The sequence below is a fragment of the Pseudoliparis swirei genome, chromosome 19 (genome assembly GCF_029220125.1).
Source record: "Pseudoliparis swirei isolate HS2019 ecotype Mariana Trench chromosome 19, NWPU_hadal_v1, whole genome shotgun sequence".
NCBI classification, from domain to species: domain Eukaryota; kingdom Metazoa; phylum Chordata; class Actinopteri; order Perciformes; family Liparidae; genus Pseudoliparis; species Pseudoliparis swirei.
In genome coordinates, this window is record NC_079406.1 from 24,829,189 (window position 1) to 24,901,277 (window position 72,089).

Sequence of the window (72,089 nt, forward strand, 5' to 3'; positions counted from 1 at the left end):
CATTCGACGTTTGTGTTTAAATGTCATTTACATAATACTTACAATTATGTTCCCTGTAAACAGTAAAGCTAAATCTTTTCTGGACGTTTTGACTGCTTTTCCCACTTTAATCCCAAATAAGCCGCTTCAGACGTGTCCTACCCCGCCCTGACAAGGATGCTAAACTCCCTTCGTCTTCGTCTCTTTCTTGTTCCTTCTCAACTGGCACGAATACTTAAGCGTGAGTGACTTTGTGGTCGTGCAGTTATGATTGTGTTTATATTTGGGGAGGGAAAGGACAGGCTACACTGCGTGGTTGTGGAGCTCCAACATGAGGGGTTCAGAACGAGCTCTTTTTTACACAAGCGTACATTCAGGGACACAACATGTTCTCCCTTTAATTGAGATTCAGCAGACACGGGATAACCATAACAATTTTGTTTTTGATTTGCATAATTAAAAAATTAAAAACGGCGGGAAAGTGATGTAAAATGTTTAAGAAGATGCCATTGGCATCCCATATCCATAAAAAAAAACATTTTTGTTTTGCATAATTAAAAGAAAAAACAGACAGAAAGTGATGTAAAATGTTCAAGAAGATGCAATTGACATGCTTTCGTTCTCGTGTGTGTTCGTATGTGTGTTGTGTGTGTGTGTGTGTGTGTGTGTGAGAGCTCGTTACGTAACGACTGGATGAACACGAGCATCCCTGTAAACATCTCGTGTGGGCCTCGCCTCCTCCAGACGGCTATAAACGATGGAGTCGCTGCCCTCCTCCCCCAAAACTGGGGTTAAATGATGAATCCTGTATATTTAAATCCAGCTCATCTTTTACTTGCTCAAAAATATAAATAATGCACACGTTACATATGTATATGCATTTCTGCCTCTGCTATATTCACAGATTTACCATACTGATGATGATAATGTCGGATATCTTATTTAAGTGGGCCTTGGAGGGAAATTCATCTGTGGTGGAAGAGATAGAAGAACTGCAGCGCTCTCTTCAGGGGGAGGAGGGTACTGCTGAGACCTGCAACGTTGGATTTCTCTGTTAACCCTGCGTGTATCAAAGTTTAAGAAAACTCTACCCATCTTAATGTGTAAAAGCAAATTAAATGACTTAAAGGCTATGAAATATGTGTGAAACGGTCAAAACACTTTCACTGGTGCACAAACCTGTTTTACAACATATGAACGTGGGGAGAGCACACAGATAACTCACTGGTCATTTATTTGTAATTATTTGTGTTTACTTGTATATAATCTACTTGCATCACTTAATATTAGTGTCTGATATTAATGATATAATGAATGTAAGAATTATTTTAATGAATAAATGAACATTATTCTCAATTATGTGTGGATAAGCTTGATTTTATTTCTCCGTCTCGATGAAACCAAATAATAGAAATCATACAAAATGTTTAAATGTGTTTTGTTCAGTGTTATTTGACATCAGAAGAGCAGCAATATTGAAAATAACTTGTCAATGTGTATTGAATTTATCGTCTTAAATAAAAAGTGGAATATTCCGCTTTTGGCCTCTCGGTGTCACTGTTGCTTAAATTAAACAGACCAACAAAGTTTAAGTAACTTTCTCCTGCCGGACGTCTGTCTTGTTTCAGGATAGTTTCAGTCTATCTGTTGCACACGACACTAACAGATGGTGGCGTGAGGGTTTAAATCACTAAGAAGTGACGTCATCATGGAAGCAGGCGGGACTATGACAGAAACAGATATTTATTTTGTCCCGATATCTCTACGTACATCTGGTTTTCACAAGTTTAAAGAAAAATTCAAGTTTTAAGTATATTTACACTTTGATTGATGTCAAATTTACAAATTAAAACAGAGAAAATAGTTGAGAAAGTGAAAAAAAACAGTGAAGAAGGATGGCATCAGAAAAATTTCCTTCATTTGAATGTGTGTGTGTGTGTGTGTGTGTGTGTGTGTGTGTGTGTGTGTGTGTGTGTGTGTGTGTGTGTGTGTGTGTGTGTGTGTGTGTGTGTGTGTGTGTGTGTAAGAAGGGGCGGGCTGTAGCATAGCTGCAGGTGTAGTTAAGGAGACTCTCGGCTAACACGTGTCGGGACTGAAAACAAGTTTACTTTGAAAACTTAAGGTAAGACATCTCTATAATGATCCCTGTTTACAACTCATTATAACTTATAGTGTGTGTGTGTGTGTGTGTGTGTGTGTTTGTGTGAGTGTGAGTGTGTGTGTGTGTGTGTGTCTGCTACTTATTCCAATGCTTTATTTCTTTAGATATTACAGTAACATTCCTACAGTGACTAAAAAAGCCTTATATGGAACTTGAGTAATTAAATAAATGGTGATGATAAAGGTGTGTGTGTGTGTGTGTGTGTGTGTGTCTGTGTGTGTGTGTGTGTGTGTGTGTGTGTGTGTGTGTGTGTGTGAGTGGTCATATTATAGTATGGTTATATTTCTTTACGTTCTATTCCATCTCTACATTCATGTCGCCCTTTACTCTGATTGTTTCATCCAAGGCTAAATATTTTAAACTGAAACTTATTTCATGATTACCTTCGCATTGAAAATGCCAGAAGGTTATGTTTTGATCACCGTGTATTTATTTATTTATTTGTATGCGTGTTATTCGCAAAACTCAAAAAGTATTGAACCGAATCGCATGCAATTTGGTGGGATGATTGTTTATTATCCGGGGACCAGTTGATTAGATTTTGGGATCGATCGGGTCAAAGGTCAAGGTCAAAGGTCATGAACAGGTCAAAATCTTTCGCAGAACTCAAAAAGTATTGAACCGAATCGCATGAAATTTGGTGGGATGATTGTTTATTATCCGGGGACCAGTTGATTAGATTTTGGGATCAATCGGGTCAAAGGTCAAGGTCAAAGGTCATGAACAGGTCAAAATCTTTTGCAGAACTCAAAAAGTATTGAACCGAATCGCATGCAATTTGGTGGGATGATTGTTTATTATCCGGGGACCAGTTGATTAGATTTTGGGATCGATCGGGTCAAAGGTCAAGGTCAAAGGTCATGAACAGGTCAAATCTTCTTGAATCACATGGAATTTGGTGGGATGATTGGTTATTATCCGGGGACCGTTTGATTAGATTTTGGGATCAATCGGGTCAAAGGTCAAGGTCAAGGTCATGGAAAGGTCAACATCTTTTTTTTACCATAGCACGATACATTTTTGTCCAATTGGCATGCAACTAATGCCAAAATGTTCATAATTCAATGCCCAATCTTGTGATATGCGAAGGTATGCGCTCTACCAAGTGCCCGTTCTAGTTTTATATATTGTATTCATTAATGTGTATGTCTGAAAGTGAAGCAAACGCAATGAAAGAAGCTACTCAAAAATACTTGCCCTTGAGGGAAAGTAGTAATATACGTATAATAGGAAATTATAAAGTTTCATTTTTTAATAAGGTTATTGTAAGTGATTTAACGTAAGTATCTATATCTTGATGCCCCCCCCCCCCCCCCCCCTGCAGGCTGCGTTGAGCTCCTTCCATGGCTCTCCTCACCAACGTCGCCATCCTGCTGCTCTTGGCTTGTATTTCCCATCAGCTGATGTCGAGCAGCTGCCAGAAGAGCCGCGGACTATTAGGCGACGTTTAAGAGCCTCTTCATTCGTCTTGTCAGAACATTTTCATGTTATTTCATTTTTAAAGGCATTTACTTCATTCAAATTAAAACCACTTAAACAGAAGAACCCCGTCTCGTCTTTAATGTCAAAGCTCTTCCAAAAATGTGTGTGCTGAAGGAATTCGCTGGGAGATTATAGGAGTCTGAGCACGTTGGGTATTGACACATTTAACCAGAGGGAGTGTACCTTTTTATTTTATTTTTTTAAATGCCTCGGCCTGCATACTTTGGCACTGACGAGCCTCGGAGTTCACACGAGCTCCACTTGCAAAACCAAAATGGAGACGGCAGCAGGGGTATCGCTCAAGACACTTTTGACGTTTCTCAATTCAAAGGACACGAGTACAGACTTGTGTTCTTTTGGAGTCTGGACTTGGGAGTCTGGTCTTGGGAGTCCAAACTCCGGAGGACGGGAGGACGGGAGAACGGTCTTTCTGCGATTGGAACAGCAGCTGACTTGATGACGTCACCACATCAGCTGTTCTTGCTCCTGGGTTTACTCTAATTATTCACTGTAAAGTATTTTTTACAGTCAAATAAACAAAACATCCTAAAATTACATTCCGTGACTCAACAACAGTAGTATTTATAAAAAGTCAACAGCCAGTAGTTTATTTTCTCCTCCGCTACTGTTTCCGGTTGCTGGTGAAATGCATTCTGGGATATATGCTGGGCCAGAGGACGCACAAATCTCCTCTGATGCATCCTCCGGAAAGTGGGAGGATCAAGTCACATCCGGACATTTTGACCATGCTTTGCGAGAAGCGAACTTTGAATGTGAACATGTACTCGGGCTGCGACTGATGACGTTTCACGAGTCACGAGGACACAAGTAGAGGAAAGTACGCACAAGTACGCATAATGAGAAATGCCGATTGTGTCTGGAGTTTTATTACAAGATCATAAGATCATCCCAAGTTAGTTCAAATCAAAGCTGTGAAGGAGATCGTTTCACGTGACGTCAAAGCAACAATATAATTGCGAGATTTTCACAAGTTGAGTTCACGAATGTTTAATCGTGAAATGAGACCACTTATTTCAATAAAAGTATCTGCTGGAGCTATTTATTTGATTGTATTTAATTATTTTATTGACAATTACTATTGTTTCATCATTCAGGTTGTTTGCTTATTAAAGTTAGATGTTTTGATATATTAGAATAGCTTGTGATAGATTTTAGTTTAGTTTAATTCATTGTTGTTGTTGTTGTTGTTGTTGTTGGGTAACACTGTGGGAACATGTGGTTATATGTCGGAGAAGGCAGGAACAGGACCAGCATGCACCTGGGTAGGCCGATGGGTTTTTACCAGCACAGGAGAGGCAGTGTTAGGAGTTCCTTTGTTCTTTTGTTTTGTTTCGTTCAATAAATGATCATAAAAACATAATCCTGAAACACTTTCTTTAGGTTGTGTAAACCACAAAGCCACGCAGCGTCAGCGGCAATGTGATTTATGTTTGTTTTTGATTTATTGGACAAATGGCCACTACATTATCAATATCAAAAGTCCTGCATTTGAAAAGTGACTTTAGTAAAACTGCATAACTATTATCAATTAAATGTACTTACAGTATCAAAAGTACTCACGCTGAGTGTCATACTATTGTTTTTCTGGATCGTCTTCATTGATGTTTTCATTTGTAAGCAATTTTTATATCTTGTGCTGGTTGAGGTGAAGCTCATTTTAAACATTTCATATACTTTTGGTAGTTTAATGTATAACAATGGGTCATATTTTATGAAAGGATTATATGTTTATAGCATTTAAAGTCTTAATAAATGTTGTGACGTGAAAAGTACAAAAACTCCAAGTACAAGTACTTCAGAACTGTCCATAGACATACTTAATGCACTTTATCTTCTACCACCGCTAATGTTTAATTAGGTTCATTTTAGGGTTATTTCAATCCCTCATTGAGAAAGAGTCCCTAGAATCAGATATATGTGCGTGTGACCAAATATTACATTTTTACCATCGACTTGTTTGCGACCAGAGAAAAAAAGGGAATCAGTCCCTTCAGAATAAAGCTGACCTATATTTGGCCAATTACTAAAATTCCTCAGTTTGTAATATCCCCTTTCTCTGGTCCAGAATGTGTAATTGATGCTTATTATATTTGTCATCTTCCTCAAGTAAACTGGGCAAATAGTCTATAATGTGATGTGATATCACATCAGCATTTATATAAATCAGCATCAAACCAACGTTCTCCGCCCAAAGCCGCCGCCGCCGCTCCAGAACCGATCCGCCCTGGGACACGCTGTGATTTGAGTAAAAAGGCAAATGGCTCTCATTTTTTCCTCGCCGATTTCGGCTCCATCTCCCGCTGTAACATAACACATCACCCACAGCTGACATCCATCAACTGCAACGACTCTCCGCAGGTTGCATTCTGGGCTCACGTGGAGGAAAAACGACAACGAGAAAAGAAAATTAGAGCGGCATTCACGCAATAACTGCGGGGGATAGAATAAAAGTACATTTAGGGAGCAGTTTTTTTCTCGCAAGGAAGAATTTTGAAGCGCCGGCTGCTCGAGATAAGCAGCTTGTGAGATGTGATGCGAAGCAGATGCTCGGCTAAAAACGACAGACAATCGTTATTTTTAGCTTTCGTCTTTATCTATTCTACAGCACACATTTAAAAGTCTGTGTTTTTAAGAATTACGTGAGATTAATAAACACCTCGGGGCTCTCCAGTCTAGGGATATTGTTATAAACCAAATCGATAAAAGTAATCACATTTAAACATGTTGCGGGTCCCGGGTAACGGGAGGTGCTAGGACATAGTTTTTTCCGTGCATGGGTGACCCCGACTATTCCCTCACTGAAATTATGACAACGTTGTTTTATTAATTAATACAACGTTGTCATAATTTCATTAGCAGAGTGCATGTCCCAGTGAGGGAAGAGTCGGGAAAAAACAATACGTCCTAGCAGCTCCCGTTACCCGAGAACCGCTTCACGTTTAAATGTATATATCGTTATTTTACCGATGATTTGGTTTTTAACAATATCCCACGACTGGAGGACAGAAAATCAGCAATTAATTTGCAACTGTCATAATTTCATTAACTAACCTACTGAAAAGAGTTCAAAACCGTTAAAAAAATAGTTTCACGTTGGACCCCAACTGTCCTTTCAAATGCAACAACCCACGGAAAATAAATACTACGAAGGACATGTGAGGAAAGACGTCATTATAGAACATAAAGTAAATAGTATGTTTGATTAAAAGACACTGAATAAACAGTATAGTGCATGTCCCAGTGAGGAAACCGTCGGGGTCACCCATGCACGGAAAAACAATACGTCCTAGCAGGTTCCCGTTACCCGAGAACCGCTACATGTTAAAATGTCATTATTTTTACCGAGGATTTGGTTTATAACAATATCCCACAACCTGAGGACAGAAAATCAACAATTAATTAACAACATTGTCATAATTTCATTAACTAACCTACTGAAAAGAGTTCAAAAACCTTAAACAAAATAGTTTCACGTTGGACCCCAACCAGGCCCGGGGTGGGTAATCGGGAGAATCGGGAGAGTTCCCGGTGGGCCGCTTCACTTCTGGGCCGGTCGAGAATTTTATTTGTTGACATTTGTCACGTTAGTTCATCTTCTCTTAAAGTGGGCTACACATGTTCCGCATTCTGACACAGCAGCGTCTGCATGGGTTACCGTGCGAGGAAGTTCACCCCTCCCAAATAATAGAGTTGGTTCGGTCCTTAGCCGTCTTTTCCAAAAAGTTCTCTCAGCTACGGATAGCTGGGCCGGCCCGACCGCAGCGATACGCGTCAGGGAGGAAGAGGGCAGGAGGGGCTGAAAAAGCCAGGTTGAAAAAAAGAAAGGCATTGGAGGAGGATGCTGCCAAATGTGCCAAGCTTACAGATTTATTTTCAAGAGGATAAACACAAGTGGCAACTGGTAAAGAGAGACAAAGGCCTAATGATTAGCAACATAACTATTCGGCTAACGTTGTAGCCTTGATTAATATCATTGTAGCGTTGTCAACCTATTCCCAAGCAAAATATTAAATTGAATTAAAATATTAGCCTTTTTATATCACCCAAAATATGGCGATCCATAGACTTTGCAAATATTATGCAAATATTGATATATACTATTGATATTGAAGTATGCAGTAATATGACTTAATTTTTCTTTGTAGCAGCAGATAAGAGTCTCCTGCTGAAAATGATGAGCCCGACATTTGCAATGAGGAGGCCATGACGACAGGGACAGGTAGAGAGGAGAACAGAGGAAACTATATGATTTAAAGTTATATATTCTCAGAAAGAGCAGTATATGACAGTACTTGGTGAACCAATATGCATTGTTTGCTCAGAAGTGGGTGTCGTAAAGGAGTAAATCACCACTATATAATACTCATGCAGAAAAATGATGACCATGCCAATGACGGCCCCCATGAGGTCTCACTCCAACAAATCTGGCCTCCTGCCTAATCTGAGTCTGACACCCCTGCTACGCCCTTCTGCCTTTTTTAATGTTGTGCATATTTTTGTTAACTTCTCATCTTAAGTGGATTATTTTAATGAATAAATGAACATTATTCTCAATTATGTGTGGATAAGCTTGATTTTATTTCTCCGTCTCGATGAAACCAAATAATAGAAATCATACAAAATGTTTAAATGTGTTTTGTTCAGTGTTATTTGACATCAGAAGAGCAGCAATATTGAAAATAACTTGTCAATGTGTATTGAATTCATCGTCTTAAATAAATAGTGGAATATTCCGCTTTTGGCCTCTCGGTGTCACTGTTGCTTAAATTAAACAGACCAACAAAGTTTAAGTAAATTTCTCCTGCCTGGACGTCTGTCTTGTTTCAGACTGTGTCTGTCCCACGGCCACTTCAATTAAATAAATCAAAAGAGGAGTCGTGACACAGTACCTTTAAGCAGAAGAGGAGTCGTGAATATTAACCTCTAAGTTAACACCATTATTTCAGCAGTGCAACAAAATAGGTCTATTAAATGTGGTCTCAATATATTCGATCTCTGTCTCTAAAAAAGTTGTGTTACTAATGATTTAATATCAGATAATCACATTGATTTATGTTGCCTAACTGAAACCTGGCTGAGCCATGAAGAATATGTCTGCCTCAATGAATCGACTCCTCCAAGTCATATTAATACTCACATTCCTCGAGGCACGGTCGAGGAGGTGGAGTAGCAGCCATCTTGAATCGAGCTTATTAATTAATCCTCAACCAAAATTACACTACACCTCATTTGAAAGCCTTCTTGTTCTTCACATCCAACCTGGAAAACACTACAGCCAATTCGATTTGTGATTCTGTACCGGCCACCAGGTCCATATTCAGAGTTTATATCTGAATTCTCAGAATTTATATCTAGTTTGGTTCTTAAAACTGATAAAGTTATTATTGTTGGAGATTTTAATATCCATGTGGATGTTGATAATGATTGCCTTAGTGCTGCATTCATCTCCTTGTTGGACTCGATTGGCTTCTGTCAGAGAGCACAGAAACCCACTCACAGCTTTGGCCACACGCTTGATCTTGTTCTTACTTATACGTTGACATTGAGCATTTGAACGCCTTCCACAGAATCCTCTTCTGTCAGACCACAACCTCATAACTTTTGAATTTATACTACCGGAGTGTACTCCGTTAGTCAAAAGTTTCTACACCAGATGTCTAACTGACAGTGCTGTAACTAAATTTAAAGTTTATTAAAAGCCTTCTGTATTTGATTCGATACCACGTCTCAATATAACAGAGGACTCCTGGTCTAACTTTAGTCCGTCCCAGATTGATCATCTTGTTGACAGTGCCACAGGCTCCTTCGAGAATGACACTGGACCTGTAGCCCTCTGAAGAAGAAGACAGTGAGGAAGAGGAGGTTTGCTCCTGGTATAACCCTCAGACCCGCAAACTGAAGCAACGTCACGAAGCTTGAACGCATATCCGCTTTAGTTTGGCGAGATAGTCTTAAAACATATAAGAAGGCCCTCCGTAATGCCAGAGCAGCCTATTACTCATCAGTAATAGAAAAAATAAAACAACAGGTTTCTCTTCAGCACTGTAGCCAGGCTGACAGAGAGTCACAGCCTGTGGAGCCGAGCATTCCTATAAACCTCAGTGGTAATGACTTTATGAACTTCTTTCATGAAAAGATTTTAACTATTAGGGACAAGATTAATATTCTCTTGCCCATAACCAGTGCCAATCTGTCCTCAAGTGGAATGGCCTTGGAAACCGCTGTATGCCCTGGTGTATATTTGAGCTTGAGGCTGGAGGCTTTCTCCCATCAACCGTGACCAATTATCTTCAACGGTTTCTACTTCAACACGCCTACCTGTCTCTTGGACCCCATCCCGACGAGGCTGCTTAAAGACGTTTGCCTTTAATTGGCGGCTCTCTATTAGATATTATCAATGTGTCTCTGCTAACAGGCCACGTACCACACTCCTTCAAAGTGGCTGTTATTAAACCTCTCCTGAAGAAGCCCACTCTGGATCCAGAGGTGTTGGCTAACTACAGACCGATCTCTAACCTCCCTTCCTCTCCAAGATCCTTGAGAAAGTGGTCGCAAATCAGTTGTGCGACTTTCTACATCATAATAGTTTATTTGAGAAATTTCAATCAGGATTTAGAAAACACCACAGCACCGAGACAGCACTGGTGAAAATTACAAATGACCTCTTAATGGCAGCAGATAAAGGACTCCTCTCTGTCCTGGTCTTGTTAGACCTTAGTGCTGCATTTGACACCATTGACCATGACATCCTGTTACAGAGACTGGAGCAGTCGATTGGCATTTCAGGCACGGCACTAATTTGGTTTAAATCCTACTTATCAGATCGATCTCAGTTTGTATTTGTAAACGATGACGCCGATAACCACCAACGTTAATCACGGAGTTCCACAAGGTTCTGTGCTTGGACCAATTTTATTTACCTTATACATGCTTCCTTTGGGCAATATTATCAGGAAACACTCCATAAACTTTCATTGTTATGCAGATGATACTCAACTATATTTATCGATAAAACCAGAGGAGAGCAACCAACTCGGTAAAATTCAAGCATGTCTTAAAGACATAAAACATGGATGACCTGCAACTTGATGTTAAACTCAGACAAAACCAAGTAATTTTAATCGCCCTGAGCACCTCAGAGATCAATTATCTGGTGATGTGGATTCTGTAGACGGCATTGCCCTGGCATCCAACACCACTGTAAAGAATCTTGGCGTTATCTTTGATCGACTTGTCCTTTAACGCCCACGTAGCAAATCTCAAGGACTGCATTCTTTCATCTACGTAATATTTCAAAATCAGGCACATCTTGTCTCAAAAGATGCAGAAAATTGGTTCACGTCGTTGCGTACTTGAGACTGGATTACTGCAACTCCTTATTATCAGGCTGCTCTAATAAATCTCTTAGGTCCCTCCAGTTGATCCAGAATGCTGCAGCTCGTGTTCTCACTAAAACTAAGAAAGAGATCACATCACTCCTGCACTAGCTGCTCTGCACTGGCTCCCGTAAAATCAAGAATCACTTTTAAAATTCTTCTCTTAACGTACAAAGCCTTGATTGGTGATGCACCATCATATCTTAAGGAGCTTGTAGTACCATATTGCCCCACTAGAGAGCTACGCTCACTAAATGCGGACTACTTGTAGTTCCTAGAGTCTTAAAAAGTAGAATGGGAGCCAGAGCCTTTGGTTATCAAGCTCCTTTATGGAACCAGCTTCCAATTTCAGTCCGGGAGGCAGACACAGTCACCTCGTTTAAGAGGAGACTTAAGACCTTCCTCTTTGACAGAGCTTATAGTTAGGGCTGAATCAGGTTTGCCCTGGTCCAGCCCCTTGATATGCTGCTATAGGCTTATAGCTGCCGGGGACGTTTAGGATGCACTGAGTACCTATCTCCTCTTTTTCTCTCCTTAAGGATGAATTTTCATCTCAATCACACACTAACTCTGCTTTCTCCCGAGTCCTTGACTTCACGTCTCATGGGGTCATCGGACCCTATGAGACGCATAGATCCTATCTGCCTGATGGATCATCGAGGTCTGGGCCGTGGAATTCCTGCTCTGACTGCGCCACTGTCCTGTTGAGACTCCGCCCACTGTTGAGACTCACTCCTCCTCCCCACCGCCATCTGCCTGATGGATCGTGGAGGTCTCCATCGTGGAATATGCCTACTATGAACTATTCATACACTCTGTCATATTCATTGAATGTATTTTAACTCTAAATCTGTCCTTCTGTACACATTACATCTATTGCATCTGTCCATCCTAGGAGAGGGATCCTCCTCTGTTGCTCTCCTCCAGGTTTCTTCCCTTTTTTTCCCCCTGAAGGGTTATTTGGGAGTTTTTCCTTGTCCGATGTGAGGTTTTGGGGCAGGGATGTCTATGTGTACAGATTGTAAAGCACTCCGAGACAAATTTGTAATTTGTGAAATTGGGCTATACAAATAAACTGAATTGAATTGAATTGAATTGGTGGGATGATTGTTTATTATCCGGGGACCAGTTGATTAGATTTTGGGATCGATCGGGTCAAAGGTCAAGGTCAAAGGTCATGAACAGGTCAAATCTTCTTGAATCACATGGAATTTGGTGGGGTGATTGGTTATTATCCGGGGACCATTTGATTAGATTTTGGGATCAATCGGGTCAAAGGTCAAGGTCAAGGTCATGGAAAGGTCAACATCTTTTTTTTACCATAGCACGATACATTTTTGTCCAATTGGCATGCAACTAATGCCAAAATGTTCATAATTCAATGCCCAATCTTGTGATATGCGAAGGTATGCGCTCTATTGAGTGCCCGTTCTAGTTTTATATATTGTATTCATTAATGTGTATGTCTGAAAGTGAAGCAAACGCAATGAAAGAAGCTACTCAAAAAAACTTGCCCTTGAGGGAAAGTAGTAATATACGTATAATAGGAAATTATAAAGTTTCATTTTTTAATAAGGTTATTGTAAGTGATTTAACGTAATGTATCTATATCTTGATGCCCCCCCCCCCCCCTGCAGGCTGTGTTGAGCTCCTTCCATGGCTCTCCTCACCAACGTCGCCATCCTGCTGCTCTTGGCTTGTATTTCCCATCAGCTGATGTCGAGCAGCTGCCAGAAGAGCCGCGGACTATTAGGCGACGTTTAAGAGCCTCTTCATTCGTCTTGTCAGAACATTTTCATGTTATTTCATTTTTAAAGGCATTTACTTCATTCAAATTAAAACCACTTAAACAGAAGAACCCCGTCTCGTCTTTAATGTCAAAGCTCTTCCAAAAATGTGTGTGCTGAAGGTATTCGCTGGGAGATTATAGGAGTCTGAGCACGTTGGGTATTGACACAGAGGGAGTGTACCTTTTTTTTTTTTTTTTTTTAATGCCTCGGCCTGCATACTTTGGCACTGACGAGCCTCGGAGTTCACACGAGCTCCACTTGCAAAACCAAAATGGAGACGGCAGCAGGGGTCTCGCTCAAGACACTTTCGGCGTTTCTCAATTCAAAGGACACGAGTACAGACTTGTGTTCTTTTGGAGTCTGGACTTGGGAGTCTGGTCTTGGGAGTCCAAACTCCGGAGGACGGGAGGACGGGAGAACGGTCTTTCTGCGATTGGAACAGCAGCTGACTTGATGACGTCACCACATCAGCTGTTCTTGCTCCTGGGTTAACTCTAATTATTCACTGTAAAGTATTTTTTACAGTCAAATAAACAAAACATCCTAAAATTACATTCCGTGACTCAACAACAGTAGTATTTATAAAAAGTCAACAGCCAGTAGTTTATTTTCTCCTCCGCTACTGTTTCCGGTTGCTGGTGAAATGCATTCTGGGATATATGCTGGGCCAGAGGACGCACAAATCTCCTCTGATGCATCCCCCGGAAAGTGGGAGGATCAAGTCACATCCAGGCATTTTGACCGTGCTTTGCGAGAAGCGAACTTTGAATGCAGGCCCGGGGTGGGTAATCGGGAGAATCGGGAGAGTTCCCGGTGGGCCGCCCGCTTCACTTCTGGGCCGGTCGAGAATTTTATTTGTTGACATTTGTCACGTTAGTCCATCTTCTCTTAAAGTGGGATACACATGTTCCGCATTCTGACACCGCAGCCTCTGCATGGGTTACCGTATAGGACGTTCACCCTCCCAAATAATAGAGTTGGTTCGTCCTTAGCCGCTTTTCCAAAAGGTTCTCTCAGCTACGGATAGCTGGGCCGGCCCGACCGCAACGATACGCGTCAGGGAGGAAGAGGGCAGGAGGGGCTGAAAAAGCCAGGTTGAAAAAAAGAAAGGCATTGGAGGAGGATGCTGCCAAATGTGCCAAGCTTACAGATTTATTTTCAAGAGGATAAACACAAGTGGCAACTGGTAAAGAGAGACAAAGGCCTAATGATTAGCAACATAGCTATTCGGCTAACGTTGTAGCCTTGATTAATTGTTTTGTTACAATTGTTAAGCCAGCATGTTAATACGTTTTATTTTGAAAACAGGAAATGTGCCGTAACTTCCGGTAGCCTGTAATCAGGAAGTAAACAAGAGCATGGCTCAGAGACGCCGTCTTCATTAGTTTTGTAATCCAGTGGAATCTGCATACATCTTATACCTTTTGATAGCATCGTTGGTATGTATTGATTTGTGTTGTTGTTACTCATGATTGCAGATGATTATTTTCGTGACTGTTTAGTTTTGAGAAGTTTTATGCACATCGAGTCATTGTATTCATTATGCTCTTTGTGTGTTTTAGTTTTACACTTTCCTATGTCAATAAACCTGTGGACAACGGACAAGGGTCTTCAAAGTCATGATGTCAGGAAGGAGTTTGTCTAACTGCCGAGGTGTATAACAGCGCATATACTGAGGGCAGCACAGTAAAACAACGGCTTTCTAGCGGGCAAGATAACGCAGCCAGCTGACAGATGCTACGAACAACGTCATCACACGCAGCCAGTGGATGACCATCACAGCGGTTTCTAAACAGAGGTACGTCACCAGACAACGCCATGGCCGAGAAAGCAAGTTCATTAAAGACGCAGTCCCGCGCTACATGTTCCGCTTCACACTCACGTGCATCATCAATGGGGTCTGCTGCAGCAAAGGCAAGAGCAAGAGCAGAGGCAGCAAAAGCACGCATGTCCTACGCCGAAGAGGAAATGAACCTAAAGCTAGGAAAAGCTAAGCTAGAAGCCTCAATAGAAATGCTCAATTACAAGAAAGAGACAGCCGCAGCCGTAGCTGAGGCTGAAGTCCTTGAAGCTGCGGTAGATGCAAATAGTGAAAGACATTTCATGTTAAATTTGGACTCCAATCCTTTGGAAGCTGCACAACGCACAGAACAATATGTGATTGACCAAGCCAAATCACAAAACACAGAAGCTCAGCTGTTTGATGATGGTGTTGTAACAGAAAGAGGCCCAAGCGCTAACTACGAAACTCCAGCTGCATCTATCAAATCTGAAGCCAACTCATTCCATCCAACCCAAGCTAATATAGCTTCCCATCATACGCATAGCGACAAAGCAGCTTTTCAACCAACTCACCTCACCTCACAGCAGCCTTACATCTATGAAGAGGAAAATGTCGATAGGAAACGCAATGTGCAGTTTGACAACCATAATGCCACTCCTGAGCAGAGTCTTGGACCTCAAAACGGCAAAGGTCATCCTGCCCTTAAATCCTATGCCACATTTTCAAACACCAATAATGTCAATTCCAACATTAGCGACTTCGTGAGATACTTTGCTCGTCGTGAGCTTGTGGCAACAGGCCTACTTCATTTCAATGACAGACCTCAGAACTACAGAGCCTGGAAACGTTCTTTTCAGAACGCAATCAAAGGTTTAGACCTGACACCAAGCGAGGAAATGGATCTCCTGTTTAGGTGGCTCGGCAAAGAGTCAGCAGAACACGTCGAGCACATAAGAGCGATACACATCAATCGTCCAGCAGCGGGTTTGGCTATGATATGGGACAGACTTGAACAATCTTACGGCTCCAGAAGTTATAGAAGATGCTTTGTTCAAACGTATCGACGCCTTTCCAAAAATAACAAACCGAGATTATTCTAAACTAACAAAGCTGAGTGATCTTTTAATGGAACTAGAGTCAGCCAAAGCTGAAGGAGATCTACCCGGCCTCTCTTTCCTTGATACAGCGAGAGGCGTCAACCCAATTGTACAGAAGCTCCCCTTCAATCTGCAGGAAAAGTGGGCATCAGTTGGGGCATCCTACAAGCGGCAATATCACGTTTCATATCCCCCATTTGCCTGCTTCGTAAACTTTGTTAGCAATGAAGCTAGTGTCAAAAATGACCCAAGTTTCAGCTTTGTCTCTCACTCAGACATGTCTCCCAAGACAGAAAAAACAGCTTGGAAGCCAAACAGACAGCGAGAAGTCTATGTTAACAAAACAGAGATATTCCCAAAAGCCATCTCTGATTCTAGAGAGCCTCCAACGAAATTCGATGAATGTGACAAACTGTGTCCAATCCATAAAAAACCTCACCCTCTACGCAAATGCCGTACATTCAGAGAAAAGCACATCGAAGACCGAAAGACATTCTTAAAAGAGAATAACATCTGTTTCAAATGCTGTGCTTCATCATCACACATTGCAAGGAACTGCACATTTAATGTTCGATGTTATGAATGTAAAAGTGAAAGACACCACACAGCGCTTCACCCTGGACCTGCACCCTGGGTTGAAGGCACGGACTTGGCTCCAGAGCATGGCGGGGAGCAGGATAGCTCTCCACAACCCCATGTCACCATCAAATGTACAGATGTCTGTGGCGGAGACGTGACGGACCGATCCTGCTCTAAAGTATCCCTTGTGAAAGTGTATCCAGCCGGCCACGCTGACAAAGCAGTGAAGATGTACGTGATTCTGGACGAACAGAGCAACAGATCACTAGTTCGCTCACAGTTCTTCGAAGTCTTCAATGACCAAAGTCCAAGTGCTCCTTACTCATTGAAAACGTGTGCTGGAGTAAAGGCGACAGGAAGAAGAGCCAGTGGTTACATTGTGGAATCTTTGGATAGGACCGTCAGCATCCCACTACCCAGCCTCATAGAATGTGATGACATTCCAAATAACAGAGATGAGATTCCAACTCCCAATGCAGCTTTTCATCACACGCACCTAAAGTCAGTTGCACACCTCATCCCAGATATCGACCCACAGGCCCCAATTATGCTTCTCTTAGGTCGGGATATTATCAGAGTCCATAAAGTCCGCAAACAGGTCAATGGCCCACACAACCTACCTTATGCTCAGAAGTTGGATCTAGGATGGGTCATCGTGGGTAATGTATGTTTAGGCCGCGTTCACAAACCACAGACAGTCAGCACCTTCTTCACGAACACCACGGAACGGGGACGCCCTACACTCTTTGACCCGTGTCCTAACGTGTTCAATGTAAAAGAAAAATACAGTGACACCCAGGTCACAAACCACCTCCAAACACATCCTGAGGAGATATCAAACTGTGAAGTTGATAGCCTAGGATATAACATATTCAAGCAGACCAAAGATGACGACAACATGGCTCCATCTATCCAGGACATCTCCTTCATGAAAATAATGGAAGAAGGGCTAAGAAAAGATGCAAACAACAGTTGGGTAGCTCCATTACCTTTTAAATGCCTACGTCAACGGCTCCCCAATAACAGGCCACAAGCTTTAAACCGTCTCAAGTCGCTCAGGCGCAACTTTGATAGGAAGCCTGAAATGAGAGACCACTTTCTCATTTTCATGGAAAAGATGTTCAAGAATGGTCACGCTGAGCTAGCCCCTCCCTGCAGTGAGGATGAAGAACAGTGGTATTTGCCAATATTTGGTGTGTACCATCCAAGAAAACCAAACCAAATACGAGTGGTCTTCGATTCCAGCGCCCAGTACAACGGTGTGTCGCTCAACGACGTGCTGTTGACCGGGCCTGATCTGAACAACACACTGCTCGGTGTACTGATACGCTTTAGAAAGGAAGCAATTGCCTTTACAACGGACATAGAACAGATGTTCTATTGTTTTCAGTAAGGGAAGACGATAGGAACTTCCTCGTTTTCTATGGTTCCAAGATAACGACCCTCAAAACATTGTGGAGTATCGAATGACGGTCCACGTCTTTGGAAATAGTCCTTCCCCCGCAATAGCGATTCATGGACTGCACCAGTCTGTTCAGGGTAGTGAGCTCCACATCGACCCTGACGTCCAACGTTTTGTGATGTGCAACTTCTATGTCGACGACGGGTTGAAGTCTCTGCCCACAGTCGAAGCTGCCGTCAACCTGCTGAAAAGACACAGAATGTTCTCTCCAAATCAAACTTAAGGCTGCACAAAATCGCAGCAAACAACAAGGAGGTCATGGAGGCCTTCCCAGCCAAGATCGTGCAAAGACCTTAAAGACTTGGACCTCAATGCAGATGCGCTGCCAATGCAGCGTAGTCTTGGAATCAATTGGGACCTCCAGGCCGACTGCTTCCACTTCAGCGTCTCTGATGAGATAAAACCCTACACTCGACGGGGTGTCTTGTCCACAATCAACAGCCTCTACGATCCTCTAGGGTTCGCAGCGCCGGTCACAATACAAGGCAAGGCTATTCTGAGAGAACTCACAACTGAGAACGGCGACTGGGACTCCCCTTTACCCCAAGAAATGGAGGAAGCATGGACATCTTTCCCAGAGCCTACACTACAACTTCACCCACAGCAGCTGTCAGACGGGAATTGTGCGTCTTTTCTGACGCATCCACGAAAGCTATCGCCGCTGTGGCATATCTAAAAGTAACTGACTCTGCTGGAAACAACCATGTGGGATTTGTAATGGGCAAAGCCAAGCTGACCCCTCGTCCGGAACAAACAATTCCGAGACTGGAACTTTGCGCAGCAGTGCTTGGAGCGGAGTTAGCAGACTTAATCTCGTCAGAACTAGACCTTCAGCTCGATGCTACAACCTTCCACTCAGACAGCAAGGTAGTCCTTGGCTACATTTCTAATGAAATCAGGCGCTTTTATGTATATGTAAGTAACCGGGTATTACGTATCCGAAGATCCTCTCACCCAGATCAATGGCGCTACGTGTCAACAGAACAGAACCCTGCAGACCACGCTACACGTTCTGTTGCTGCAGGCCATTTGAACGACACAAACTGGCTAAGTGGACCCAAATCTCTGTACACACCGGAGACAAGTGCTGCAGAGAGCACCTACGAGCTTGTCGACCCAGGTTCAGACCCAGACATTCGCCCTCTGGTGTCCACTTTGAGTACTACAACAACATCCAAGCAGCTTGGTTCTCAACGATTCGCAAAGTTCTCATCCTGGAAGTCTCTAACTCGGCCATTATTCGTCTCATACACATAGCCCGTCTTTTCAACATGACCTTGAAGAACAGCCCTTGTAAGGGCTGGCATCATTGCAAAACAGGATACACTGTTGAGGAGTCTGATCAAGCGTCGCACATCATCATTAAAGCAGTACAGGAGGAAGTCTACAGTCAAGAGATCAAATGTATCCAAAAACATGAGCAGATCCCTAAAAGTAGTCCTCTCAAAAATCTGGATCCTTTCATTGACACACACTGCCTTCTGAGAGTCGGAGGCCGCCTCTACAATGCAAACCTTGATCAGAGTCAAAAGACGCGGCTGATTGTTCCTGGTAATCATCAGGTTGCAACCTTACTCATCAAGCATCACCACGAACAAATCTATCACCAAGGCCGTCTCTTTACAGAAGGGCTGTTCGTACAGCTGGCTTTTGGATAGTTGGTGGCAAAAGAAAAGTGAGCAGCATCATCCATCAGTGTGTAACCTGCAGAAGGCTTAGAGCCCCACTTACAATTCAAAAGATGGCCAGTCTTCCAGCGGATCGTCTCTCGACGGAACCGCCTTTTACGAATGTCGGGCTTGATGTGTTCGGCCCTTGGAATGTCTCTTCACGTAGAACAAGAGGAGGCCATTCCCACAGTAAACGATGGGCCGTGATCTTCACGTGTATGAGCGTACGAGCGGTTCATATTGAAGTCATAGAATCCCTTGACACATCCAGCTTCATCAACGCGCTAAGGCGCTTTCTTGCTGTGCGCGGTCCTGTCAAACACATCCGCTCAGACCGTGGCACCAACTTTGTTGGTGCTTGCAAGCAGTTGAAGATACCTTCAAACATTGACGACACAACGATAAAGACTTACCTGTCAGGCCAAGGTTGCTCTTGGACCTTTAACCCTCCGCACGCTTCCCATTTTGGCGGTGCATGGGAAAGAATGATTGGTCTTGCAAGGAAAATCTTGGACTCCATGTTCCTTCGTCTGAAGGACAAACTTACTCATGAGGTGCTAGTGACTTTCATGGCAGAAGTGACAGCCATTATAAATGGCAGGCCTCTTGTTCCAGTGACAACTGACGTTGATGACTCATTTATACTTACTCCAGCTGCTCTTCTCACTCAAAAAGTGAATGTCCTTTCTGCTCCTACTGGAGAGTTTGGAGTTTCAGACCTCTACAAACACCAGTGGCGGCAGGTCCAACACCTGTCCAACACCTTCTGGGACAGATGGCGAAAGCAATTCCTCCCGACACTACAGGCACGCAAGAAGTGGCAGTCCACTCATCCGAACATCAACCCAGGAAGTGTTGTTCTCTTCAAGGATAGCCAAGTACCAAGAAATGAATGGCCACTTGGACTGGTAACGCAGACCTTCCCCAGCGAAGACGGGAAGGTGCGAAAGGTCGAGATCAAGGTCACACGAACAGGAGTGACTAAACTTTTTCTTAGGCCTGTTTCTGAGATGGTGCTTCTTCTCCCCCCAGAGGCCCAGTGAAGAGAACTGTCTAGGATTTATAGAGTGGCGTGTATTCACGCCAGGCGGGGAGTGTTTTGTTACAATTGTTAAGCCAGCATGTTAATACGTTTTATTTTGAAAACAGGAAATGTGCCGTAACTTCCGGTAGCCTGTAATCAGGAAGTAAACAAGAGCATGGCTCAGAGACGCCTTCATTAGTTTTGTAATCCAGTGGAATCTGCATACATCTTATACCTTTTGATAGCATCGTTGGTATGTATTGATTTGTGTTGTTGTTACTCATGATTGCAGATGATTATTTTCGTGACTGTTTAGTTTTGAGAAGTTTTATGCACATCGAGTCATTGTATTCATTATGCTCTTTGTGTGTTTTAGTTTTACACTTTCCTATGTCAATAAACCTGTGGACAACGGACAAGGGTCTTCAGAGTCATGATGTCAGGAAGGAGTTTGTCTAACTGCCGAGGTGTATAACAGCGCATATACTGAGGGCAGCACATTAATATCATTGTAGCGTTGTCAACCTATTCCCAAGCAAAATATTAAATTGAATTAAAATATTAGCCTTTTTATATCACCCAAAATATGGCGATCCATAGACTTTGCAAATATTATGCAAATATTGATATATACTATTGATATTGAAGTATGCAGTAATATGACTTAATTTTTCTTTGTAGCTTCGGAGCAGCAGATAAGACAGTCTCCTGCTGAAAATGATGAGCCCGACATTTGCAATGAGGAGGCCATGACGACAGGGACAGGTAGAGAGGATAACAGAGGAAACTATATGATTTAAAGTTATATATTCTAAGAAAGAGCAGTATATGACAGTACTTGATGAACCAATATGCATTGTTTGCTCAGAAGTGGGTGTAGTAAAGGAGTAAATCACCACTATATAATACTCATGCAGAAAAATGATGACTATGCCAATGACCATGACAATGACAATGACCATGACGGCCCCCATGAGGTCTCACTCCAACAAATCTGGCCTACTGCCTAATCTGAGTCTGACACCCCTGCTACGCCCTTCTGCCTTTTTTAATGTTGTGCATATTTTTTGTTAACTTCTCATCTTAAGTGGATTATTATTATTGTATTTAACTGTTACATTATTTGTTGGACCATGGTATTCATAAAAGAACTACAGGATAGTAAGAGCTGAACTGTTGCTTCATTTATCCAATTTCCACTACCATAAAAAAAGTCGGCTGGACTTAAGCCTGAAATTCCTGGGCTGAAAAGTGGCCCCACTCCGGCCCTGTTTGAATGTGAACATGTACTCGGGCTGCGACTGATGACGTTTCACGAGTCACGAGGACACAAGTAGAGGAAAGTACGCACAAGTACGCATAATGAGAAATGCCGATTGTGTCTGGAGTTTTATTACAAGATCATAAGATCATCCCAAGTTAGTTCAAATCAAAGCTGTGAAGGAGATCGTTTCACGTGACGTCAAAGCAACAATATAGTTGCGAGATTTTCACAAGTTGAGTTCACGAATGTTTAATCGTGAAATGAGACCACTTATTTCAATAAAAGTATCTGCTGGAGCTATTTATTTGATTGTATTTAATTATTTTATTGACAATTACTATTGTTTCATCATTCAGGTTGTTTGCTTATTAAAGTTAGATGTTTTGATATATTAGAATAGCTTGTGATAGATTTTAGTTTAGTTTAATTCATTGTTGTTGTTGTTGTTGTTGTTGTTGTTGTTGTTGTTGTTGGGTAACACTGTGGGAACATGTGGTTATATGTCGGAGAAGGCAGGAACAGGACCAGCATGCACCTGGGTAGGCCGATGGGTTTTTACCAGCACAGGAGAGGCAGTGTTAGGAGTTCCTTTGTTCTTTTGTTTTGTTTCGTTCAATAAATGATCATAAAAACATAATCCTGAAACACTTTCTTTAGGTTGTGTAAACCACAAAGCCACGCAGCGTCAGCGGCAATGTGATTTATGTTTGTTTTTGATTTATTGGACAAATGGCCACTACATTATCAATATCAAAAGTCCTGCATTTGAAAAGTGACTTTAGTAAAACTGCATAACTATTATCAATTAAATGTACTTACAGTATCAAAAGTACTCACGCTGAGTGTCATACTATTGTTTTTCTGGATCGTCTTCATTGATGTTTTCATTTGTAAGCAATTCTTATATCTTGTGCTCGTTGAGGTGAAGCTCATTTTAAACATTTCATATACTTTTGGTAGTTTAATGTATAACAATGGGTCATATTTTATGAAAGGAATATATGTTTATAGCATTTAAAGTCTTAATAAATGTTGTGACGTGAAAAGTACAATATCTCCAAGTACAAGTACTTCAGAACTGTCCATAGACATACTTAATGCACTTTATCTTCTACCACCGCTAATGTTTAATTAGGTTCATTTCAGGGTTATTTCAATCCCTCATTGAGAAAGAGTCTCTAGAATCAGATATATGTGGTGTGACCAAATATTACATTTTTACCATCGACTTGTTTGCGACCAGAGAAAAAGAGGGAATCAGTCCCTTCAGAATAAAGCTGACCTATATTTGGCCAATTACCGAAATTCCTCAGTTTGTAATATCCCCTTTCTCTGGTCCAGAATGTGTAATTGATGCTTATTATATTTGTCATCTTCCTCAAGTAAACTGGGCAAATAGTCTATAATGTGATGTGATATCACATCAGCATTTATATAAATCAGCATCAAACCAACGTTCTCCGCCCAAAGCCGCCGCCGCCGCTCCAGAACCGATCCGCCCGGGGACACGCTGTGATTTGAGTAAAAAGGCAAATGGCTCTCATTTTTTCCTCGCCGATTTCGGCTCCATCTCCCGCTGTAACATAACACATCACCCACAGCTGACATCCATCAACTGCAACGACTCTCCGCAGGTTGCATTCTGGGCTCACGTGGAGGAAAAACGTCAACGAGAAAAGAAAATTAGAGCGCCATTCACGCAATAACTGCGGGGGATAGAATAAAAGTACATTTAGGGAGCAGTTTTTTTCTCGCAAGGAAGAATTTTGAAGCGCCGGCTCCTCGAGATAAGCAGCTTGTGAGATGTGATGCGAAGCAGATGCTCGGCTAAAAACGACAGACAATCGTTATTTTTAGCTTTCGTCTTTATCTATTCTACAGCACACATTTAAAAGTCTGTGTTTTTAAGAAATACATGAGATTAATAAACACCTCGGGGCTCTCCAGTCTAGGGATATTGTTATAAACCAAATCGATAAAAGTAATCACATTTAAACATGTTGCGGGTCCCGGGTAACGGGAGGTGCTAGGACGTAGTTTTTTCCGTGCATGGGTGACCCCGACTATTCCCTCACTGAAATTATGACAACGTTGTTTTATTAATTAATACAACGTTGTCATAATTTCATTAGCAGAGTGCATGTCCCAGTGAGGGAAGAGTCGGGAAAAAACAATACGTCCTAGCAGCTCCCGTTACCCGAGAACCGCTTCACGTTTAAATGTATATATCGTTATTTTACCGATGATTTGGTTTTTAACAATATCCCACGACTGGAGGACAGAAAATCAGCAATTAATTTGCAACTGTCATAATTTCATTAACTAACCTACTGAAAAGAGTTCAAAACCGTGAAAAAAATAGTTTCACGTTGGACCCCAACTGTCCTTTCAAATGCAACAACCCACGGAAAATAAATACTACGAAGGACATGTGAGGAAAGACGTCATTATAGAACATAAAGTAAATAGTATGTTTGATTAAAAGACACTGAATAAACAGTATAGTGCATGTCCCAGTGAGGAAACCGTCGGGGTCACCCATGCACGGAAAAACAATACGTCCTAACAGGTTCCCGTTACCCGAGAACCGCTACATGTTAAAATGTCATTATTTTTACCGAGGATTTGGTTTATAACAATATCCCACAACCTGAGGACAGAAAATCAACAATTAATTAACAACATTGTCATAATTTCATTAACTAACCTACTGAAAAGAGTTCAAAAACCTTAAACAAAATAGTTTCACGTTGGACCCCAACTGTCCTTTCAAATGCAACAACCCACGGATAATAAATATTAAGGACATGTGACAAAAGACTTCAATGTAGAACATAAAGTAAATAGTATGTTTGATTAAAAGACACTGAATAAACAGTATAGTGCATGTCCCAGGGGGGAAACCGTCGGGAAAAAACAATACGTCCTAGCAGCTCCCGTTAGCCGAGAACAGCTACACGTTTAAATGTCAATACTTTTACCGATGATTTGGTTTCTAACAATATCCCACGACTTGAGGGCTTTATTAATCTTACGTAATTCTTAAAAACAGACTTATAAATGTGTGCTCTAAAATAGATAAAGACGAAAGCTAAAGATAATCTATATCGTTCAGTCAACGTAGTTTTTATATATATTTTTTAATCGACACCAACGTTAAAAATTATTTATGAGTTATTATTATTTGACCTTTTCAGCAACACGTGGCTCCACCAATTCCTTTCCATGTTGTATTGTAACACAAGAGCTAAAACACTGCTCTGAAACGTGTACTATGTTGATCTCAAACATATATGAACCCTGTGCTGGTACAATCACTACAAACATGCATCTACTTTGACTTCACGACTACAAAAGACAAACTTTAAAGGCAGGTAGGTGACGAGACACAGACTCTGGTCTACGTACGACACTCACCAGGACAAACGCATGTGACACACACACACACATTACAAAAGAGGTCAATTTCAAATGTGTTCAGCCTCCTGGGTTCTCCACACCACCTGCTTCCTTCTCGTCACGCAGAGGACACGCGACTTCTTCATTGGCATCGGACATGAATCCCGACGTGTGAAATTGTCCAATTTGGGTGTAATTCAGAGAGACGCTCGGACTGGAAAAAGACATATTGCTGTTGTTAAGGGCGGTAGACATACAGGAAGTGACTCGTATTGTTGTTGTTCTTCGGGGTTGGCACTTTAAACCTGCTGCTCTGAACCCCGTCACATCCGATAGTTTAGGCCCCGAGACGAAGCATCCTTACCGAGTGGGCCGTGGACTTACAGGTGGCCTGACTCCTGATTGGCTGAGAGACATGGGCCAAACTAACGGTTTATTAGCGACTACAAGGAGATTTGCGTGTGTGCACAACCGGGCTTACACACTTCCTACGAATGCATTTAAAGAGCTTTCAGCTGGCTGGACCCAAGATTACAAAGAACTGAAGGGAATTAATGAAACGTCACAAATAAGACATTGTTAGCGTGAAATGAGGCTGATTAGCACGTATGGGTCAGGACTGAGAAACCAGCATCCCACCGGGGCTCGGCATAAAACTGGACTGTAACCGGGCCAAAGCGCTCTTTCAACACAACTGAATATGAGCGTTAACAGGAAGTCTTTGGTGAGGAAGTTACGCAACAGTCCTGAACTTTGGGGACAAGATGACACTTCCTCTCTATTGGAGGTTTACGGCATGAGGAAATGATCATCCAGCACAGAGCACCAATGATTTATGACACGGACACATTAAAGGCAGAGTCACACTGAACACATATTTTTAGTTTGATATTTTTCTTTATTTTATATTAATTTATTTAATAATAATGTAGGAGGAATATATTAAAATGTTTTGCTTCCACCTCCATCTTTGTTTTATAAATTATATTGAATAATATTGTAATGATTGACTGAATAAAATACACAACAACCGCGCCAACCACCAGCCCAGAGACGTACTATTGGTGTTTTGTGTCATATAGCAATTAAGTGAGATCCTAGTACACGACAAATAGAGATTTAAATCATACATTGTCGTTTGCAGTCCAATTGAAGGGCATTGCATTGCGGTAGAAATAAACAATTAATCAGGGAATTCCTAATTGCTGGTTTATCTTAAATAAGCAGCAGCCAATACTGCACTTCATTTTCTGATTGCATGAAACTAGTTCATGAATGTTTAAATTTTGCATTAATGTACTTTAACATTCATGAGGTTTAAAAAAACATTTTTTTTAATCATGCCATTAATAAACCAAAATGTGTTCCAATATGTTACATCAGTTTTTTAATGTTGTAATTTTGGTTGAAGACATTTAAGTGTTAATGAAAGTATTTTGCAGTTGTAGTCGTGATACTTCTCTTTGCTTGGATTGGCCCTCATACTAAATATATTTATGTGCAAAACATTATAATCCAAGACATCTTAAAAACATTACAAGAGATTAGCTGCAGGCCTCTTTCTACCCAACTGACTTTAACCACGGGGGCCGATACACGAAAATATTTAGCTCAACTGTCAGGTGTTCTTCTGAATAAGTCACGTCTTGCACAAATATGATGATCAGGAGGCTCGTCAACCGGGACACTGACTCTGGTGTAATTAGATTTTTTTTTTAGGATGGATGTATGGCGCTGAGCTCAGAACTCTAGATGCACATTGTTCTCACGTCACTTGAATTTAGCTTTAAAATCCATAAGAAACTTGTGCAGTTTATGCACCCCACAGGAATCGGCTATGAAAATAGTCATTCAAATTTCTTTAATCCCAGCGACACTTTGATGGCTTCATATACCTGCAAATCCACAACAAACCTTTTAAACTCTGAATTGTGTTCAGATTCTAAAGATATAAAATATATCTGAATCACTTGGACGTGCACGAACAAGAACAAAACAAAGAACTGTAAACCAATTTGAATATAATTTAATACTTTTTTAATCCTTAAAAAAAATCTAATATATATACACACACCGTCTTTACCTGTGAATCTAGAGAAACAGTGATCTCCTTATAAACTGTGCTGCCCTCCTGTGGTGCAACTCCATCTATTGACCCAAAAACCCAATAAATTTGCGGTAGAGCCTCTTGATGCAGAAAGAGGCGGAGCCTCTTTACACGAGACTCACGCACCTCAGTGGCGCATTATAGATCGCCGACAGGCCGACGTTGTAATTAAAGTCGGAATCAGCTGTTCATTTGAAATTAGTGAGCGGGAGAGACGTTGACATGTTAGATTTTATTTATTAATTCAACACCAACAGACAACTGAAAACATAAAAACAAAAACACTAATTAATTCAAAACACTGCAACCATTTGTCACCTACTATACGAGCTAAACTGCACTCTACTTATTGAGCTGCTCAAATCACCAATATGAAAGAAAAACATCTTTGAAGTCAATGCACTCCTCGACTGTAACTTAATTGATGCAAATGCAATCACAGAAACACTAAAGAATCTACAGCTCCAGATCAATAACTTATCTCACGTGAAAGCAGCAGGTCAGTGTTTTCAGAATGAAGCGTGTCGTGCTGGTGGGTTCTCTGCTTGCTCATCGTGTGTGTTCCACGACACGTGATTGGTATTGAACTGGGCTGCAGGTTTTAAGCTGCGATCGGGCCGGAAACTGTGGATCAGATCTGGCGACACGGAGCGCTAAACGCCTCGTAAAACGACTTTAATCCCCCGCACCACAGAGGTAGAGCAACGCCTTCTGGTAGTCTCCGGTTGTGTCCTCCTGCAACAACAGAAACAGAATTATTTTGACAATCTTATCAAATTCAGATTTCTCTTTACTCACCAAATAATCTCAAAACATCAGAATTTATTTGGGGATTTAAGAGGAAGGCACTTTGTTTTCCATTCTAGATATTATAATTTCAAAATGCTCAATGGGTATTTCTTTCCAAGGACACTTTCACGTCACCTCATTTTTGTGCATGTGGGCAGGGCTTAGCTGCTCCGCCTCCCCACATGTCCGAGTGTCCTTGAGACATAGAACCCCATCACTGCTCGCCATCCTCTGTCAAACCATTGTCACGACTCTCCAGACGTATCGTGACCCTTTGCCTCCACTAGCCAACTAGTGCACGTTAGCTAGAGCCAAAGAACGGTATGAATACAGAGACAAGCTACGTAGAACGCTCTGGTTATTAGGTTTTGTACTTCACTTTATTATTAACGGTGTTTATTAATGTTTCCGCCAGTAACAATGTGCATTTATTAACATAATTCGTATAAATGTCTGGATTCTGCAGCCTCTTGATATGTCAAGTTAAATCTACTTGTCAATAGTGGCATCCTGATATTTAAAATCAACTCAACTTGTTAGTGGAATCCTGTACAGATTTATTTTTTAAACAGATTAAAAACAATGTTACACCAAGTTAACGCCATTTAAATACCCAATACGAGTCAATGTGGCCGTGTTACACGTTTGAAGCCGATAAACAATGTGGAGGTTATTGTAAATGATTAAGATTGATTTAATAGAGAGCTATATTTAAGCATTTATTTCTGCAATCAAATCCAATATAAAAAATCCCATCGTCTGTTGAATTGAAGTAATGAAGCGCAACGTTAGAAACCAACACGGTCACATGACGTCGCCACGGAGATAACAGAGGACAGTTTTCTGGCGACGACGTTCAGTCGCCTCATTTATTTATCCACAAGCGTCAAAATGCCAGAGAATGGTATTTACTAATGTTTCCATGAATATGCACTGAAATATGTCGGGGAAAAACCCACAGATCTCAATAAACACATTAATGCCGACTCAATTTGGGGTTTTATAATCTCATTCTTGCATCACGATGTCACATTTTACCGAGCCGCTCACTTTGCAGCCTTTTCCAAAGTTGTCGTGTCTCCAAGTGGAAGGTATCAACCAGTCGCCGTCAGAACGCCGCCGCCTGTGACACGTCGTTACGGCTGGTAATTATGAAGCGATTAATACGAAATTAAGCATATGAATAAAATCATGAACAGTTTCTCTCGGCGCGCCGTGACAGCGAGCGGCTGGCGGCTGTTAAGGGAACTAATTACCCTGAAAGGGTTCAAGGGTGAGGAGGCGGGGCGCGGTGGGAACAGTGGGATGGTTTTTACACCATCAATCCAGCCCATAATAAATATGGATTCAGTTCACTTTGAATGACGGGCTTCGGCAGGTGAGACTAATGACATCATTACGGCTCTGGCTCACTTCATTTACAGGTATTTCATGTCTTAAGGTGCGTTCACACCAAAAGCGAAACTATTTTTCGCGTCGCCCAAGACGCGTGAGTTTACTCGCTCGACCGTTCACCGTGTTCTCACCATGAGCGTCGAGACGCTCCGCGAGGGGCGGGGCTTATCTCTGTGTCTCGTCTCCGTAAAGACCGTCATTTCCTTCATCCGCCAGAATAACTAACCACTAGTTCTACTTTATACTTGTTGTGGACGTCCCACACACTGACGCCCTCGTGTTTGGGTTCATGACATCACCCGTAGGCTCACTCAGCTCGGTCACTTTCACCGATGAAGTCACTGTTACGTCTGAAAGATTTCCGCTTCCAGCGCTACGAGAGCGGAACTCAAGAGCTGATTGGCCCGAGTTGCGAGATGACCGCCTCAAAGTGGAAAAATTTCAATTCCGGGCGAAAATTGCGCCGCCCACATCGCGTCGCCCCAAACGCCCCAATCGCGCCGCCCGGGAAAATATCGCGTCTATCGCAGCCACACGCGTCTGTACGTTGACTTTTCATGAGATTCGGTCGTGCGAAAAAATAGTTTCGCTTTTGCTGTGAATGCACCTTTACTGTGGAGTGCAGGCACGATTATTGTTATTAGTGGTAAAAATAGTTGCCGTGAAAATATTATATGAACATGAAGTCATAAAAAGAGTAAAAAATGTGCTATGCAATGTCATCACGGGGGGAAATATCTATTTAAAAAAAAGCAGTGGCTGCAATTGATGATTGCAATAAAAAAACACTTTTAATCCATTCAGCATTGGTCTTCTCTGAATGGAGGACGTCAATCTCTTCACTGCAGGAACATCTGGCCCCCCGGACTGATTCACTTTGCCTCATGTGGACAGCGGAGCGGCTTCCTCTCGTCTCGCAGGACATTTAAAAAAGTAAATCGCTAAATATGCAACTCCCATTGTTCCAGCGGGGGTCTTCACCCTCCCGGTTCCTTCAAACGTACCAACAACTTTTACCTTGGAGGTCAATTTGAATCCAGCAAATTTAAAACCTCCTGCAAATTATTATAATTCAAAATATTTCACAAATTTAAGTGTCAGGTTCTTTATGTGCGTTTGTTGACTACCTAAATAGCCTTTTAAATTAAAAAAAAAATAGTGTTCAGAAGGCTGCTGTGCCAACTTGTTCATTGTTATGTCAGGGCCCTTACAGATTATAAAAGTGCACGCTATAGTGACCTCATTATCATCCAAAACAAGTGTAAAATGTTGATATTTCTTATGTTTTTTAAAGCTAAAACAGCCTGGGGTCAAACCGACACCAAAAAACACCGATGTGTAGCTGTCTACAGGACATATAGAAAACATATCCTGTATTTATGTGACGCATTAAAGCAGGAAAACTCATGAAATATGAGGCAAAAAACATGTCGCTCATATATTTTTGAGACATTAAATGGGCTTAAATCGACCCTAAAGGCAACAGGAGGATTAAAACTCGCAGAGGAAAGGCTGAGTTCAGGAGCATCGGGATTTTTTGTCGTCTCAAAGGATCGGCGCCTGTGGAGCGTGTGAAGAGGCGGACGAGTCCGGGCGAGCGGTACCTGGATCGTGGTGCGCAGAGACGCTCCGTAAGTCTTCTTGAAGCAGACTCTGATGTCCAACATGTCTGCCTCGCTCCTCGACACCATTATCCTCGTCAGGGTGTCGTCGTCCGTTCCAGCGCGCTAAACACAACAACAACAACCCACATTAAGCAGCGTAACAACGTAGAAAATTAAAATCTTTGAACCAGCCCGACAGTGGAAAGCATTTGTTTCTTTTTAAACATCGTTTTTAGTTCATAACTGCACATTTATTTCTGCAAATCATTCAAGCGCACGCTGTTACAGCTTAGAATATAAAATCAATTAGTAAGCTGCGTGGCATAACACACAGCAGAGCATCAATCTTCTCCCCACTCTAAACTATTAATTTAAACTGCATTAGCACCTAAATGAACGCAGACTCGACATTACGGCTGATTATGCATCTCAAAATACATTTTTAAGGGTCCGCGCCAATTGATTTTCCTCAGGTATGGAAATGAATTAAATCCGGGAGGAAAAGCACATCTAAAAAAACACATTACGGAGGAACTGCACAGATATAAAGCGTTTGATTTCTAATTTGGTTCTTTGCAGCAGTCGTCCAGACACAGGGGGGAAACGGCTCATCTGAAGCTCACTAATGAACACTTTATCTTGAATTTTCTCATAGTGTAAAAAACCCGACTTGTTGTGGTTTTTATCTCTTGGAGAGTTGGAGTGACCTCGAGGCTCGCTGAACTGCAAAGGCACCAATTCATATAGTTTTTTTTTATTATGCATCGTTTTCCCCTCATAATGAAAGTCTCATTTTGAGATGACAAAACAAAACAAAAACACCCTCATTAGGAGGCAGGAAGGTCTCCAGTGTGATAAAGTAAAAAACAGACACCTACCCTCATAGATTTATACAGGGCTTCGGCAAAAAACTGTGGCACGCTCCTGGCACATTTCACTAGAGATGCAAAGAAAGCAGATTTCAAGGTTTGCGTCATGTTGATCTGACATGCTGTTGGCACCGATTACCGCTGAAGTATCAGCTCCTGCTGTGTTCTGTTGACTCGACCCGCTGCCCGGGAAGTAATAGCAAATAAGAGATTAGACTATAAAACAGATTGTGTAATTACATTGAATGTCATTTTAGCCAACGCCTTTATCCAAAGTGACTTACAATCATGTTAAATTCATCATGGAGCGACTGTGGGTCAGCAGGTTTGTCTTTCAACCAGGGGGTTGGAGGTTCAATCCCCGCCCCAATCGATGTGTCCTTGAGCAAGACACTTAACCCCGAGTTGCTCCCTGTAGCTGTGTCTACGGTATATAAATGGATAAAAGCGTGAGCTAAATGACATGTAATGTAATTTACATTTAGTGTCTTGCTCAAGTCTGACCCCGGATCCGTCGAGTCTGGACCCCGGATCCGTCGAGTCTGACCCCGGATCAGTCGAGTCTGACCCCGGATCAGTCGAGTCTGGACCCCGGATCCGTCGAGTCTGGACCCCGGATCCGTCGCAGGTCTTTACCAACGGCCAACAGCAGGTTCTCCAGGTTCCCGGTGGTTTCTCCTTCCACGCTGTCCTCCATGTCGGAGCCGTAGAGCTTCTTGTAGACGTCGAACACTGCAGAGAATGAAGCAACAACACGTGTGGATTATGTGGAATAAACACCGTTCAGCGTTTATAAAGTCTGGACCAGTCGGACTTCAGGGGTCAAATGTACGTGAACAGACCATTTTTAGTATTACGGCAATTCATTTGTGCACTTATTGTGAAATCATATCGTCCTCAAGCTGCTTTAGGCCCGACGTTACAGGTAGGACCCTGAATGTGACGGCTTCAGTGCCAATGTTAACAGAATAAATTGAAGGGGGGGGGGGTGAAAACCTGCCGTAGTCAAGACGACCTGAATATGTGTCGGCCGCGCGTGTAATGACTATGAATTACACATGAGGTGTATTATTTCAGGGGCCTCTCGGGTGACTAAAACATTCCATTCCACTGTATTTGAAAACCGGCTCTATTGATGTTAATATTCGGGGCAATGGAGTCAACCTCCTTGAGCCGGCGAGCATCATGAGACGTCTCGAATATACCGACGCACTCATGAATTCCTCACGCAACGAGTCTGTGACATAAAAATAAATAAATCATAGTATTGTTTAATCATTCGGGTTGTTTGCTTATTTAGTGTTGATGCATTAGAAAAGCCGTTTCATGATGGTTTAGTTTAATACGTTGTCTGGATATATTTAGTCTTTTGATTGTTCATTTGTTTGTTAATTGGGCAACAATGTGGGAACCTGTGGTTATATGAAGGTACAGGACCAGCATGCACCTGGGTAAGCCTCTTCAATAAAATATCTTTGATATGGAACGCTCAGATAAATGTAAACAGCTGCTGAATAAAGTACACCTCGTGACTCCTCTCAGCCAATCAGAACGCTCGATTTCATCTACCCATATAATATCAAATAAATAGCTCCAACAGGGTGAATAAATGATGAAATGGTCACATCACATTTCATACTTTGTTGTATATTATCGTGACTGCACTCCCTTCTTGTGTTTTATTTTATTATCTATTTGTCTAATTCTCTTTATGATGAACGTAAACAACGACGAACACGGAGATAGTTAGCGCTCACAGATGTTGAGCTCGCGGCTTGTGGACGACGCCAGATTTGTTAGTCTCTTTTTACTCAAAGCACGAGATTCGTAGATTTATTTTCGGGATTCGAAGAGATTCAAATACAAAAAAATTTAAAAGAAACTTTTTAAAGATGAAGCTTTGATCACAGCACTACGTTTTCTTTCATTCCTTTTTGAAAGACACCAAATGAAACTAGTTCATCGTGATGGTTCCAGATGCATAAACGTAAACACACGCGTCTTTGTCGGTCATTTTGACATATTTTTAATCCAGATATAGTCGGAAAGGTGTGTTTTCAGTCTCCGACGGAAGATGTAGACTTTCTGCTGTCCTGATGTTCCACCACTGAGGGGACAGCAAACAGCAGGAGGCACAAGTCGATTGGCTGTTGCCGTGACCATATCCCGGATGGGCCCGATCCGGCCAGGACCAGTGTTTTGAAGCGGATGCGAGCAGCCACCGTAACCAGTGGAGAGAGCGGAGGCGGAGTGGTGTGGGTGGAGGCTGAAGACCAGTCGAGCTGCTGCATTCTGGATGAGCTGCAGGGGTCGGATGGCCTTAGCAGGTAGACCAGCCAGGAGGAGTTGCAGTAGTCGAGGCGTGAAATGACCAGAGCCTGGATCAGAACCTCGCCTTCTGAGTAAGAAGAGGATTCTCCTGATGTTGTGCAGCATGTACCTACAGGACGATGTTGGCCGTCAGGAGAGTTGACTGTCGAGTGTCACCCGAGGTTCCTGGCAGTCCGGGTAGGGGCCAACACAGAGCTGTTGAAGGTGATAGTCAGGTCGTGGGTGGGGAGCCTTTCCTGGAAGGAATAGTAGCTCAGTCTTGTCAGGGTTGATCTTCAGGTGGTGAGCAGACATCCACTGAGAGATGTCAGTCAGACAGGCCACCCGTGTTTCGGACGGTGGAAACGAGAAGATCAGTTGGGTGTCATCAGCATAGCTATGGTAGGAGAAGCCATATGACAGAGCCGAGAGAATTTGTGTACAGAGAGAAGAGGAGGGAGAGGAACCCCAGTAGTGAGAGGACAAGGATCAGACACAGATCCTCTCCAAGTTACCCGGTCTTTAAGGTAGGAAGAGAAAAGAGCGAGTGCAGTTGATGGAAACCCCAGGTCCTGAAGAGAAGAGATCAGGATCTGGTGGTTCATGGTGTCAAATGCTGCAGAAAGGTCGAGAAGGATAAGGACAGAGGCTGCTCTAGCAGTGTGAAGCTGCTCAGAGACAGCAAGGAGCCTTGAATCCAGACTGGTGAGGTCAAGAAGGTTGTTACTGTGGAGATAGGAGGACACTTGGCTCAAGATAGCTCGCTCCAGAGTTTTGGAGAGAAAAGGAAGAAGAGAGACCGGTCTGTAGTTGCTGACTTCAGTTCAGGAGAGGGTTGACTCTGGTCTCTTTCAGAGAGTTAGGAGACAGTCAGCTGAGAGGGAGCTGTTAATAAGATGGGTGAGGAAGGTCAGAAGGTCAGGAGCAATAGCCTGGAGAATGGGAGAGGTGGTGAGGTCACCAAGCTAAGAACTTGATTGGGAGACAAGGGGTGAAAGAGGAAAGAGGGATGAAGAAGTTAGTGTTGGTGAGGTGATAGAAGATGGATTTGTAAAGGAGGATCTTGTTTGTAAAGTAGTCGACAAAGTGGCTCAAAGGGTGGAAGGAGGAGGGGACAGGGGATCAAGGAGGTTGGAAAAGATAGAGAAGAGTTTTTTGGGGTTAGAGAAGGAAGACTGAATTTTGGTCAGGTAGAACGAGCTTTTGGCTGCAGAGATAGAGGAAGAGAAGGAGGAGGAGATTGATAGAAGAGCAAGTCTTCCGCTTGATTCGATTTTTCTTTCCGGGTGGCTCTCTGTCCGACCACCACGGAGCCGGAGAAGATTTTCGAACCGGTCGTGTCTTAAAAGGACAAAGAGAATCAAGAGATGAAGACAGGGAAGAGAGGAGAGTGTCTGCGGCAGAGTTAGGATGCATGAGTGAGAAGCAGTCAGTTGAGGGGAGAGCAGATAGGACAGAGGAGGCAAGAGAGGAGGGACAGAGGGTGCGAATGTTGCAGGTGCAGAGTCTGTAGATATGGGTGGGTTGTCAGTACCAGAGAGCGAGAGAGAGTAAGAGATGAAGAAGTGGTCAGAGACATGGAGAGGAGTCACAGTGAGGTTAGAGGTAGAGCAGTTTCAAATGTAGTCAAGGTGGTTGTTGTGAGTAGGAGGAGGGACTGAGTGAGAGGTTAAAGGAAGACAATAAGAGTAAGAGATCACATGACTTCTCTGTCTGGATGTTAAAGTCACCCAGAAGGATGAGCCAAGAAATCTCCCAAAGAACCAGGGGACGGTAGAGAACAACAATGTGAAGTTGGACCGGATGAGTATGAAACTCAAAAGTCAGTGGGATAAAGGTAGGGACAGAAACACCATGTGGGTGAGATGAGTAAAACCAGAGGGTCTGGGTGTGTGGCTAAAGGAGAAGGCAGAGGAGAGAGCAGCGTGTTGTCTGCTGTGATCCAGGTCTCAGTGAGAGCCAGGAAGTCAAGCGACTGCTCCACAGCAAAGCCAGAGATGAAGTCGTTGGCTGACTGACAGTTCCAGAGGCCTCCTGTGACCAGGTGCTGGGTGTGAGTAGAACGGGTAGGAAGGATAACAGAGGAGGGGTTCCGGTACATGAATGAGCGAGTCCTATAGTAACTACAAGTAGAGATACGCACAGGTATGGAAAAGACACACATATTCACAAAATGGGGAAAAGACTCCAACGGAAGACTCCTATGTCTTTGTCCTCCGAGTCTTCGTCCGATGAGTCACGCTGACGCGAAAAACCCCACCCGGTTATGAGCCCAAGTTAGTGCCAATTACCTCCAGCCGCGTTGACACCGCCCCTTGGCTTTTGGTATTCAAATGACACTCAATAGAAACCAGGTGACGATCGCTCGTCCAATCAGTGTAGAGGCCACATTTCCTCCCTTGAGGCCTCGTTGAGTTTCTTGCTGCTCAACTTTTTTTCCACTAACCAGTTGGAACGAGTCTCACCACTTTCCTCTCTGCTTTCTCCCGGTTGCAGAGATACATGCGGTAGTTCATCACACCAACGCGCCAAACACTGTTGTTGTCGAGCTCTCACCTTGAGGGGCGAAGTGTTGCACTGTTCTCTTTGGACAAATTGGCTTCTTCCTTTTTTCACTTTGTGTGCAACAAACAATTGAAATGCCAGAATGTGCTCTCCAGCGAGACGTTTTCTTTTGACCGATGCATATATATACATATGTATATTATACACACGTCACTCGTACCGCTCGTTCCATCATCCATTTTAACATGAACCAACGCTGTAAATGAAGTCTGAATTATTTACGTAAAATAATAAACAGGAAAAGGCTGATGGAGCGTCGTCATTGGCAACGCTGGATGCTGCCCTCTCGCAGCGGTCCACAGCACAAACCGGCTCACCTTTCCTGAGGTGCTCCGCGCTGCGTCGGCCAAGAATCGTGATGAACTGATCCTCGTCGGTGCCGAACATGCCCTTACCGGCGGCGTACAAGTCCTGCAACGACACACACATGACTCAGTTTGGATCGTGTCGTTCAGATGACGAGAAATATTAAACTATACAATTAATGTGTAATTGAATTCAGATCAATTGGGTATTTCTACATGGGGGATCACGGTGGAATATTAGTAACTTCACTAGCATTTTATACCATTATATAGAAATATTGAACTTTACTCCACTATTTAACACTTAGTTAATTAGGTTTTTTTTATAACGTGTATACGATACAGTACAATACTACTAAGTGTACAAAGTATCTAAAATTGTCTCCATTAAATGTTCTCGTGCGTATTCGTTCGTGCTAAAAACTGAATAATAAATCAGTAATAATCTGAACGGAGCCATTAATACTGAAAGTACTTATACAATAAATACTTCATTTTTAACTCATGACTTTTACTTAACCCTTGTGTTGCCTTCGGGTCAATTTGACCCGATTCAATGTTTCACCCTGGTCAATATGACCCGATTCAATGTTTAACCCTCCTGTTACCTTTATATTTACTAACATATTTTACCCTTGAGGTCAATATGACCCCAGCTATTAAAATCTCCAGAAAATTATTAGAATTAATATTGTTTTCCAAGTTTAAGTGTGAGGTACTTTATGTTTGTTTGTTGACTCCCGAAAGAACACCGACATTAAACATTGAATCGGGTCAAATTGACCCGAAGGCAACACAAGGGTTAAGGGTATTTTTGGTGGTATTTCTTCTTCCTGAAGTAAAGGAACTACTTCTTCCACAGAGCTGGCGTCTCCATAATTTGTTTTACATACAGATAAATGCAACTTAATGTTGACTATAACTAGATCTTTATTCACAGCTCAATATCAATGAATTGCAAAAGTCTATCGGGAAACTAGACGGTCCAGTCCCGAAGGTTGACGCGCTTTAATCGATTCACCCCATCGACTATTCGTCGGAGCTTCCGTGGCCTTTCGAGAGCAGCCTCACAAATATGAGCACGTCCTCAACACCGTGACATTTCAACGAAGCTCAGAGGTCACGACCTGTACAAGGTTGCATTTTATAATCACTTAAATGTTACCGCAACCATTTAAAGACGTCATATGTTCCGGTCCATTTCAGGAGAGTTTTACTCGCGTCTTCGCTTCTTACCTTGGCGTCTTTCTCTACGTTCTCCTCGTCCACTCCCTCCTGCCTGCTGGCCTTCGGACGGACGAATGACAGACACACGGAGAGACGGACGCACCGATGGAGGGAAACATCAGGTCAGACGCCAACGGAAAGACAATGAGCTCAGAGCTTTCTCCCGACCGAGGTAATCCCTGAAGATGACATCTGATGTATTCCCCAGAGATTACTACATGTATGGCCGAAAAGAGAAATCGAATGCTGCAGAGCCCTGAACCCCTCGTGACAGGATGAGGCTCTCATCATCACGACAAATTTGTAATAGAGCTACACCAATTAAACTAGATTGAAACTCAGGTCTCTCCGTACCTGCAGGAGGATCACCAGCAGTCTCTGGTAGTGACCCGAGGTGTCGCCGTAGATATCTTTCTCCAGCTTTTCGTTGAACTCTGAAAGAGAAGAGGGGCAGAAGATGCCTACAGTCACACATGCTTGATGTCGACCCTCCCATGCCGTCCTCCGGTAGGCACAGATCTGATGAGCCGCCCTCCGGACCGAGTGGCCTTCGCCTTCATCCAGATCAAATAAACTGGCCTCTTGTTGCCACATTACATTTTGCATCGTGGTTGGTTGCCTTAAGAGTGACTCAGGTGTCTAAGTGAAGTATATTATTGGCTTTGTGCACAAGGGGAAGACAGTCTCTCCCTTTAATATATAATAATAAATATATTAATATAAATACAATAATAATTATATATAATATAGATACTAGAAATCTGAATTAAGAAAAAAAAAAAATAGTGTCAAGCTTTGCTACATGCAACAGTTAAACTATTTTATTTTAATAATCATATGAAACAAAATAAATTTTAAGAATTACTGTGCGAATTGATCCAACATGTGTACAAAATAATACCGGATATGGGAACAAGTCAACTAATACTTTCTTCTGGTAGAATACCGATTAATTTATTTTTCGATATAAATTTGCCATCAATAATAATAGAGAATCATTAAACTGTATAGAGAAATTCTTCATATTGGTTTCCTGTTGAATTATTTTGACGCTGGAGTTAAACAGTTCCATCACACCTGTAACCACACCCACATGTGATGTCACTTTGCACCGACACGCCCTGAAGTACGCTTCAACGTCACAGCAGTGAGAGGGAACACCACTAGGGGGCAGTAAAAACAATCACCTGGTGTAGAGTTGTTTTTTTAAACTCAAACATTTCGCCCTTATCTGGATAACTAACATGCACGGTCTCTCTCTCTCTCTCTCTCTCAGCGGAGTGACTCACCTTTCTCGTACGCTTTGACGATATCTTTAATCTGGTCGCCGGTCCTGGAGGCCATTATCTCAATCAGTACGTCGTCCTCGGTCCCGGCTCCCTGGGAACCAAACACGATAAGAAACATGGATGTGCAATATTTGGTTACATTACCGCCCCCGAAGAGCAATACAAGTTATCCGAACCGACTAAATACATGTTTCAGAAATATTATTGACTAAAAACTATAGAATTTGTCAGCAAAAAATGTCATTGGAGAATGAAGCCGCTCAGTTGAACGGCTAAAAGAAAAATCTCCTCCTGTGATTAACCTTCCGCACAAGAAAAAGAAACGTCTGACACGCCACACAAAGGGAGCCGGTGTGATGGGAACGTTGAGGCCGAGTCCTCAACGCTTCACCACGATTGAACATTTCCTTTGTGCTGGAAATACAAAAAAAGCAAATGTGATTAGAGAAGAAAAGACATCTTTGTATTATGATAAAAGGATGCAGGAGTTTGCGGAACCTCGTGTCCTTTCCTTCAAAACGGGAACAAGCAAGTATGTGATGCCTCAAAAGAAATCCGATGTGAAGGATTAATCATTTCCATAACTATAAAATAAATTGGGTAATATATCTGGCCTACAGCGCCGACAATTATGCGAGCCCAGATGGAAGATGTCTGCTCGAGCGTGACGTGCGGTCCATTTGAGCTACGTCCAAGGCGCAGTAGACGGGAAGAGACATCCGACACGCGCCGCGGTAATGACGATGAGGCGAGATCAAATTAAAGATGATTTTCATTATTGAGCACAAAGCTCTGCCTCGAGTCCTCTGCTCACGTGGTCATACCGTCAGTTACAGCGGGTTGTTTCTCATGGAAGTGAACCGTGCGTGTATTTTTAAGCATACAGGGGTGAAGTCCCGCCCCCTCCGGTGAACTATCAGGGTTTCCCCGGCTCCGCCAGCCAATGTGGCAACACGCTTAACCCCAAAATTGCTCCCATAGCCGCGTGAGTCTTCGTGCTGATGTAACCTTGGCTCCTCCCATCAGCGTATGAATGGGTGAATTTCATGTGTTAAAGCGCTTCCAGTGGTCGGAAAACTAGAAAACATCTAAAGAACTACACGTCCATCCATCCGTGAATTACACATGTCAATAAAAAATACATTTCAAGTCATAACAGTTGCATTCGGTTGTAAAACTGCGAGAATACGTAATTACACCCAAAAAGCGATGCCTGTCCCTGAAGCTACGATGCCCGTGTGTTTCGTACCAGGATGTGATGAAACCGACGGGTCGCGCTCGTTCTTTCGCTTCACGACTGATTAAAAAAGAACCGCTGGATAAAACGCACGGGGTGAGACGGCGTTACTTAGCAAGCTAGCAAATTAAACCGTCAGAATGACAACATCGTGGAGAAGCTGACGGCTCTGCAAATGAAATTGGATCGATTTGAAATCCTATTGGCAAACGGGAGGAAAGTGGAGGAATAGTAAATTGAATTGCAGCTACTGGAAGACCAAACAATCCCAATCTTATCTGCCTCTACCAGGACGGGCCTTGGCCAAGGCCGTGACTGGAACAACAACTCCCCCGAAGATCACTGAAGCGAGACTCTCTCATTCCCTTCCCCCTATCCACAGACACCTGTGGTTGTTTTCTCCCCAGGACCCTTCAAGGCCATCTCCATGGCAACGACCATCTTGTGGACTGAGAACTTTGTCTGTTGTGGACTGGGGGAGGACGATACATCAGGCCACTTACACACACAACCATCACACTGAAAAGCACTCACTACCCCCCATCCCACGCCGGCTATCGCCCAGTCTTTGGATTACCTCCTCCCCTTCCTACAGTCATGTCTAAGATGTATGTGCTTATGTGCAATGGTGTTTTTTGTTTCTCCTGCTCCCACACTGTACCCCTCTCGGGGCATAGTCGGGGCCTGGCTTTTTCTTTTTCTCGCCTCTCTTCCCTCATCTTATGCTGTCATCTTTCATCCACCCTTTCTAGATGGCGCAGCGGGTGTCTTGGTGCGCGATTCTTGCACCTTCCGCCAAAAAAAGTTCCTCGTTTGTTTGTGAAAACATTCTTTGGCAATAAACCTGTTTCTGATTCTGATTCTGAAGCTAACATGCTAGCAAGCCGAGTGGAACGCCGTGTTGGCAACGTAAAGCAAAACTAAATCGTACTACATTAAACTGGGACTTTCACAGACAGATATAATATGTGTAATTCATGGCAATATTCATACAAGGTGAAAAGAATTCTGCCTCTTGTTGACGAGGAAATATTTCGCCGAACATCGGAGAGGGCGTAACTCTATTGTCCTGCCCTCGTCATCATTTGGGAGTAATTAATTTTCTCTTGTTTACTGCCTGCTAATGGTTTCAATTAGTCACGTGACACAGCCAGTACCAACATTTCCTGGACACACGCATTGCAATGATTGGGTTATAATTATTGATGCTTGAGCATCACTTTAATGTTGCGGCAGGTTTACGGTGGAACTACTGTTAGTTTGTGAATTGCTCCCCTTATTTTAACCTAAAATACAATCTTAATTTTGTTCATTAATCTGAAAAGCAAGTTAAGTTATCAAAGTATGATATTTGCCTCTGAAATGTAGTGAATTTAAGTACAAGTATAGCAAAACATGTAAATACTCAAAGTACAAGGATGTACAGAACTGGAGTAAATATATTTAGTTACATTACATCTCTGGGTAATTCTAAATATCAATTTAGTGGTCATTTTTCATGCTATATGACGGATTGTAGTTTTACCGAAGATGGCTGTAAAACATTTGGTAAATCAAGATGCAACGGGCTTTCTTTCTGCCTCACCGGTGACACCGATTACATCAATACTGGAGTTCCATCCGAGCGGGCCAACGCCAGGGCACTGGCATGATGCATGCTGGTTTATTGGCAAAGCATTGATGGAAGGGAGCCTTCGTCATTACAAAGGCCCGTCGCTCAGACGACTGTTGGAACATCGGAGAGTTTCACCTCATTTGGAGGCAACGCCTGCAATTAAGTGGAGCATCGAAAAGTCCATTGGTTTACCTTGATCGCTTTGTGCAGTTGGAGAGCGTCGTAGGAGGTAGGCGGGGTCATCAACGCCACGATCAGATTCTCAAACAGTCCGCCGAGCTCCGATTTCAGTGTGCTGACCAGATCCTGAGGTGGGGGGGGGGGAGATTAACGACCAGAACAGAAACCATTCTAATTCCGTTTGTATTGAACTTCACGTTGCGTAACTCCAATGCTGTTAAACGTTAAAGGAACAGAACAAATGAGCCGTGTGGTGCTTTTTGCTCTACTCCAAATATTCTTTCAAATGAGTGCAAAACATTGGGTACAAATAGCAATACCATAACAGAGACAGGAAGAAGGAAACTTGACCTTTTTAGGGCTCCCAGATATGTAGATTATTCTGAAAGTATTGTACACAAGCGTGAAAATATAAACACAGCGTGCTCTGCGTCAGAGATGAAGTGACATTTCACTGCCCACATCTTCAGAGAATTGGAGGATAATCACAAGAAAATCTACCTGCAGAAATGAAAAAAATATATATTTACGTTGGCATATTTCCTCAAACACCGAGCTAATCAAGGCGGCACATATTCCTCACAGATGGCTTTATTGATTTCTGCATGAATCACATATGCGGGTGCTGCAGGGAGCTCGACCCGAGCGGGAGTCGCTGTGAAGAATGAGTAATAACGTCTGTGTGCACAACACACCCGAGACCCGAGGATCTAGTGCGCTCGGCCGGTTCAATACAGTCAAACACTCGTCTCTTTAACAGCCCCGCATGAGACCAACATATGATCTTTCTCCGGGTTGCATAAATAATCACATAAAAAGCTAAATTTTTAAATCCAATTCACATTTGTTATAAGAGCAGAAAATGACACTCTTATAGTCAAATGTAGGCGAGATATAAGAGCGTGCACTCGGCAAGATTTACCCGTTTTCTCGAGTTGTTTTAAACCAGTTCTCATTTCAAGTGTTATTACAAACGTGTAGTTGAAGGAAATCACATTTTATGGTGTGGCATTGAAGATATTATCCCAAAAAAATAATTGGCTCATGTTGATAAAACACTAATATTCAGAGAAAACCCAGGAGACATATTTTCAGATCTTCTGAAGTACCTCGTTTTTTTTTTCTTCTCACGTTTGCTCAACGATTTATACTTCAGGGTGCACATGCGTTTGCTTTTAATAACTTCCACAGAAAGCAAATTAACCTGCTGCCTTATTTCCACAGGTGGTCATAAAATAACTTCAGTGAGAGAAGGAGAGCGTAAAAAAAAAGAAAATGCAGGAGAGCGTGATGGCTGAATAACTTTGTAGAAGTCGAGTGGTCAGATTCTTTACTTAAGGTACTACATAGAAGATGGCAGGAGGGGGGGGGGGGGGGGGCACGACCATGCACTAAAAACACATTCAGCCGCCCGGCCACGTCAACAAAAAATAGACTGTTGTGGAAAATAGCAAATAGTCATTTGCTGCTATTTTATGCTCTGAATTTCTTGTATTGCACCTTGAATTAAAATGTAGCAAGAGAACAATGCAGAAAGTACAACTAGGAACTAAAGTCCTTTGTAGAATAAACAGAGGCAAAATATTCTTCAAGTGTTAAAAGTACTTTTTTTAATGGAAAAGTATTCAGAGTTTGGGCTTTTTAAGGTACGAGTGTTGACAATAATATATGTATACATTTCTGCCCAGGAAAAATGATAATAAAGGGATGGTAGATCGATAAGGTGCACTTTGGAAGAGACTTCTTTGAGCCTCATCCAGGTGACTTTGGGGAATGAGGCGGACACGGCGACAGCGACGTGACCCCCGAACCCTTAAGCCGCCATCAGCTCCGTCCCGGCCGCTCGGCTTACCTTTCCATAGGCCGTTTTAAACGTGGCTTTAATTTGCTGCCGTTGCTCGTTGCTGCGTGCCGACAGAAGCATGAGGACCATGTCTTCATCCGTACCTGCAGGAGTCAAACGAGAATATTACGGATCAAATGATCACATGCAGCTTTACATCTAAATTAACTAAACTTTTAAAGGATTATTCCGTTTGCACCCGTCTTCTAACAGAAGCCTCAATTGAGAATAATTTCCATCTTGCAACTTGGCTGATCTGTAATGAGAACGCCGACTATAAACAGATGTTGTGTAATCGTTGTGCTCCTCAGTTTTCTTTTTATAATTTCTGCATAATTGCTCTTCTGGTGAAAGGAAGACACAGACGATGAAAGAATAGGAGATCGTCAGTCAGGTTGTTTTTTTAGCATCGGTTTTAAAATGGTCACACATAGTACACCTTTGAATTAATGGTCATCCTCGGCCCATTGATTTCACACTAATGACTGCAGCGCTGCATTTATCACATTTCATCTCCAATTAAAATAAGTCAAACTATTAAAATGTAATCTAAATTAATCTTAACAGCCATTAATTAAGCAAAGAGATACATTATGTGACCTTTAAGTTATTTATCTTACACAAATGGCCACTGGGTTAATAGACTGACCTTCTCTGTTGTCTGTGCTCTTCAAGTAAAGCTTGTATACTTAAACGTAGCATGCCTTTAATAATACAAATAAACCTGCTGTTGATGTGGCTCCCTGGACATTTTTAAAGGTCAATATTGTTGTCAGAATTGTTATTGTATTATATTGCGTTAGTACCTTGCCCCCGTCATCCTTATATTATCATTTTAAATGCTTTGAGTAAACTTAACTCATGCTTGCATCTAAAGTCGCTGCAGGGCAATACTCGTGTTCGCCAATAGGTGGCCGTAGAGAGTTTTGGCATAATCGGCTCCGTAATTCTTGTCTTAACAAGGAAGTTAAACCAGCATAACAGTGACACAGCTATTATCTTGAGACTGTCTTGGTGTGTTTACAGATGAGAAAAGTACACAAGAGCCATATATATATTGTTATTAAGTGCATTAGAAGACAGCCAACTAAGGCTAGCACCATTAGCTAATGGATGCTAATGGCGCTAGCGTTTTAGCGCCATTGTAGCGACAGTAACCTGGCCTGAGAATCACATCGTTCCCTGAAAGATTAGAGAGTTACATGTCGTGTCCAGTGACAGATAAACAGTTGAGTGTGATAGTTTTATGTTGTATTGTCACAATTAATGTAATTATTGTCAAAAACAAGCAAGTCAGAGCAGCATAACACAGACAGCGACGCAGCTACTCATGTGAGAGTGTCTTGGTGGGTTTACAGAGCACATTAAAAATGCTGAATGGACATAGTCATCCTTCAGTGTGTAACATTGACAAATCTTCCGAGTGAACATAGAACTTTCGTATTGGATTATAGAAGTTTACAGAAAACAGGACAGAGAAGTGACCAAAAAACTTACATTTTCACTTAAAAAATGTAATTTCTCTTTATTAAATATCATAACATGCCTACATTTTAACTTTAGTACAAAGCCTACAACCAATGATAAGCCTACATGCAAAGACATCAAACTATAGTATAACCTATAATATTGGATTAGTTAAGATTGACAGAAAACAGGACAGAGTGGTGAAAGAAAACAACTTACATTTTCACTTAAAATATGTAATTTCTCTTGTTCGATATCATAACATGCCTATATAGTCCAGGCAAACTAACTTTTGAAATGGAAAAAATTGCAACAGAATTTATTTTTGCACAGAGGTCTTCTATGAAGTGTCCTGAATAACATACTAAAAGTCCTAAGAAATTAATGTTGCGGAAATAGGTTAAATTAGCAAAAATCCAAGATGGCGGCCATAAATCTATAATGTCTCATATCTTCGCTATCACAAGAGATATTTTAATGATTTAAAATACTATTATACAGTTTTTGGACATAAGGAATCATTTAGAATAGGTTACGAGTTGATTGGATGCAATCGTCATGGAAACAAATCTCATATGACCACCAATTGGTCAGTGGCGTGCTGCAACGCAACACCAAAGAAGAACAGAAGCATATTCCTAAAGCAAATGTGACCGCTGCAGACATTGCTGCTGTTGGTCGCATCAATATTCGATACTTCAAGATCACTCCAGCATTACCATCTCTTACATATCTACCCCTTGTATTGTTGGAGGCAGAAGATCCAACAGCACAGCTAGATGTCTTATGGAAGAGCTCACGACTCCTTCATTCTCCAAGACAAGCATGGGCTGGTATGATGCAGATGTTGCATCATTGTCAACACCCAGGAAAGGCCTCAACGGTGTTCTTGCCAATGATTTCAATTCAGTATATTTTAAATAGCCTAACATCACACATTTGCCTCAGAGGACTTTACAATCTGTACACAGACATTTCTGAGGAGCGTAAAGACGCACGGAGGCCTGACACGAGGAAAAAGCATGACCGAAACTCAACGCCTACTGTGGGTCATGTCCATACCAGCAGTCAACATCGCCAATGGCATGACGGCCCAAAAAGGAGTCAACGTTGACCGATCAAGAGAAATTGGGGAAGATATTCCAGACTCCTTGGTCGGGGTATCTGTAGAAGAGTATGTCTTCAGGAAAGCTGACCAGGCCACGACACCTGGATCAAGATCAACAGTGGAGGTCAAATGACAACCTGTAACGATGGATCCACAGTTGATAATTCAGAGGTTAATAACTATAGGACAGCGTTCAGAAGATGTTTTATCCTTATTCAAGTATGAGCTCTGCACTCATCCACCTGCACTGTTTGAATTAGCTGCACTCCCCCTGCAGGCAAATAAGGCAACACTGGCCGATGTGCTCAGGAGTTTATGAAGGGAGAGCAACCAGAACCCAATGCAAATGTCCAGTATGTACTAGATGGTGGTGTTCTACTTCATTGCATGCCATGACCAAGCTGATCTACATCTGACAGTGTGTGTCAAATGTCCGTTGCGTATGTCACACACACGTATGGAGCTGCTGTCGTTGTCTTTTATGGGTACAAAGATGAGTCCGCAACTAAAGATGCTACACAACTGAGATGAACAGGGGCTTGTGCTGGTGTGACAAGACACTTCGTGGTGACATAATGATTCAATCAAAGAAAGAAGATTTCCTGAACACCAAAGCAAACAAGCAGCGATGCATCCATTATCTAAGCGACAAGCTGGATGGAACTGGCTGTTGCATAGACCAGGCAACGCACGACGGCGTTGTGTTAATTGTTCAAACAGCAGTTGCTTCTGCCCAAACAAAAGACACTGTACTGATCAGGGAGGACACAGACTTGCTGATTCTCCTACTGCACCATGTCAAAATGGACGCACACATGTTGTTCATGGCACCGGAGCCGAAACAATCTACCAAGTAGAAGAGAGTCTGTTGCATAAAACAATCCAGGGAGTTGCTCGATCCTAAACTTTGTGATCACCCGCTCTTTGTCCACGCAATTTCAGGCTGTAATACTTTGGTCTCGGGAAGGGCGTGGCACTCAAGATAATCGAGAATGACCTTGTCTTTTACAATCAGGCCAAAGTGTTCAGTCAATCTCATTCAGCAATGGAGGCGATCATTGCAGCAGGAGAGAAGGCATTGGTGTCAATGTATGGTGGTGCCGAAGACGAAGGAATAGACAGCTTCTTATACCGGCGGTTCTGTGACAAGGTTTTAAAAGTTACCGCCGCCATGGAATCCCAACCTCTGGCTCCTCTTAGTATCACAGCCTTTGTGTATACTATTATGTTATGGAATAGGAAGATGCCTGCATCGATATGAGCCCAGAGGACTATGGATGGAACGTTGTTGACGGGCGATATCTGCCAATACCAGTGGCGGGCCGTGGGCCTTCAGTGAGGTCCTACACAGTCCCACCCGAATTAATCCACCTCTTATTACTATCATTATGATGCCATGGCTCTAGACCAGGGCTGCTCAATACGTCCATCGCGGCGTAGTATTGGTAGATCGCATGACATTAAAAAAAATTGGCCCGCCCCCGTCATTTTCTCTATAGCACGTCTTTGTTTCTTTATTAAACTAAACATCCGTCTGATGTTGATCGTATCTACACAACAGCATGTCATTTCTCTCGGCTCTCCGTCTCGCACGCTGCAGAATGCGCGCATCATGACGGAGAAAAAGAAGAAAAAAGTCACTTGCACTAGTTTGTTCACTAAACAGGGCATTGTCGCACCCAAAGCAGATTTCAAGTATATGCTCGACCAAATCGACATCTTCTCCTCCTTCCGCCATTGTGGGTTGAAAAAACTGCTTTGTAGTCCGCCAATTAATTCCTTTATCAAATTCAGTTTCCTAGTTCTGAGGTTTTGCATCTACCTGCCCATAGAACCCGCCTCTCAATATTGGTAATCCAATCAAAAGACGTGCAGCACTCCGCCTGCTAGCTGCTCCTGTGCCGGTTCCGGGGCCTTCTCGAAGGCCTAGAGGAGCCAACTCTAAAGCTGATTGGTTGACACATCGTCATTCCCATTCACTTGAAGCTACCAGCGCCCGCAATGTTGATTCTGAAGACCTAAGGGCAGATTTTAGCCCCCTGGCAACACACGATGGCTGAATATGATTGGATAAAAGATCTAACATAAAGACCAATCTCAACCTGGGGCTGGCAGCAGCGCAACCAAGAGGAACGCTATGAAATTAAGAGAATAACTCTTACTCTGGGAAATAATTGAATACATATTTGTGGGAAAATATATTTAGAAAAAAATATATATTCTGATGATGTTTAGGCCAGCAGAGAAGGCCTTGCTGGCCCTGACGGCCCGCCACTGGCCAATACAGATCGACCAACCAGCCGCTTCATCAGAACTGCTGGATGTCAACTGTCATAGCTGTAAAAAGGACTGTACCATCCGAAAGGTGCACATGCCGAAAATATGGCCTGCCTTGCACAAATGTGTGCAGAGAATGCCGTGGTGTAAGCTGGACCAACTCAGTTACCAGATTTGTCAAATGCATATGATGATGACGGTTGAGTTGGACCCATTCCAACAGTGTAACATCTACAATGATCAATCACTGTATTGACAATAGTAGCATGTTGTGTCACCTTTCTGCTATACTCTTCATGTGATGTGTAGAATTTATGTTGATGAGTATGTTACTAAAGTTCAATGTAGTTAATAAACTACAAAATACTTACCTGCCTTGATTATATTAGTATACAATTTAATTAAATGAAATGTCATATATCAGTGCACATATATATGATAAGAAATGGATTTTTGGTGGCCATATTGGATTTTTTTCCATGACCATTACATCTGATCAAGTCAAAACATACTCTAAATGATTTCTCATGTCCAAAAAATGTGTAATCGTATTTTAAATCATTCAAATGTCTTATAAAAGTGGAGATATGAGACATGTATTTATGGCGGCCATCTTGGATTTTTGCATATTTAACCTTTTTCCGCAACAGTAATTTCTTAGGACTTTTAGTATGTTATTCAGGACACTTCATAGAAGACCTCTGTGCAAAAATAAATTCTGTTGCATTTATTTCCATTTTTAATGGTAAAATTGGCTAGATTGCCTGGACTAATATTTTAACTTTAGTACTAAGCCCACATACAAAGATATCAAACTATATTATAACCACCAGTCCAGCGATTGCTTCTGCCATCATAATCATATAATTGACTGTTATTTTTTGTGTCCCTATTTCTGGTGGTGCAGTAAGGATGGAAAGGACTTTAAAGCGCCGTCTTGTCTTTGTAGTTTGTTATATAAAGTTTAAGTTTCAAACTTTGCGTTTCTTCTAATTAGACCGCACACACTGGAGAGAGCGACATCGTTTCCCGAGGATAGCGCTAATTGTGAAGAACGGCTTCCCTGACAGCTCTGTCATTATTATTGTTAAACTGGTGAGGAGCAGAACGAGTATTAAATTAAATGGAATAAAGAAACGACTAGATGTAGACTAATGACGTATAGACATGACACAACAGTCATGTGTGGGTAAGTGCAAATAAACCTTCTGTAGCGAAGACACTCTAAACTGAGGAAACAACTTTCCACCGGGTTCAGAAGGTAGATATGTTCATCTTTCCTCCCATTAAATATCACATCACTGAGGCCATAATGAGTAGAGTGTGTACGCACTGACCGAATCCTTTCATGGCTTTATTGAGAAGGTCGGCGTCCTGTTCGGCGTTGAAGTTGACGTACGGTCTCACGCTGCCTCTGTGCGCCTGTGGGAAGACGGCAAAAACAAAATACAAGGGTTTTGCTGCTAGAAACACTTCATTTATATGTCCAACGTAGACGAGAAACCTTCGAACCTAATGAAGCCTTTCTGCACATCTCAATTATAAAATGGCCACCGTGTAGAATTTAGTGCCGTGTGGCGGTGACTTTTAGATTACAACCAACTAAAAACATTCATGCAAGGGAACTACGGTGGCTGACATGAAAACGCAAATGGCTTTCTCTAGAGCCAATGTTAAATATATATAAACGGCCCATTTAAAAGGTAATAAACCATTTTTATTTTCAGGTGATCATGCATTAAAGAAGTTTAAAATATCGAATTCCATTTCTGCCAATCGATCCTGCTAAATGCTTCACACTGGACCTTTGAATGGAAATGAAAGATAATCAATCCTTAAATAGTATGCAATGTGCGCTACTGTGCCTTTAAGAAATGCTCAAATAAAATAGAGGATTTAGTGCTCACTGATCGTCAATAAGTTTCAAGCGCTTCCCTTAAAACAGACATAAAACCATGGGCAGAAATCATTAAAAGATATTGAAAATCATTACACATGAAATGTTTGTAGCCCCACTTGGGTTTGAACATCTCTCCGAACTCTGGGATTAAGGACTTTAAGTACGACCTAAATCAAGTCTGGCTGCCGCTGCTTTGTGTCATGCAGGTCATTTGTAAAAATGAGTCTCACTTAAATATTGTTCTCCATGGGAAATGTAATTTGAAAAAGAAAAGCAATAACACATCTGCCTTAGCCGCAGCCGTGTAACAAACCCTGAGAATATTGTCTCCTCCTAAAGGTCTCTTTTAATATCTCTTATTAGTTTAAGAGAACGGCCTCTTCTCGCAACACGGCGATGTTAAAGTGTCACGGCTTTGATCCTGCCTGCATTCATCATTAAACAAAGCACAATATGCCTTTCTTTGTCTACAGTGAAATTGATCATGAGCTATTTAAACTCACATGTCTTAACTGGGGTGATTCAACCATTATTGCTCATTAAATGTTCTTTTATTTCAGTATTTTGTCTTCGTCTTCTACCAAGACGCCGGTGTTTGCTGTCAAACTGTCAGGATAGCATTGTGGTCACGTTAAACTGAAACGATTTTGGATTAAATCGCCATGAAACACACAATTCAAGGTCCACAGAGGATGAATTCCAATTGCTTTTAACCCAGCGCCACCAGCAGGTCAGAGGCTTCACCGAGCCAGAGAAACATCTCCACGTCTACTTTTCGTCCACCAAGACGCTTTTGGTTCAGGATGGAGGCGCCTCAACAACGATGGGATGGATTACGATGACATTTTCGTAAAAGGTATTCAAAGTCCCCAGAGGATTGATCGTACTGACTTAGTACCATCATTAAGTGAAACTCTGACTATCTGCAACACTAATGATGTTGCCATCAGCGGTTCTGTTTTTGGGGCTAACGAAGTTCTCCACTGCAGTTTTCTACACTGCAGGAGACCAGCGGCAGGTCCCGAGTCTTAAGATTTAAATCTTTAAGAAAATAAATCATGAATACATTATGTAAATATAACCAAATCTGCTGGAAGTGTATTCCTTGCAAATCTTAGTATGTTAAGTAAACTAAGAGACACTCACAAATGAACTAGCGTGGCACCAAACTCGCAAAGCAATGATTATTTTCATATTTCCTAAAAATTGCACATTTTAGAGCAGCTTTTTTTTCCCCTAACATTGAAATAGTCATAACTCTGCGTAGCCCGCAGATGCAGTCTCATATTTTCTTTTGACATCGAGCGGCAACAAGTCCTCTTTCCGCGACTCTTGTAGTCACGGTAGTTTTAATGGGTCTATTAAACAAGATGGACGCGACAGTAGAGTAACAGTCGATGCTCATCTCAAAGAAGAACGAATGTTGAATGAACTTTTTTTTAAAACGCTATATGGGAACATCGTCTCAACTGTCCTTGGCTGTAATTTAAACCCAGTGAGGACACAATAGACAACTGCAGTACCTTCCACTCACATGATAATATGAAAGGTACAAATTAGACCCCCGTCATCAGTTCGTAATCTCTTTACTTCTCATTCAACTCATGTAGGACCGTCTGGCATCCGTCTCCCAGCTCGAGAGGCTGGAATCTGATCAAGGAGATCAAGTGAAGCCGTCCCCCCTTTTGTCTTTTGTGCCGATGAGAGTAGACTACCTTTTGTGCAGCGCTGATGATTTATTAATAGAGTGTATTTTTTTAATTAACCTTTAGTTAACCCATTGAGATTTAAAAATCTCTTTTTCGAGGGTGACCTGGACAAGACTGGCAACATATAAAACACATAGTTACACCAAAACACCACAAGTTAGAATAAACAAAAAATTATGACAGTGACAGTTAATTTGAGGAACATTGACATGTTTGGGAACCTGCCTCCATTTTATATTCAAAAGCAGTAGTTACGGTTTTAAATTATTCTGCAACATGTTACAGGACGAGTACACAAAAGCCTGAAAATAACCTGAAATGGTACAAAGGCCAGCGACAAACTGCCAGAGGTTAAACACAAAAGTTTAAGTTACTAAAAAATAATGTACATTTCCAAGTTATACAACAAGTCCTTTTTCAGGGAACAAGTTAAGAACTTACAGCTGGAAGATTTCCCATTGTAGAAAGAATGCTTTGAGTGTGTTCGGCTGTTAAATTTGCAAAAGGAGTCGATAATTTGATGAGTCCTAAACTTAGATTACATCTTCTCAAAAAACAATCCCATGATTATTTTCTTTATCTCCAATTGTTTATTTGTTCTTTGCTTTAATTTCAGAGTACATTGAGAAATTAAACTGTGTACATTTCAATAAAAAAAACTGGAGAAATGATGGAGTTTTAAAACTTTTGACCGGTAGTGTAAGCAATAATAAAACAATCAACCACCTCCGTGACACGTCAAGACCTTTGACAGTTCATATCCCAACTAGTGCTCTCGCAGCACGCAAAGTAATTACGGGGTACGTCTCGGAGCATGCTACTCTGAAAGTGTGTGTCCTGTGCCAACTGCGTTGGGTTGGTACTGCAGCCATGAAGCACGTGCCTCCATGAGCAACGGCCAACGGACTTCTACTCACCCAGGTACGACCCCTTGCTCCCAAGTCCAACACAAACAACGCACACAGTATCGCCACGAGAACCGTCATCGTCTCTATCTCTGTCTCTATCTCGTACGTGGCTCAACAGAGTCGACCAAATGTCCTATTATCCCGCTTCAATTAACGAGATGATTGACATCAGGTTATCTCGGTTTCTCAAAAGCTGATCTGCCCTCAAACTAGCTCGTTAATTTGAACCAGCTGTCAGTACTCAAGATGATTGCTCGTGCACGTCTGACTTCAAAAGGGGGAAGCTTCGATCACCGAAACCATGATTTCATAACGCACAAGTCAAACAAACTGAAAGGAAGAGTGTCTTTTTTATTAGATATGTATATAATATATATATTATATATATATATATATATATATATATATATATTTTATTATTGTGTACAAAATATAAAACACAAGTATATAGAACCAGATATAATTATATATATATATATTTATATATAAATATTAATATAATATATATAAAATAAATATATATGTTATATATATATATATATATATATATGGCCAGGTTATCCAGCTAGATGGAATGAGCCAGGTTCATATTTGTGGATGTGTTGCTATGGGGATTTTTCCAAATTTGCTTCGTGGAACCGAAAAGCCTCGCTTGTGTAATCTCATCCTGCAAATTATCCCGCTAACTACGTTCGCCAGGTATGAGAAATAGCGCCCCGGTCTCAGTGTGGCTTGAATAAAAAGTTGTTTCTTAGTGATTCTCATATATTTAATTTTAGCATACTTTGATAATTACAATATTTTTTAAATTAAAAACGAAAGGAAAAAACTTACCATCCTTTTAATGCCGATTACAGACAAACCGGCAGAAACTGAAAGAAAGTGGAACAGATTCCTGGTTGAGTGATGATTGAGTGTTGTACTTAAGAATAAAGTCAATGTATTTGTACTTTAATTGAGTATTTCCATTTCATAGAACGAAATGCTATTCTTTCTACTGCTCTACGTCTGTCTGCAGCGTCAGTTACTTTTCAGATTCACATGTTTTTCTTAGACTTTTGGTGAATTTGCTGATTTTGAATAAATAGCCAAGAGTAAATGAGGGAGTTCAAATTGAACAGTTCAACATCTCCAACAGTGAAATACACATGAATGCTGCAGCAATATTACTTTAGAAACATCATATATAATAGTAAAACACTAACTAAGGGAACATTTCACCGCAAAAAACAAAAGATACGAGCTGATAACACTCACTTAATAGGACTAAACTGTATATTTACAGTGTGGCTTTGTTACGTTTAAGTAAATGACCTTAGATCTTCGTCTAGAAACTGTTGGTATGTTATTATCTACACAAACAAAGCATCACTATAAGATGAAGTGACTGTATGTGTCCTCACCAACAGGTGCGAGTCCTCTCTCTGTGGCTCAGGTAGATGCTCAGATCCTCCGCTGCCTTGTGTGCGACCTTCAAAATAAGTGACGAAGGTTAAACGTTTCTCCAGAGGTGAGTGTCCACGCGGCTCAGAGGGTCGAGATGCTTTCAATGGAGCCGCGTTGCGAGGCAACAGCTCGGGTCTGTGTTTACTTCATGTCAGCTGATTCACGTCCACTGCAACCCGAGGAGCCAATACATCATTTATAGGGTCCTTGTTTCAGTGACAGTGTATTTCAAAATGTCATCATCCTATTATTAGGTTAAATTAATGAGAAAGTTGTTTCCACAAGCGTTAAACTATGAAGGTAGATTTGTGTCTTTATTACGCAAACGGGAAAAAAAGATTTTGAGAGCAAATTTCTCGCTTGTAGAGTGAATTAATTGTTAGTTTTGCTGATGAAACTAGGATATTTTTGGGTGGAAATAAAAAATATTTGCTCTCAAAATAAAACATTTGCTCTCGAAATAATAATAAAAAGCGAAGATTTTGTTTCTTGAGGGAAATTTTGTTTTAGGGGGGAGTGCAAGTTTTTTTTTAGAGCAAATGTTTTTATGTTCAGAGCAAATATTTTTTATTTCCAGCAAAAAATTCTAGTTTCATCAAAAAAACTAAATAATAAGTAATAAAGACACAAATCTACCTTCATATTAAACAGTCGTCCTCTTAAAGGTGCAATGTGGAGGATGTGGTGACGTCTAGTGGAGAGGTTGCAGATTGCAACTCACTGAAACTACTCCTGTGTGCCCAGGATCGGTCCGATAGCTATGATCCAGAGCCAGTGTTGGGTATGTACCTTCTGGGCCACCGTAGAAACGAGGCTTTATGAAGAGGACTTGCTCTTTATACAGATATAAACCGTTCACTTTAAGGTTACGTAAGAATAACGATTATTATTTTCAGTCATTAATACACCAAACAATGCATGCGTATTCATATTACACTCAATGTCAAACAATGGCCCCCCCTAAATGCTTCATAATAAAAGAAATTGCAAACGCTAATTATGGATAAAACCATTGTCTGTACAGAAAAAGTTCCTTTTTCATTGACATTCAACAGGACGTGTTAAACATTTTAAAATACATAACAATAATCTAATATATGAAAACAACAACATAGATGACTTATTTGAGACTCACCAGTGATGGAAGAAATATTTAGATATTTTAAGCACAATTATTAAAACCTCAATATAAAATACTATTTAATTGTAAAACTATTCATGCAGAAAAAAGACCTATGTGAATTTTAATTGATATAATTAGAGAAATGGCTTGTTTATAAAATCCTAGTTTGTAAAGTACCTTTAATTGTGACACAAATGTCAGATTTAAAGTAAAATGTTCCCCTGTAAAATGTTATAAAGTTGAAGTATAAAATTAAAATACACCAAAACAAGTACCTAGAACGTGTGCTTATGAGTAAATGTGTTCCAACACTTAATTATATGAATCTGTGATTGCGGTCGTCATTCTTACTTAACCCTTGTGTTGCCTTCGGGTCATATTGACCCGATTCAATATTTAACCCTCCTGTCGCCTTCGGGTCAATTTGACCCGATTCAATGTTTAATGTCGGTGTTCTTTCGGGAGTCAACAAACAAACATAAAGTACCTCACACTTAAACTTGGAAAACAATATTCATTCTAATACTTTTCTGGAGATTTTAATAGCTGGGGTCATATTGACCTCAAGGGTAAAATATGTTAGTAAATATAAAGGTAACAGGAGGGTTAAACATTGAATCGGGTCATATTGACCCGAAGGCGACAGGAGGGTGAAACATTGAATCGGGTCAAATTGACCCGAAGGCAACACAAGGGTTAATTCAACATGTATTTTTTAATTAAGTAACTTTGACTTTTTGCCCTAAATGTCCTTTATGTTTCATTTCTGAGGAAACCCCGTTTTAAAGCGTGGTGGAACGTGTCTTCATGGAGACGAGCGGGAGACGTCTGATCATGGCGAAGGGATCGGCGGCGCTCAGCTCACATATCGTCACATCTTCTTTAATTAAAGTGAGCGCCTGTGAGAAGACGAGGGTGTGAACACCATCTCTGGGTTATCCAGTTACTCGCCGTTTCATCACGCAGCCGCCCAGACGGACGTGGAGCCAATTCCCCTTGATTGCACAATGAAAGAGCAGCCTACCACAAATTAATCAGTTTAAAGTCTTTGAGATCCACGAAATGTCGGGCCTGATGATCCCGAATTTGGTATTAAATGTTAGAATCATTTGAAGATTCAGTCTCACAAGCTGAAATCTTGATGAAAAAAAGAAATTCCATCTGACATGAAAAAATAAATTTCTTAGAAAAATAAATAATTTGTTTACAATAAAATAACAATTGTTTAAACAATTTTTTTAAATAAACAAATTGTTTCAAATAAAAACAATTTTTGTTTCAATTTTTTATTTTTATTCAACAACAAAAAGAAATAAAATAAAAAAAAGTACATATTATTTACGATCTGTAATTTAAAACTGTCTATTTTTTTAACGTTCCGTGGACATTTTCATTTCCCTTTTGTATTTTGTAAACTTCCCGGCCGAAGCCGTTGCCGTGGCAACAGAGTGGCAATGAAAAGGTCGGCAGTGGTTTTGTGTTTGCTGCGGCCTTGTAAACAGCGGCTTGCGTGAGGGAACAAAATGAAATCAGAGCACATGGAAATACCACGGTACCTCTATGAGGAGACTTTGTAGAGAGACTCAAGTTTGAACCTGAAAATGAAATTATTTTTTTTTACATAAAAAGACAAATCAGTGAGGCAGCAAAACTGCTGACTTTCCCTCCTGCTATATCGTCCCCGTTGCCAGCTTCCCAAAAACTAAATCCCTGTGGGCGGAGATCCAAGGCACATCCAGATAAACAGAGCTGTGGACGGCTCCATCCGTCTGGTGCCGACCGCCGGACAATAAGCCCAGTCATCAATCAACGGGCCTCCCCATCCCCCACTGATGGACTCGGTCTAGTTATCTCCCTCTGCGCTGTGTTATCACATGCAAATATCCCCAATTTCAACAAACATCACCTGGCCTCATGGCCCCTTTGAGGGCGTCCACAAAAAAAGTAATAACTACGCCATTAAGAACAAGTGTATAGCTTCAGACTGAGAGTCAGAGTGGAGTTATTCTGCCTTCTATTTCCCCATGAGGACATTTTGAATACAAGATGTGCTGGTGCACAGAATTACTTCAAAACATCAGAGACAACAGAGTTAGTCGGCAATATTAGCTGCAAGAGCAGGAAGGACCTGGAGTTGGTAGGCCGGTTAGATAGCCTGCAGCCTGTTTGTGGTTTTACACTACATTTCAGGTCGGAACAAATACACAGTATGCCATATGTTTGGAGATGGATTAGCACATTTTGTCAGTAAAAAAAAAAAAAGTGTCATTAGTTTTCTCTGAGAGTTACGAAAAGATCGATATCTCATCGAACTCTCTGACCCAATTTTTCCAAACTGTAATGATCTGATTCCTTGTTGCATTTTCTCCCGACAAAATGTGCAATTAATCAATTTCCCAGACGCCAACGTATTCATAATGAATTCAGCATTCCGAACACCTCGATGTGTGAGCTGTATCCACAGACATATCGGCCTTCATTAGAGGAATATTGAGATGCCGCAAATGCTCGAGCAGCGCCGGAGGGAAACCATTTCAGCTCACGACAGAGGAGGAAAATATGCAGTCGTGGGATCCGTCCGCACGATGTCAGACCTCATGAATCTGCAGGTCTTTTGCTGAGAGAAACGGCAGAGGAGAAGACCGTCGGGAATGTGAAGAGTTTTCAGAGCGGCCATTAAAAGTCGGAGGGGAAATGTTTGCAGGAATAGTTTCACATGTTGGTATGCCTCGATCTCGAGCGCACACATCTAGCTCATAATACATGTTTACACTTGGATTGTTGTGCATAATAAACAAAGGAGATAACATGTTTATTGATGAGCTTTTATATGTGCTGGTAGTTGGCTTTTGTTAGCTTCAGACTGAGCCAGGCGAGCTGTTTCCAGTCTTTATGCTAAGCTAAGTTAGCTCTTTCCCCCTGAGTCGTCTTTATGCTAATCTAAGATAGCTGTTTCCCCCTGTATAAAGTATTTATGCTAAGCTAGCTGTTTCCCCCTGTATAAAGTCTTTATGCTAAAATAGCTGTTTCCCCCTCTTTCCAGTCTTTATGCTAATCTAAGCTAGCTGTTTCCCCCTGTTTCCAGACTGTATGCTTCGGTAAATTAGCTGTTTCCCGCTGTTTTCAGTCTTTATGCTAAACTAAGCTAGCTGTTTCCAGTCGTTATGCTAAGCTAAGTTAGCTCTTTTCCCCTGAGTCGTCTTTATGCTAATCTAAGATAGCTGTTTCCCCTGTATAAAGTATTTATGCTAAGCTAGCTGTTTCCCCCTGTTTCCAGTCTTTATGCTAAGCTAAAATAGCTCTTTCCACCTGAGTCATCTTTATGCTAATCTAAGCTAGCTGTTTCCCCCTGTTTCCAGACTGTATGCTTCGGTAAGTTAGCTGTTTTCCGCTGTTTTCAGTCTTTATGCTAAACTAAGCTAGCTGTTTCCCACTGTTTCCAGTCTTTATGCTAAGCTTAGCTAGCTCGTTCCCCCAGTTTCCAGTCTTTATTCTGAGATAAGATAGCAGCTTCCCCCCATTTCCAGTCTTTATGCTAAACTAAGCTAGCTAGTTCCCTCTGTTTCCAGTCTTTATGCTAAGCTAAGCTAGCTACTTCCCTCTGTTTCCAGTCTTTATGCGAAGCTAAGCTCTGCAGCTTCTATTTCTGAAACTATTATTTTAAAGAGAAGCCATGAAAACATCCAAAGAAATTAAATACTTTCAAATTGATTGATAGGCTTCATCACACAAAAGGATGTTTTTTTTAAACTGTTCCATGCAAATAATTTCATTGCTTTGATTTAAACTAATATATATATAAAGAAACTGTTTACACCCTTTCCCAGAATGTTAAGGAGAGGGATCCTCCTCTGTTGTTCTCCTGAAGGTTTCTTCCCTTTTTTTCCCCCTGAAGGGTTATTTGGGAGTTTTTCCTGGTCCGATGTGAGGTTTTGGGGCAGGGATGTCTATGTGGACAGATTGTAAAGCACTCCGAGACAAATTTGTAATTTGTGAAATTGGGCTATACAAATAAACTGAATTGAATTGAATTGAATTAAGGATGCTGAGGCATCACACCCAGCAGCACCCCGTCTGGACCGCATTTGTGTTATCGTGCTGCTCTTTCAATAAATCAGCTGTCGATGCGTGATGAACGCGCTTCCCTCGGGGATATCGATTCCTCTGTCTATTCGGTGAAAGACACCTCTGAGTAATGATGAAAGACAAATACAAGCACAGAGGGGAAAGCACCAACTTTCCCTATACCTGTGTATAATAACCTGAGAAATTATCCTCGGGCTGTTATTATCCTTTAGTTTAGCCGAAAGGGTCTCATTTACTTTGGACCCCAACATGGACACATGGGGGGGAGTTGACCAAGAGGCACACAGCCTCCTTTGATATTCCTCATCTCTGGCGTATACCCTCATTAATCCCTCTTGACAAATTTCCCCTTGGGGATTAATAAAGTATATATCTATCTTTCTAAATTGCCCTCCTGAATGCATCGCTTTCATCGCATGAATCAAGATGCAGATTGAATCTTTGCTCGTGATTTTTACCCAGAAATTTAAATGTTTGACCTCGGTTGAAAGATAAAAAATAGAAAACAGTGGATTTAAAACAGTATGCTATTGTTAGGACTCACTATTTAGTGCAGAGATATTATAAAGTGAGGACAATAAAGATAACGCTATGACAAGAACATAGAAATACGAACATGAACATGTTTTATTATGAGAGTCCAAAACAAGTCGTTTTTTGTTGTTCTTACATTAATCTGCAAAGCGCTCCGAGCCTCAATCCCAGCATTGTTTTGTTCTTTGCCACAACTGTCCCCATTTTTTTTTTTTTTGGTGTGTGTGTTCACAACACGTGGCGCAACCTCTGCTCGAAGCAGGGCTGCCCGGACGAGCGGACGGGCTGCAGCGAGGATTTGGTCACGGAGTTACTCAGCTGCTTGAGGAGCATCCAGAGGAGGAGCAGCATCAGCACCAGGAGTCCGAGGAGCATCCCCACGTACAAGCTCAGGTTCCAGCCCCAGTCCAGCGCCAGGGGAAGCGAGGTGGACGCCACCAGAAATTTCCGGGGGGCAGGCATGTGGGAGGAAGGTACAGCAACACGCCCTCCCCCTCCCAAAAACAAATATTTTTCCCCCCGCGCTTGGATCTTCTCAGGGGTTACGCAGATGCCATTGTGTAGACGGGTATCCAGGTGGTTTGGCTCGAAAGAATTCCCACGGTTTAATCCTCCGCTCAGGCATCAGAGCAAACCTGTTGAGTGAGTGTCCAGGTCTGAGAGGGAATGGAAGTCTTTCTGCAGCTGGGCTGTGCTTCCCCTCTCCTGGCAGGCTGCGCGCATAAAGCCAGCCCCCCAATTTATCCGTTTGAGGTAGAGAGAGGTTCTACGCCACCGGCTGCCTTCACTTCAAAGAACGGACGAGTAAAGAAACATTTAATTTAGCTGACTTACAATCCTACATCAGCTACAGGACACAAGGGCAGAGACGGGGATCAAACCCCCGACCCTCTGAAAGACTGACTAGACAACCATGTGCAGACAAGGGGCAGTCTGTCCGCCATGCGTTTTCTTTAGAGCAAAAAGCACAGCGTTGCCTCGGGGCTTCACAAACATCCTGTCCCGGGACCGTGTTTATTTTTACTTTACGCATATGACAGTTTGAGGCAAGTGACTTTATAAATCTTCGGTTCTTGTGGAAAGTCTTAGATAAATCAATTGAATAAAGATTGTACAGCACCGAGACAAATTTGTAATTTGTGGAGATGGGCTATACAAATAAACCAAAAATTGTGTTTTATTTGAAAGCCCTTTGATACAAAAATGCATCTTGTCCGTCAGACATTTTAAAAAACACTGCCAAGCAAAGAAATCATTTAAAAGCACAAGCAGTTTATGTTGTGCAAGAAAACATTAGTGTGGCTTCTGTAGTTAACTTCTTTATAAATCAGTGAAGTATACACATCAATCATTTAGCAACATAGCATCAAGCTTGGACATTCAACCTGTAAGTTAAACTTATTGAACCAATTTTATCATAAAAGTTTAGTTTTCCAGACCTGTTAAAAAGAAGCAAACCCTTACAGAACCAGACCTGGTCCTCTGCTGCCCCCGTGAGTCCAGAGACAGACGTGAAGTCTTACTTTAAATGAATTTTATTTACAAGAGCCATTTTTACAGTGCAGTTGATGCCTCGAAAAAGCTGTTTACTTCCAAGACAATGTAGTTAGACAACCGACTCCATTACAGACACAGATGTACTTCAATGTGCGTCCCATGAGGCCCTAAAGGTTGCACCTCTCAAGATGAACCAGCAACAATAACTGCCATCAACTTAACCTTTAAAAAAAAGAAAGCAGGTTTTTTTTAAGTACATCGCGGGTCTATCGGAGTTCTTGACACCGTAGAGCGAAGACGAGGCGGCGTCTGTAATTAAAACTGCTTGATTAGCCAACACAACTGTAAGCATCTGGTATGAATGTCAGGATTGAGTATATAAAAATACCGTAAAAACTCAAAACATCGAACGCTACTCCAAGAAGAGCAGGCCATGTCATTTGAATTGTGAAACACATCATTTAAAAAAAAAAATTAAAAAAAAATCTTAATGTCTGACACGGGTACAAAACTCTACATTACAAGGGAGGGGGCAAAAATAAAATAGAAGTTAGTTGAGCAGCAATTTAGATGGAGCGTCGATGAGGGAGACATCCGAGTATCTGGAAGAGAAACAAACATTTAGAACACGTGCCCAGATCGACCAACACGCAGACAAGGATTAATTTAGAGCGTCATGCTTACTTGGGGCCCTTGTACTTCTCCCGGACCGACTGCTGGGCATGCTGCGGAGCGCCGAGGAAGGTTTGGTGCAGATCCTCGACGCACGGCATCAGCTCCTCGAGCGAGTAGCCGGTCATCTCCGTCATGGACTTGGGCTGAGGAGGAGACGGGAGTCATCGTGCATGTTTGCACAAGACAAGTCACCCATTAGACATAAAATAACTTAAGACACGCCCCCTTAAGACTATTCTACCTCAGACTTACCCATGAGCCGCCAGTCACAGTGTGGTTCGCCAGAGTGTAGGCTGCAGCAGCTGTATGCGATGGGAGGTACTTCAGGAAGGGATCAGACTCGACCAGACTGAGCTCGGCGAGGTACTGAAATGCAAACGCAAAGAAATTCAGAGATTGATCCGATGCACTCTGCGTGAATATACCAAAGACACACACTATAGAGGCATTGCTCACCATCGACAGGCTCTCCACCTGTTTGTTGACAGAATGATGAAGGAAGTACTGGGTGAGGAACTGGGTGATGGTCGGTGCCGCCAGGTCAAAGGAGAGCACTTTAAGCACCAGCTGCTCCATTCTTAACACTTGCTTCTTGGTGTAGGTATCATCTGTGATGTAAACAAACTCCGCCACCTCCGGAGGATAGATCTCCTCAAATTTCCTGCATCAGAGTATTTAAAAAGAGTTACTCACACAGCAGGGAAAAAGTAGTTTGACCATGTTGTAATTTAAGTAGCTTGGACTGAATATAGTGTTCCATACGAAGCCAACAGCATGGCAGCCGTCCCAACCAGCTGGAGTTTCCCCCTCAGGACAGACATGGAGGAGAGGAAGCGGTCGATGTAGTTGACGGCCAGGTAAAGAGTCTCATTCTGGAGCTTGTACTCCTCTCCGACCTCCACCAGCCAGTCCACCAGGATGGCCCTCATGCTGTTGGTGATGTCAGGCTGCTTCTTCATGTAGCCGGCTTTGGGTCTCGTTTTTACCTGAGGAGGATCCGCGTGTTAGTCAAGAAATCCACTTGCAGGCAAAGTCCATGCACTTTAGATAATTATGTGCATTCCTAGAGCGGCCTCGTGACAAGTATATTAGCACTTTGAAGACGCGGCTGAAGGAATTGTTCAAGCGGATATAAAGGGTGGAGCATTTCACTCCATTTCTCACCTCCACGTCCCTCAGGTATGTGTGGATTTCAGCGGCATACTCTTGAACCTCATTTGCATCCACTGGTTTTTCCCCCCCCTCAACCACAGACATGTCCATTGGAGAGTCTGAGGAAAGAAATAAGTGAAAATTGAGATGCGAGAAAAAAAGCTACGTCTTAAACTGCAATTAGTATGAACGGCATCATACATTTAGGAGCTGAAAGATGTATTTTGTAGTGAAGTGGTGCAAGAGAACACATCAGAATGTTGCCAGGTATTCACAACCCACCAAAGCTGAGATCCATATCGATGGTGGCCAGGGGCTGTCGGCGCTTTGCCACCGCGTTAATCGTGTCAGAGTTGGCCTTGGCTTTGACCAGCTGTGGCTTCTTGACGCAGGCGCCATCGAGCTCGTCCACGTGGATCTGGAAAGCGGGCTGCTTGGCGGAGGGCTTCTCCGAGCAGCTTTTGCCCAAGTCTTCATTTTTGCACGACAAGGTCTGTGACGACTCCTGGAAGCAGAAAACGAGGTTAGTTTAAGATTGGGGAATATAATTAAATGTTGGGTGATTAACAGAAATTTGAACAACTGGCAAACACAACGTGGTTTATTTCTTACAAAGACAGGAACTAATGCACAATAGGAATATTAAAATATAATCTACTGCACTCAGAAACTAGGACGTTGAGGATGTCACAGCACTCGTCTGAACTATTGTTGTCACTAGATGGCGGGAGAAACTCACGCACACTTAACAGACCAGGGCAAATATTTGTTTTACAAAACCGGTCGATGTGCTCCTTAATTTAAGCATCCTCATTCAGCAGTTAAAACTATAAAATGTACCACTTAATGAGATGAAAACGGCGGACAATCTGGGTAACAGAGCTAAATTAAAGCGACACTTAAAGTTCGAAAACGTTTTTTTTTTAAAGGCCAGAAGACACAGATAAGAGTTGTTTTGACTCGCGAGATAACGCAAATGAGTTGCCTCCAAAAAACAACAATGCCACTCCATCTTAATCACAGTGATCAGCAAACAGCCGCACGAGCCCTGTAGCTCCGGTCGACCCAAACCGACCTGTTTGGTGCCGCGCTGGTTCTGAGTCTTGCTCCGGAGGTTGTTCTGCAGGGCTCCCAGGACGGTTCTGCCGCCGACGGTGGCTTGTTTCGGGGGAAGGTTCTCTTGGTTCTCGCAGGGAGCGGCTCTGGGCTTCGCGGATCCCCTCAGTCTCGACAGCATATTCTCCTGGTTGTGGAGCTCGCTAGCCGCGGTAGCTTGTCCTCGGTTAGCTCCAGCCATGGTGCCACTCAAGGAACAATCCAACTTGTATCCGTTTGCTTTTAACGGATACTACTACAGTTGAGGTGTACACTATGCGTGTGTGTAAAGAGAAATATATACCAAAAGTGGATTTAAGATAATCGCGCGTGGACGGCTATTTGGAGGCTAGCATTAGCTGCTACCTTGCTGGAGCAGGTTAAACTACGCCGTTGATATGGCAACGACTCTTAAATCCACACAAAGTTGTTGGTACGAGTTTTACGAGATGTTAAAACGAGCTCTTAATTTGTCATACTCTTGAATTTTTAAGTTACTACGAACCTGCAGCAGAGCCAGCTAGCCTCAGTCCATTTACACGGGAACATGCATAACAGACATGGCTTTCTCTCAGTTCAAGTAGCCCGCGAGGATTGAAACGGACCAATCACGGGTCGCGCCGGGATCGACGTCACCGGAAGTACGGGAGCCGTGCGAGCGTCGTGTTCGCCTGATTGAAAATTCAAACCTGGTTTGACAGATTTGAATGTTAAAAAAGGCAAAATGTTATAACAGCTGCAGGAAGTGCACCGAGCTTTAGTTTCGTATTGTTATTTTTGTGATAAGTCTTGCATTCATATTATTAGCATCAACATGTGAACATAACTCATTGTACAGAACCCTGGCTTATAATTAATGTATAGAAATATATCAGAATATATAATAATAATAATAATAATACATAACATTTCTATAGCGCTTTTCATAGGACTCAAAGACGCTTGATATTCGTTTAATTATATTTTGTATTAACAAATGTACTTTAATATTAATATATTTCAAATTTGGTGTCAGGAGTAAAAAGTTCTATATTTTTCTTATAGATTTAGGGAAGTAGCATAAAGTGGAAACACTCAAAGTACTTGCTGTAATGCAGTAACATTGCTATGTCACCTTATAATTGTCAAGAGGATACAGATAAATAATGAAATATACATACATTTACCAATTGATTCATGTAATCGATTTATGAATGAGACTTAAGTGTGTGGTTTTGAAAAAGAGTCATGTCTTATGAGCTTTTCCTTCATGTGACATATCATATTTTCTTAGTTGTGTTTGTTCACTATACTTCCCATCAGCCCCTGGAATGATACATACAGCCAAGGTTACAAAAAAAACCAAATTTTTATTTCAACTCACTAACTAACTGATAGTTATGATATAAAAACATACATTCTCTGGCTTACGTTTGGTCACATTTGCTCAAATTTCAAACCCATAAACGAAGATTGGTCACTAATAAAAAGAGGAACCTGCATTATCCTGGCAAACCTGTTTTGGTTTATTAATTACCAACCGTGGTTTTAAATGCTATCAAAATATATTATCCATATTTAAATATTTTACACCAATTTTATGACATAATATGGGCTAAATGACAGTATAATAACATGACATTGACACAGCTAGTAATTACCATACGCTGTTGTATTTACAATACAAAAATAGCACAAATACACTCAAAGAAAAGTACATAAATTCCCTCTGATTGACATGACATCATGCATCATTGAAAAAGTCCAACAGAGAATTTAAGTCGTAATTATCGAGTATCTCCAGCAACGAGGACACTTTGGTTTTCACGTTCTGGCCTTTGAACTTGAATTTGTCGATGAAGAGGTCCGTGATCATTCCTACGGGAAATAAAGAAAACAAAACGAGTTACCAGCCAACAAGCTCGTCTTCACATTGTCAGGCTCATGTCGGACAACTTTACATTTGGGTAACAGCATTGTAAGAAATAATAAAAGCTACATGGAAGGAAAACAAGTTTAGGGAAAGTGTCTCTGGATATGAGTGTTGGTGGAAATGCCATATTGTCTTGATTTATCTTATTATTATTCTCAAACAGCCATGTCTCACCTCTTTTAATGAGATTTTCCTCATCCAAAATAATAATTTCATACGTGATTATAAAAAAAATAAAGTTGTGACTCATCTGCTCTTCTCTTCAAACCTCCATCGTTGTTTTATGCGACCTTGAACCAGACTGGTGTATTCATGGATACACGTGTTCCTCTAACTCGTGACTTGTTTGACACTTTCCAGAATATTTTTTTAAGTATTCCTAAACCATTCACTAATATTCCACAAGACACTTTGAGGACTTTTATCTTCTTTATTGTTGGACGTCCCTTCGTTAATATTCTATGAACTATCGAGGACCATGAACAACCATCACTACGACCATTGTTTACATTATCAGAAGAAAAAAAACATTCAAAAAGGACTTTAATTAGCAAAATATTATAAAGATCTGAACTGGTGAACATAAACGTTCTATCAATATTTTTGTCTTGCTTGCTTTCATCTTTTTATGAGTTTTGATATCTAATCGGGGAGGTATTTTTACGAGCCATTTTATTACTTCTAATCTTTCTTTCCTTTGATGTTTCTCACTCTTGCGTATCTTTTGTTTACGTGTCTATGTGCGAATACAGAAACAATGCCGCACCATAGAGCCTCTCCAGGTGCGCCGGCTGCTTCTTGTACTCCTCGAGGAGATTAGCCGACTCGTCCAAGATGTTGCGATACTCTGGGATGAGGAAGTCGGGGTTGCCCTCGTGAACCTGAAGCTCCTGCCAATCAGAGAGAAAGTGAGGTGGAGGTCAGGAAACAGCCCTGAAGCTGACCGTTGAACTGAAGGTGGGCTTGTGGACACAGTGAATGTATTGAAACACTAAATCACTCAGATTTGATCCTTTAAAACAACATATTGGACCATTACGTACTTTAAGTGCATCGATGAGCTGAACCTTCCGAGCCAACAGCAACTGGTACTCCAGCTTTGGATGTATCATCTTCAGAGTGTGGCTCACGGAGTCATCGTTGATATCTGGAAGATTGACAAACAAATAACACGGTTCGTTTGAACAGGATTTAATTCGCGAGAGATTATTCAGTTTTAAAAAATCACAAAAAAGCATCGTAATGCACTCACCGTATGAAATGTTCTGATTAATCTTCCTCTTGGTGGCTTCTTTGGAGAGAACATCACTCAGTATGGAGATGGTAGAGACGTTGTCCGACTTGAAGTGACCTTCACCTTTGCTAAAATTGACAAATTCAAAAAAACACACGTTTGATTCAAAGTAGATTAAATAAAATAATCCTTTATTAGTCCCACAGTGGGGACATTTCAGGATCACAGCAGCGGGTGCACATTAGAGCATTAATAAAAAATAAAATATCACACAGATCCCGGTCAAATCAGTGGAAATATTATCTAAAAAACACAAAGAAAACATTTCTAGGTGGCATCGGAAATATTATACAATGACCCCACAACCCTTTGTCAGGGAATAATCCAAACAAATGTAAATGCAATTTTTTAGAAGAAGACCCTTTATACTCTTGTAGTTACCAGTAGGTGGCTTCAAGCTGTGTCCCAAGAAAAGTGTTCTGGAAATAGAAAGTGATGCTCTCTCCTGCCGGCGTCTTCTCCGGCACCTCTGGCAGACAGAAGACCACCCAGGAGTGGATCTCAGCAAAACTGAACTGTCCCACCAGACTGAGCCTGTTCATGGGCCTGTGTGGCAGACAGAGGGACACATGCGATGTATATTATGTACGGTTGAAATCAGTAAACAACCGATAGAAGATGACGATAATACATCGAGTTCATATTCTTGAATCAAAAGTCTTTTACCTGTCTTGGTCGATGCTGTGTGTCCGCTGGTGGAGGGACAGAGGTTTGATCTGGTACTGGCGGACCTGGCATGTCTTGGGTTGCAGTCTGGGGGTGATGTAAGCCTGGAGGGTCCCATACTGTCCCTCGATGGACCTCACCTAATAACAGTTATTACGGATGGAGCGCATTATTACCTTCGCGTTGAAAATGCGGAGGGTTATGTTTTGATCGCCGTGTATTTATTTATTTATTTGTATGCGTGTTACTCGCATAACTCAAAAAGTATTAAACCGAATCGCATGAAATTTGGTGGGATGATTGTTTATTATCCGGGGACCGTTTGATTAGATTTTGGGATCGATCGGGTCAAAGGTCAAGGTCATGAAAAGGTCAAATCTTCTTTTTACCATAGCACGGTCACTTTTTATCCAATTGGCATGCGACTAATGCCAAAATGTTCATAATTCAATGCCCAATCTTGTGATATGCGAAGGTATGCGCTCTACCGAGTGCCCGTTCTAGTTCTTCCTGAGGTGGCCAAAAATACAACAGCAATGTGAGTCCCATAACTACACAGAGGAAACGGCGTGTGAAAGAACGGAAGGCTTTTTTGGTGAAGGACGCCAGAGAAACAGACGGAAGCGTCACCTTGAGCTCGAGTCTGGTCGTGTTGGCCTGACATCGGTACGTGGCCAGGAGGAAGTTCCCGTTGGGCTGCTGGAGACAGAAGAAGAGTTTCAGGCCTCTAGGAGCAGCAGCAGGTTCACGACCTCTATTACTAAGCGTGTTTGCTCTGTGTAGAAAGAGTTTAAACAGCTCACCTCTGAATCACATTCGCTGAAACTGACAACAGCCGAGTTCTTATCCACATCCAGCAGGTCTATGGGGACGTCGCTCTGCGGAGGAGATTCATCTTTAAAGTGACATATTCGATACGAGGTCTCGGCCGGAGGTTGTCGCGACGTGGGGCTAGAGCGGCGAGCGGACCTGCAGCAGCAGATTGTCGATGGGGGTCTGAACCTCCAGGGTGAGGCTGTAGCTGGCGTCGTCCTGGCTGAGGGTGAACTTGTCGTTGATGCTGAAGACGGGCACGGCGGAGACGGCCGTGCTGGACTGAGAGGTCTGCTGGTACTGCTCTCGGCCCTGCAGGACTTTGACCTGCAGCTGTTCCAGCTCCGCCCTGAGAGGGAACAATACGATTCATAAACCATCACATGGGAAGCCGGACGCATCGAAAAGTACAGGTACACGCTGTTTGATGAGAAACGGAGGCACTTGTTGTTGTTGTTGTTGTTGTTGTTGCTGGTACCTGAGTGCTCCTACTTTGGACTGGATCTCCTTACTCATGCTGACCTCGTCTCCGGGGCCGGCCTCAGCCTTCTGGGGCTCCGTGGTCAAACCCGTCACCCAGCCTGAAAGAGACGAAGCAGAATATGGAATATGCTCTTCATATCAGATCTCCTTCAACTATTTTGCGTTAATTGAACATGTCAGACAGTCAGAAAGGACCGTACGTCTCTTATTAAATACAAAGTATTGCAGATGGACTGACTGTTGAAATGTGTCATTGGGTGCATAGTTCTTTTTTGTTCTTCATCCAACCTGTGTAAGTGGCAGTCAGGACCTCATCATAAGACTCTTTGCCCACACAGCCGCCCTGGATGGAGGTCACACTCTCTGACAACACCTGAAGGCAGAAAAACACAGGACAATGTGGCCATGAATGATATAATGAGAACATAACAATAGACACAGGTATCCAAGAAAAGGCCAGTAAGGTAGTGATACACAGGGATGAATATAACTAATAGTATTTCATCTTTAAACGTGTAGAATATTGCTCCTTAATACTTTTAAAGGAGACACTGACTTGATTATATCTGGGTATGAAAAAGCAACTGACAGACGAGATCAGCTGTTTTTAAATCAGACTGAGCAGTGAGTGTGAATGCAGCATTAGATTAGATGAGATCAAATAAGAGAATCCTTTATTCGTCCCACAGTGGGGACATTTCAGGATCACAGCAGCGGGTGCACATTAGAGGATTAATAAAAAATAAAAATAAAACACAAAAAAATACTAAATACTAAAATACTAAATATACAGAGGAAACAAAATATATACAAAATATATGCACAATATATACACAAGGCAGTGACCAAAGCAGAGCAGAGCTGCGTGGTACTGACACAACTCCAATCCTAATCTGTGGTTAAACATTACAAATTCACAATATATCAAATTGTAATTGGATCGATTTGAGATGGAAACCGGAGGGAGTCAATTGATGAAAGACGAGTCGCGCTCGGCCTGAACTCACATGCTCAAAGCGCAGCGTGGGCTCACTGGCGCTGTCGAAACCGAAGACCTCCACCGTCCCGTCGTCTCTGCCCACCAGGACGTCGTTCACGCCGTCTCCCATGATGTCGAAGGTGTCGATGCACAGAATTCCTGACGGGAGACGGGGAAGTGTAAATAACCGGTTTGAAAAACAGTTATAACTAGAACGGGCATTCGGTAGAGCGCATACCTTCGCACATCACAAGATTGGGCATTGAATTATGAACATGTTGGCATTAGTTGCAAGCCAATTGGATACAAATTGACCGTGCTATGTTAAAAAGAAGATTTTGACCTTTTCATGACCTTGACCTTTGACCCGATCGATCCCAAAATCTAATCAAATGGTCCCCGGATAATAACCAATCATCCCACCAAATTTCATGCGATTCGGTTTAACACTTTTTGAGTTATGCGAGTAACACGCATACAAATAAATAAATAAACAAGACTTTTGAAATAAACCCAAGATAGACGTGTTTCACTGTTTCACAC

The 72,089-nt window shown here is 42.0% G+C and overlaps 3 protein-coding genes across 3 annotated transcripts in view; all 3 read right to left on the minus strand.

Annotated features, from left to right (window-relative positions):
• Positions 1–27,407: 27,407 nt before the first annotated feature.
• anxa5a (annexin A5a) lies at positions 27,408–53,869 on the minus strand. Its single transcript, XM_056438892.1, has 12 exons — positions 53,801–53,869; positions 50,612–50,696; positions 44,432–44,526; positions 42,592–42,705; positions 39,548–39,638; positions 38,613–38,692; positions 38,268–38,318; positions 37,044–37,137; positions 32,488–32,583; positions 31,861–31,919; positions 30,983–31,105; positions 27,408–27,929 (listed from the first exon to the last, which is right to left on the minus strand). Exons 1-12 carry the CDS (start codon positions 53,867–53,869, stop codon positions 27,870–27,872), a joined length of 1,017 nt encoding a protein of 338 aa, XP_056294867.1. The 3' UTR covers positions 27,408–27,869.
• Positions 53,870–62,497: 8,628 nt separating this feature from the next.
• On the minus strand, positions 62,498–65,933 carry ccna2 (cyclin A2). The gene is made up of 8 exons (XM_056439330.1): positions 65,380–65,933; positions 64,587–64,809; positions 64,317–64,423; positions 63,915–64,138; positions 63,609–63,813; positions 63,405–63,518; positions 63,162–63,295; positions 62,498–63,079 (listed from the first exon to the last, which is right to left on the minus strand). Exons 1-8 carry the CDS (start codon positions 65,599–65,601, stop codon positions 63,028–63,030), a joined length of 1,281 nt encoding a protein of 426 aa, XP_056295305.1. The 5' UTR covers positions 65,602–65,933; the 3' UTR covers positions 62,498–63,027.
• Positions 65,934–66,729: 796 nt separating this feature from the next.
• The window catches only part of bbs7 (Bardet-Biedl syndrome 7), a 10,005-nt gene continuing 4,645 nt past the window's right edge, over positions 66,730–72,089 (minus strand). The window contains exons 8-19 of the mRNA XM_056440197.1: positions 71,575–71,705; positions 70,856–70,940; positions 70,563–70,665; positions 70,241–70,433; positions 70,075–70,149; positions 69,902–69,970; positions 69,272–69,411; positions 68,987–69,151; positions 68,564–68,673; positions 68,355–68,458; positions 68,078–68,201; positions 66,730–67,256 (exon numbers count right to left, since the gene is read on the minus strand). Coding sequence (XP_056296172.1) covers positions 67,123–67,256; positions 68,078–68,201; positions 68,355–68,458; positions 68,564–68,673; positions 68,987–69,151; positions 69,272–69,411; positions 69,902–69,970; positions 70,075–70,149; positions 70,241–70,433; positions 70,563–70,665; positions 70,856–70,940; positions 71,575–71,705 — 1,433 coding nt within the window. The 3' untranslated portion in view covers positions 66,730–67,122. The remainder of the gene's footprint in view (positions 67,257–68,077; positions 68,202–68,354; positions 68,459–68,563; positions 68,674–68,986; positions 69,152–69,271; positions 69,412–69,901; positions 69,971–70,074; positions 70,150–70,240; positions 70,434–70,562; positions 70,666–70,855; positions 70,941–71,574; positions 71,706–72,089) is intronic.

Coding starts and splice junctions, on each gene's coding strand:
- anxa5a (XM_056438892.1), bottom strand. CDS start 53,869: ATGACGGTTCTCGTGGCGATACTGTGTGCGTTGTTTGTGTTGGACTTG. Junction 38,693..39,547: donor CGTCAAAGCGTACGAGAAAG/GTGAGTCACTCC, acceptor CTTCTCTTTCAG/AGTTCAACGAAAAGCTGGAG. Junction 31,106..31,860: donor CCCTGTATAAATCTATGAGG/GTAGGTGTCTGT, acceptor TGTTGTGTTTAG/CGCGCTGGAACGGACGACGA.
- ccna2 (XM_056439330.1), bottom strand. CDS start 65,601: ATGGCTGGAGCTAACCGAGGACAAGCTACCGCGGCTAGCGAGCTCCAC. Junction 64,810..65,379: donor ACCAGCGCGGCACCAAACAG/GTCGGTTTGGGT, acceptor TTCTGCTTCCAG/GAGTCGTCACAGACCTTGTC. Junction 64,139..64,316: donor CATACCTGAGGGACGTGGAG/GTGAGAAATGGA, acceptor GATCCTCCTCAG/GTAAAAACGAGACCCAAAGC.